Source organism: Somniosus microcephalus, unplaced genomic scaffold (genome assembly GCF_052327205.1).
Source record: "Somniosus microcephalus isolate GS21.2 unplaced genomic scaffold, FLI_Smic_1.0 unresolved_chr9, whole genome shotgun sequence".
In the NCBI taxonomy this organism is placed as follows: domain Eukaryota; kingdom Metazoa; phylum Chordata; class Chondrichthyes; order Squaliformes; family Somniosidae; genus Somniosus; species Somniosus microcephalus.
In genome coordinates this window covers 19,068,149-19,129,096 of record NW_028225187.1, presented here as the reverse complement: position 1 = coordinate 19,129,096, position 60,948 = coordinate 19,068,149, and the positions used below count along the sequence as shown (strand labels likewise).

At 51.7% G+C, this 60,948-nt stretch overlaps 1 protein-coding gene across 1 annotated transcript; it reads right to left on the bottom strand.

Moving 5' to 3' along the window:
* Positions 1-2,229: 2,229 nt before the first annotated feature.
* LOC147084859 (uncharacterized) lies at positions 2,230-13,909 on the bottom strand (the record flags this gene model as incomplete). The annotated part of the gene is made up of 4 exons (XM_085979353.1): positions 2,230-2,233; positions 11,642-12,076; positions 12,941-13,442; positions 13,834-13,909. Coding segments are annotated over 4 exons (1,017 nt in total), but the record flags the coding sequence as incomplete, so codon positions are not given.
* Between the last annotated feature and the right edge of the window lie 47,039 nt (positions 13,910-60,948).

Genomic DNA, 60,948 nt, shown 5'->3' with positions numbered 1-60,948 from the left:
TATATCCAACTCCTTCTTGAATATATTTAATGAATTGGCCTCAACTGCCTTCTGTGGTAGAGAATTCCACAGGTTCACCACTCTCTGGGTGAAGAAATTCCTCCTCATCTCTGTCCTAAATGGCTTACCCCTTTATCCTTAGACTGTGACCCCTGGTTCTGGACTCCCCCACCATCGGGAACATCCTTCCTGCATCTAGTCTGTCTAGTCCTGTTAGAATTTTATAAGTTTCAATGAGATCCCCTCTCATTCTTCTAAACTCCAGCGAGTATAAGCCCAATCGACCCAAAACTCTCCATTGGTTGGAATCATACCTAGCACAAAGGAAGTTGGCTGTGGTTGTTGGAGGTCATTCATCTCAATCACATGACATCACTGCAGGAGTTCCTCAGGGCAGTGTCCTAGGCCCAACCGTCTTCAGCTGTTTCATCAATGACCTTCCCTCCATCATAAGGTCAGAAGTGGGGATGTTCGCTGATGATTGCACACTGTTCAGCACCATTCGAGACTCGTCAGATACTGACGCAGTCCGTGTCCATATGCAGCAAGACCTGGACAACATTCAGACTTGGGCTGACAAGTGGCAAGTAACATTTGCACCACACAAGTGCCAGGCAATGACCATCTCCAACAAGCGAGACTCTAATCATCTCCCCTTGACATTCAATGGCATTACCATCGCTGAATCCCCCACTATCAACATCCTGGGGGTTACCATTGATCAGAAACTGAACTGGACCAGCCATATAAATACTGTGGCTACAAGAGCAGGCCAGAGGCTGGGAATTCTGCGGCGCGTGTCTCACCTCCTGACTCCCCAAAGCCTTTCCACCATCTACAAGGCACAAGTCAGGAGTGTGATGGAATACTCTCCACTTGCCTGGATGAGTGCAGCTCCAACAACACTCAAGAAGCTCGACACCATTCAGGATAAAGCAGCCCGCTTGATTGGCACTCCATCCACCACCTTCAACATTCACTCCCTCCACCACCGGCGCACCGTGGCTGCAGTGTGTACCATCTACAAGATGCACTGCAGCAACTCGCCAAAGCTCCTTCAACAGCACCTTCCAAACCCGCGACCTCTACCACTTAGAAGGACGAGGGCAAGATCACGCCCCCAACGTTTCAGGTCTGTGACCCTTTGTCAAAGTTTGCAGATGATACTAAGATGGGAGGGAAAGTAGTGAGTGAGGAGGACATAAAAAACCTGCAAGGGGACATAGACAGGCTAAGTAAGTGGGCAGAGATTTGGCAGATGGAATACAATACTGGAAAGTGTGAGGTTATGCACTTTGGCAGGAAAAATCGTAGAGCAAGTTATTATCTTAATGGCAAGAAACTGGAAAGTACTGAAGTAAAAAGGGATCTGGGGGTCCTGGTGCACGAAACTCAAAAGGTTAGTATGCAGGTGCAGCAAGTGATTAAGAAGGCCAATGGAATGTTGGCTTTCATTGCTAGGGGGATAGAATATAAAAATAGGGAGGTATTGCTTCAGTTGTACAAGGTATTGGTGAGACCGCACCTGGAATACTGCGTACAGTTTTGGTGTCCATACTTAAAAAAAGAACATACTTGCTCTCGAGTCAGTACAAAGAAGGTTCACTCGGTTAATCCCGGGGATGAGGGGATGGACATATGAGGAGAGGTTGAGTAGATTGGGACTCTACTCATTGGAGTTCAGAAGAATGAGAGGCGATCTTATTGAAACATATAAGATTGTGAAGGGGTTGGATCGGGTGGATGCGGGGAGGATGTTCCCGATGATGGGTGAAACTAGAACTAGGGGGCATAGTCTTAGAATAAGGGGCTGCTCTTTCAAAACTGAGATGAGGAGGAACTACTTCACTCAGAGGGTGGTAGGTCCATGGAATATGCTGCCCCAAAAAGCTGTAGAAGCTACATCATTACATAAATTTAAAACAGAAATAGACAGTTTCCTAGAAGTAAAGGGAATTAAGGGTTACGGGGAGCGGGCAGGAATTTGGACAGGAGTCTAGGTTCGGATCGGTCATGGCCCTGTGGGTAGCGGAGCGGGCCCAGGGGCCGTGTAGCCTGATCCTGCTCCTATTTCGTGTGTCTAATTCTGTTAGATTCAGGAGATGGTTCTGTGATAGTGGATTGGCGGTTAGGATCAGATCAGCCATGATCTTATTGAATGGCGGAGCAGGCTCGAGGGGCCGATTGGCCTACTCCTGCTCCTATTTCTTATGTTCTTATGTTCTTATGTTAACTGGAAAACATTAGAGATGTGACAGGTTCTTAAGCAGGTGCAGGGGCAGGGAAAGCAGGGAGGAGAGCATCACAGAACACAGAAACCCCACAGTGCAGATAGAGGCCATTTCGGCCCATCGAGCCTGCACCGACACATGTCCCACCCGATCCCCGTAACCCCTACACCAACACATATCCCACCCTATCCCCGTAACCCCAAGTATTTAATCCCCCTAACACTAAGGGTCAATTTATCATAGCCAATCAACCTAACCCGCACATCTTTGGACTGTGGGAGGAAACCGGAGCACCCGGAGAAAACCCACGCAAACACGGGGAGAATGTGCAAACTCCACACAGACAGTCGCCCGAGGCCGGATTCGAACCCGGGTCCCTGGCGCTGTGAGGCAACAGTGCTAACCACTATGCCACCGTGCTGCCCCGCAGGAAAGAACAAAAGGGAAGATCTGTGATAGGGTGGACGGCAGGATAGATTAAATGACAAACGGCGTGATGGTGCGAGGCGAGAGGAGATGGTAACAGGACAATTTAAGAAACAGAAGATGGGTCTAGAAGAGGTCTAAATGGGAACGGCAGAAACACCAACAGCTGATGTCCGAAAAAATGCGGGCAGAGGTTATGGTTTGAAATTGTTGAACTCAGTGTTGAGTCCTGAAGACTGTAAAGTGCCTAATCGGAAGATGAGGTGCTGCTCCTCGAGCTCACGCTGAGCTTCGTTGGAACAATGCAAGAGGCCGAGGACGGAGAGGTCAGAGTGGGAGTGGAGCTTCTTCCCGCCCCGCATCCTGTAAGGACTCTATTCCGTTCTCCCAGTTTCTCCGTCTCCGCCGCATCTGTTCTGATGATGCCACCTTCCGTACCAGTGCTTCCGATATGTCTTCCTTCTTCCTCAACCGAGGATCCCCCTCTACCGTGGTTGACACGGCCCTCGACCGTGTCCGTTCCCCTCCCTCCCAGAACCACTATAGGGTTCCCCTTGTCCTCACCTTTCACCCCACCAGCCACCACATTCAATGGATCATCCTCCACCATTTCCACCACCTCCAGCGTGATCGCACCACTAAACACATCTTCCCCTCCCCTCCCCTGTGCACAGTGCTCCAAGTGTGGTTTAACCAAGGTATATGTAGACCAGAACTGTGCACAGTGCTCCAAGTGTGGTCTAACCAAGGTATATGGAGAACAGAACTGTGCACAGTGCTCCAAGTGTGGTCTAACCAAGGTATATGGAGACCAGAACTGTGCACAGTGCTCCAAGTGTGGTCTAACCGAGGTATATGGAGACCAGAACTGTGCACAGTGCTCCAAGTGTGGTGTAACCAAGGTATATGGGTACCAGAACTGTGCACAGTGCTCCATGGTCTAACCTAGGTATATGGAGACCAGGACTGTGCACAGTGCTCCAAGTGTGGGCTAACCAAGTTATATGGAGACCAGAACTGTGCACAGTGCTCCGTGGTCTAACCAAGGTATATGGAGACCAGAACTGTGCACAGTGCTCCAAGCGTGGTCTAACCAAGGTAGATGGAGACCAGAACTGTGCACAGTGCTCCAAGTGTGGTCTAACCCAGGTATATGGAGACCAGAACTGTGCACAGTGCTCCAAGTGTGGTCTAACCAAGGGATGTGGAGACCAGAACTGTGCACAGTGCTCCAAGTGTGGTCTAACCAAGGTAGATGGAGACCAGAACTGTGCACAGTGCTCCAAGTGTGGTCTAATCAAGGTATATGGAGACCAGAACTGTGCACGGTGCTCCAAGTGTGGCCTAACCAAGGTATATGGAGACCAGAACTGTGCACAGTGCTCCAAGTGTGGTCTAACCCAGGTATATGGAGACCAGAACTGTGCATAGTGCTCCAAGTGTGGTCTAAACAAGGTATATGGAGACCAGAACTGTGCACAGTGCTCCAAGTGTGGTCTAACCAAGGTATATGGAGAACAGAGCTGTGCACAGTGCTCCAAGTGTGGTCTAACCAAGGTATATGGAGACCAGAACTGTGCACAGTGCTCCAAGTGTGGTCTAACCGAGGTATATGGAGACCAGGACTGTGCACAGTGCTCCAAGTGTGATCTAACGAAGGTATATGGAGACCAGAACTGTGCACAGTGATCCAAGTGTGGTCTAACCAAGGTACATGGAGACCAGAACTGTGCACAGTGCTCCAAGTGTGGTCTATCCAAAGTATACAGAGACCAGAACTGTGCACAGTGCTCCAAGTGTGGTCTAACCAAGGTATAAGGGGACCAGAACTGTGCACAGTGCTCCAAGTGTGGTCTAACCCAGGTATATAGAGACCAGGACTGTGCACAGTGCTCCAAGTGTGGTCTAACCAAGGTATATGGAGACCGGAACTGTGCATAGTGCTCCAAGTGTAGTCTAACCAAGGTAGATGGAGACCAGAACTGTGCACAGTGCTCCAAGTGTGGTCTAATCAAGGTGTATGGAGACCAGAACTGTGCACGGTGCTCCAAGTGTGGCCTAACCAAGGTATGTGGAGACCAGAACTGTGCACAGTGCTCCAAGTGTGGTCTAACCAAGGTATATGGAGACCAGAACTGTGCACAGTGCTCCAAGTGTGGTCTAACCCAGGTATATGGAGACCAGAACTGTGCACAGTGCTCCAAATGTGGTCTAATCAAGGTATATGGAGACCAGAACTGTGGACGGCACTCCAAGTGTGGTCTAAGCAAGGTATATGGAGACCAGAACTGTGCACAATGCTCCAAGTGTGGTCTAACCAAGGTGTATGGAGACCAGAACTGTGCACAGTGCTCAAAGTGTGGTCTAATCGAGGTATATGGAGACCAGAACTGTGCACAGTGCTCCAAGTGTGGTCTAACCAAGGTATATGGGGACCAGAACTGTGCACAGTGCTCCAAGTGTGGTCTAACCAAGGTATATGGAGACCAGAGCTGTGCACAGTGCTCCAAGTGTGGTCTAACCAAGGGATGTGGAGACCAGAACTGTGCACAGTGCTCCAAGTGTGGTCTAACCAAGGTAGATGGAGACCAGAACTGTACACAGTGCTCCAAGTGTAGTCTAACCAAGGTAGATGGAGACCAGAACTGTGCACAGTGCTCCAAGTGTGGTCTAATCAAGGTATATGGAGACCAGAACTGTGCACGGTGCTCCAAGTGTGGCCTAACCAAGGTATATGGAGACCAGAACTGTGCGCAGTGCTCCAAGTGTGGTCTAATCAAGGTATATGGAGACCAGAACTGTGCATAGTGCTCCAAGTGTGGTCTGAACAAGGTATATGGAGACCAGAACTGTGGACGGTGTTCCAAGTGTGGCCTAACCAAGGTATATGGAGACCAGAACTGTGCACAGTGCTCCAAGTGTGGTCTAACCCAGGTATATGGAGACCGGAACTGTGCATAGTGCTCCAAGTGTGGTCTAATCAAGGTATATGGAGACCAGAACTGTGCACAGTGCTCCAAGTGTGGTCTAACCAAGGTATATGGAGAGCAGAACTGTGCACAGTGCTCCAAATGTGGTCTAACCAAGGTATATGGAGACCAGAACTGTGCACAGTGCTCCAAGTGTGGTCTGACCAAGGTATATGGAGACCAGTACTGTGCACAGTGCTCCAAGTTTGGTCTGATCAAGGTATATGGAGACCAGAACTGTACACAGTGCTCCAAGTGTAGTCTAACCAAGGTATATGGAGACCAGAACTGTGCACAGTGCTCCAAGTGTAGTCTAACCAAGGTATATGGAGACCAGAACTGTGCACAGTGCTCCAAGTGTGGTCTAACCAATGTTCTCTGAGTTTAACATAACGTCTCTGTTTTTCAATTCTATTCCTCTCGAAATAACCCTAATGCTTGGTTTGCAATTTTGAACAATCTTGTTAACCTGCGTCGCGACTTTTAGTGACCCCCCTCTGTTTGGAGACAGAATATCGTTGAGTTTGAATGGTTCTGACACATGCTTGGCGTAGACTCTCCCAGCAATCGTTACGTTGCTGTGGGAGAGGGGCATACAGAGGGTGGAGGGTCTGCTCTCCCCCCTCAGCCAGTGGGGGATGCAGTGCTTGCGAATTACCACGTGGGCGGAGAGATAGCCCGGGGAGCATGGGTGTGGGGGGGGAGCGGGGGGCGGTGGGGGGTGAGGTGGGGAACTTAACCTGGAGACGGTTACAGGATAGGGAGGGGGCGAGGGCCATGGAGGGATTTGAATACAAGGATGAGAATTGTAGGACTGGAGGAGGTTACAGAGATAGGGAGGGAGCGAGGGCCATGGAGGGATTTGAACAGGAGGATGAGAATTGTAGGGCTGGAGGAGGTAACCGAGATAGGGAGGGGGTGAGGGCCACGGAGGGATTTGAACAGGAGGATGAGAATTGTAGAGGCTGGAGGAGGTTACAGAGATAGGGAGGAGGCGAGGGCCATGGAGGGATTTGAACAGGAGGATGAGAATTGTAGGGGCTGGAGGAGGTTACAGAGATAGGGAGGGGCGAGGGGCCATGGAGGGATTTGAACAGGAGGATGAGAATTGTAGGGCTGGAGGAGGTTACAGAGATAGGGAGGGGCCGAGGCCATGGAGGAATTTGAACAGGAGGATGAGAATTGTAGAGCTGGAGGAGGTTACAGAGATAGGGAGGGGGCGAGAGCCATGGAGGGATTTGAACAGGAGGATGAGAATTGTAGGGCTGGAGGAGGTTACAGAGATAGGGAGGGGGCAAGGGCCATAGAGGGATTTGAACAGGAGGATGAGAATTGTAGGGGCTCGAGTAGGTTACAGAGATAGGGAGGGGGCGAGGGCCATGGAGGGATTTGAACAGGAGGATGAGAATTGTAGGGCTGGAGGAGGTTACAGAGATAGGGAGTGGGCGAGGGGCCATGGAGGGATTTGAACAGGAGGATGAGAATTGTAGAGCTGGAGGAGGTTACAGAGATAGGGAGGGGGTGAGGGCCATGGAGGGATTTGAACAGTAGGATGAGAATTGTAGGGGCTGGAGGAGGTTACAGAGATAGGGAGGGGGCGAGGGGCCATGGAGGGATTTGAACAGGAGGATGAGAATTTTGAAATCGAGGTGTTGCCGGACCGGGAGCCAGTGTCGGTCAGTGAGCACAGGGGGTGATGGGCGAACGGGACTCGGTGCGACTTAGGACACGGGGGCAGTGGGCGATTTTAAACAATCGCTGGTTGAGCCACTTCGCGTTGAGTGGGTGGAAAACGAGTCTTTGTCTACATCTCTTGGGACATCTCCTGGGTGTCACTCTATCACCATGGGAACTGTCAGGATAGCAAGGAGACAGAGACAGACGTAGATAGAGTGACAGAGATGGAGAAAACAGGCACAGACACAGAGATAGACGGGAACACAGTAAGAGAGACAAACAGGAGACACAGTGAGAGAGACAGACGGAGACACACTGAGAGAGACAGACGGAGACACAATGAGAGAGACAGACAGACACAGTGAGAGAGACAGACGGAGACAAAGTGAGAGAGACAGACGGAGACACAGTGAGGGAGACAGACGGGAGACACAGTGAGAGAGACAGACGGGGACACAGACAGTTGGAGACACAGAGACAGACGGACACACAGTGAGAGAGACAGACGGAGACACAGTGAGAGAGACAGACGGAGACACATTGAGCGAGACAGACGGAGACACAGTGAGAGAGACAGACGGAGACACAGTGAGAGAAACAGACAGAGACAGTGAGAGAGACAGACAGAGATACAGTGAGAGAAACAGACGGAGACACAGTGAGAGAGACAGACGGAGACACTGAGAGAGACAGACGGAGACACAGTGAGAGAGACAGACGGAGAACAGTGAGAGAGACAGACGGAGACAGTGAGAGAGACAGATGGAGACACAGTGAGAGACACAGACAGAGACAGTGAGAGAGACAGACAGAGAAACAGTGAGAGAGACAGACGGAGACACAGTGAGAGAGACAGATGGAGACACAGTGAGAGAGACAGACGGAGACACAGTGAGAGAGACAGACGGAGACACGGTGAGAGAGACAGACGGAGACACAGTGAGAGAGACAGACGGAGACACAGTGAGAGAGACAGACGGAGACACAGTGAGAGAGACAGACGGGAGACACAGTGAGAGAGACAGACGGAGACAGAGTGAGAGAGACAGACGGAGACACAGTGAGAGAGACAGATGGAGACACAGTGAGAGAGACAGACGGAGGCACAGTGAGAGAGACAGACGGAGACACAGTGAGAGAGACAGACAGAGGCACAGAGAGAGAGACAGACGGAGACACAGTGAGAGAGACAGATGGAGACACAGTGAGAGAGACAGACGGAGACACAGTGAGAGAGACAGACGGAGACTCAGTGAGAGAGACAGACAGAGACTCAGTGAGAGAGACAGACGGAGACACACGGAGAGAGACAGACGGAGACACACTGAGAGAGACAGATGGAGACACAGTGAGAGAGACAGACGGAGACGCAGTGAGAGAGACAGATGGAGACACATTGAGAGAGACAGACGGAGACACAGTGAGAGACACAAATGGAGACACAGTGAGAGAGACATACGGGAGACACAGTGAGAGAGACAGATGGAGACACAATGAGAGAGACAGACAGAGACACAGTGAGAGAGACAGACGGGAGACACAGTGAGAGAGACAGACGGAGACAAAGTGAGAGAGACAGATGGAGACACAGTGAGAGAGACAGACAGAGACACAGAGAGAGACAGACGGAGACACAGTGAGAGAGACAGACTGAGACACAGTGTGAGAGACAGACAGACACAGTGAGAGAGACAGACGGAGATACAGTGAGAGAGACAGACGGAGATGCAGTGAGAGAGACAGACGGAGACACATTGAGAGAGACAGAAGGAGACACAGTGAGAGAGACAGACGGAGACACAGTGAGAGAGACAGACGGGAGACAGAGTGAGAGAGACAGATGGAGACACAATGAGAGAGACAGACGGAGACACAGTGAGAGAGACAGACGGGAGACACAGTGAGAGAGACAGACAGAGTTACAGTGAGAGAGACAGAAGGAGACACAGTGAGAGAGACAGACGGGAGACACAGTGAGAGAGACAGACGGAGACAGTGAGAGGGACAGATGGAGACACAGTGAGAGAAACAGACGGAGACACAGTGAGAGAGACAGACGGAGACAGAGTGAGAGAGACAGACGGAGACAGAGTGAGAGAGACAGACGGAGACACAGTGAGAGAGACAGACGGAGACACAGTGAGAGAGACAGACGCAGACACAGTGAGAGAGACAGACGCTGACACAGTGAGAGAGACAGACGGAGACACAGTGTGAGAGACAGACGGGAGACATAGATAGAGAGGCAGTCGGAGACAAAGTGAGAGAGACAGATGGAGACAGTGAGAGAGACAGACGGAGACACATTGAGAGAGACAGATGGAGACACAGTGAGAGAGACAGACGGAGACACAGTGAGAGAGACAGACGGAGACACAGTGAGAGAGACAGATGGAGACACATTGAGAGAGACAGATGGAGACACAGTGAGAGAGACAGACGGAGACACAGTGAGAGAGACAGACGGAGACACAGTGAGAGAGACAGATGGAGACACAGTGAGAGAGACAGACGGAGACACAGTGAGAGAGACAGACGGAGACACATTGAGAGAGACAGATGGAGACACAGCGAGAGAGACAGACAGAGACACAGTGAGTGAGACAGATGGAGACACAGTGAGAGAGACAGACGGAGACAAAGTGAGTGAGACAGACGGAGACACAGTGAGAGAGACAGACGGAGACACAGTGAGACCAGACAGACGGGAGACACAGAGAGAGAGACAGACAGAGGCACAGTGAGAGAGACAGACGGAGACACAGTGAGAGAGACAGACGGAGACACAGTGAGAGAGACAGACGGAGACAAAGTGAGTGAGACAGACGGAGACACAGTGAGAGAGACAGACGGAGACACAGTGAGAGAGACAGACGGAGACACAGTGAGAGAGACAGACGGAGACAAAGTGAGTGAGACAGACGGAGACACAGTGAGACCAGACAGACGGGAGACACAGAGAGAGAGACAGACAGAGGCACAGTGAGAGAGACAGACGGAGACACAGTGAGAGAGACAGACGGGAGACACAGTGAGAGAGACAGATGGAGACAAAGTGAGAGAGACAGACGGATACACAGTGAGAGAGACAGACGGAGACACAGTGAGAGAGACAGATGGAGACACAGTGAGAGAGACAGACGGGAGATACAGTGAGAGAGACAGACGGAGACACAGTGAGAGAGACAGACGGAGACACAGTGCGTGAGACAGACGGAGGCACAGTGAGTGAGACAGACGGAGACACAGTGAGAGAGACAGACGGAGACACAGTGAGAGAGACAGACGGAGACACAGTGAGAGAGACAGACGGAGGCACAGTGAGAGAGACAGATGGAGACACAGTGAGAGAGACAGATGGGAGACATAGAGAGAGGCAGACGGAGACACAGTGATAGAGACAGACGGAGACAGTGAGAGAGACAGACAGAGACACAGTGAGAGAGACAGACGGAGACACAGTGAGAGAGACAGACGGGGACACAGTCAGAGAGACAGACGGAGACACAGTGAGAGAGAGAGACGGAGACACAGTGAGAGAGACAGACGGAGACACAGTGAGAGGGACAGACGGGAGACACAGAGAGAGAGGCAGACGGAGACACAGTGAGAGAGACAGACGGAGACAGTGAGAGAGACGGACGGAGACACAGTGAGAGAGACAGACGGAGACAGTGAGAGGGACAGACGGAGACACAGTGAGAGAGACAGACGGAGACACAGTGAGAGAGACAGACGGAGACACAGTGAGCGAGACAGATGGGAGACACAGTGAGAGAGACAGACGGAGACACAGTGGGCGAGACAGATGGAGACACAGTGAGAGAGACAAATGGAGACAGTGAGAGAGACAGATGGAGACACAGTGAGAGAGACAGACAGAGACACAGTGGGAGAGACAGACGGGAGACACAGTGAGAGAGACAGACGAAGACACAGAAAGAGAGGCAGACGGAGACACACTGAGAGAGACAGATGGAGACAGTGAGAGAGACAGATGGAGACACAGTGAGAGAGACAGACAGAGACACAGTGAGAGAGACAGACGGAGACACAGTGAGAGAGACAGACGGGAGACACAGTGAGAGAGACAGACGGAGAAACAGTGAGAGAGACAGATGGACACACATTGAGAGAGACAGACGGAGACACAGTGAGAGAGACAGACGGAGACACAGTGAGAGGGACAGATGGGAGACACAGTGAGAGAGACAGATGGAGACACAGTGAGAGAGACAGACGGAGACACAGTGAGTGAGACAGACGGAGACACAGTGAGAGAGACTGATGGGAGACATAGAGAGAGAGGCAGACGGAGACACAGTGAGAGAGACAGACGGAGACATTGAGAGAGACAGACACAGACACAGTGAGAGAGACAGATGGAGACACAGTGAGAGAGACAGACAGAGACACAGTGAGAGAGACAGACGGAGACACAGTGAGAGAGACAGAAGGAGACACAGTGAGAGGGACAGACGGAGACACAGTGAGAGAGACAGACGGAGACAGAGTGTGAGAGACAGATGGAGACACAGTGAGAGAGACAGACGGAGACACAGTGAGAGAGACAGACGGAGACACAGTGAGAGAGACAGGCGGAGACACAGTGAGAGAGACAGACGGAGACATAGTGAGAGAGACAGAAGGAGACACAGTGAGAGAGGCAGACGGAGACACAGTGTGAGAGACAGACACAGACACAGTGAGAGAGACAGACGGAGACACAGTGAGAGAGACAGACGGAGACATTGAGAGAGACAGACACAGACACAGTGAGAGAGACAGATGGAGACACATTGAGAGAGACAGATGGAGACACAGTGAGAGAGACAGACGGAGACACAGTGAGAGAGACAGACGGAGACACAGTGAGAGAGACAGATGGAGACACAGTGAGAGAGACAGACGGAGACACAGTGAGAGAGACAGACGGAGACACATTGAGAGAGACAGATGGAGACACAGCGAGAGAGACAGACGGAGACACAGTGAGAGAGACAGATGGAGACACAGTGAGAGAGACAGACGGAGGCACAGTGAGAGAGACAGATGGGAGACACAGTGAGAGAGACAGACAGAGACACAGTGAGTGAGACAGATGGAGACACAGTGAGAGAGACAGACGGAGACAAAGTGAGTGAGACAGACGGAGACACAGTGAGAGAGACAGATGGAGACACAGTGAGACCAGACAGACGGGAGACACAGAGAGAGAGACAGACAGAGGCACAGTGAGAGAGACAGACGGAGACACAGTGAGAGAGACAGACGGAGACACAGTGAGAGAGACAGACGGAGACAAAGTGAGTGAGACAGACGGAGACGCAGTGAGAGAGACAGACGGAGACACAGTGAGAGAGACAGACGGAGACACAGTGAGAGAGACAGACGGAGACAAAGTGAGTGAGACAGACGGAGACACAGTGAGACCAGACAGACGGGAGACACAGAGAGAGAGACAGACAGAGGCACAGTGAGAGAGACAGACGGCGACACAGTGAGAGAGACAGAAGGGAGACACAGTGAGAAAGACAGACGGGAGACACAGTGAGAGAGACAGACGGAGACACAGTGAGAGAGACAGACAGAGACACAGTGAGAGAGACAGACGGAGACACAGTGAGAGAGACAGACGGGAGACACAGTGAGAGAGACAGATGGAGACAAAGTGAGAGAGACAGACGGATACACAGTGAGAGAGACAGACGGAGACACAGTGAGAGAGACAGATGGAGACACAGTGAGAGAGACAGACGGAGACACAGTGCGTGAGACAGACGGAGGCACAGTGAGTGAGACAGACGGAGACACAGTGAGAGAGACAGACAGAGACACAGTGAGAGAGACAGACGGAGACACAGTGAGAGAGACAGACGGAGGCACAGTGAGAGAGACAGATGGAGACACAGTGAGAGAGACAGATGGGAGACATAGAGAGAGGCAGACGGAGACACAGTGATAGAGACAGACGGAGACAGTGAGAGAGACAGACAGAGACACAGTGAGAGAGACAGACGGAGACACAGTGAGAGAGACAGACGGGGACACAGTGAGAGAGACAGACGGAGACACAGTGAGAGAGAGAGACGGAGACACAGTGAGAGAGACAGACGGAGACACAGTGAGAGAGACAGACGGGAGACACAGAGAGAGAGGCAGACGGAGACACAGTGAGAGAGACAGACGGAGACAGTGAGAGAGACGGACGGAGATACAGTGAGAGAGACAGACGGAGACAGTGAGAGGGACAGACGGAGACACAGTGAGAGAGACAGACGGAGACACAGTGAGAGAGACAGACGGAGACACAGTGAGCGAGACAGATGGGAGACACAGTGAGAGAGACAGACGGAGACACAGTGGGCGAGACAGATGGAGACACAGTGAGAGAGACAAATGGAGACAGTGAGAGAGACAGATGGAGACACAGTGAGAGAGACAGACAGAGACACAGTGGGAGAGACAGACGGGAGACACAGTGAGAGAGACAGACGAAGACACAGAAAGAGAGGCAGACGGAGACACACTGAGAGAGACAGATGGAGACAGTGAGAGAGACAGATGGAGACACAGTGAGAGAGACAGACAGAGACACAGTGAGAGAGACAGACGGAGACACAGTGAGAGAGACAGACGGGAGACACAGTGAGAGAGACAGACGGAGAAACAGTGAGAGAGACAGATGGACACACATTGAGAGAGACAGACGGAGACACAGTGAGAGAGACAGACGGAGACACAGTGAGAGGGACAGATGGGAGACACAGTGAGAGAGACAGATGGAGACACAGTGAGAGAGACAGACGGAGACACAGTGAGTGAGACAGACGGAGACACAGTGAGAGAGACTGATGGGAGACATAGAGAGAGAGGCAGACGGAGACACAGTGAGAGAGACAGACGGAGACATTGAGAGAGACAGACACAGACACAGTGAGAGAGACAGATGGAGACACAGTGAGAGAGACAGACAGAGACACAGTGAGAGAGACAGACGGAGACACAGTGAGAGAGACAGAAGGAGACACAGTGAGAGGGACAGACGGAGACACAGTGAGAGAGACAGACGGAGACAGAGTGTGAGAGACAGACGGAGACACAGTGAGAGAGACAGACGGAGACACAGTGAGAGAGACAGACGGAGACACAGTGAGAGAGACAGGCGGAGACACAGTGAGAGAGACAGACGGAGACATAGTGAGAGAGACAGAAGGAGACACAGTGAGAGAGACAGATGGAGACACAGTGTGAGAGACAGACACAGACACAGTGAGAGAGACAGACGGAGACACAGTGAGAGAGACAGACGGAGACACAGTGAGAGAGACAGTCGGAGACACAGTGTGAGAGACAGACACAGACACAGTGAGAGAGACAGACGGAGACACAGTGAGAGAGACAGACGGAGACACAGTGAGAGAGACAGGCGGAGACACAGTGAGAGAGACAGACGGAGACACAGTGAGAGAGACAGAAGGAGACACAGTGAGAGAGACAGACGGAGACACAGTGAGAGAGACAGAAGGAGACACAGTGAGAGAGACAGACGGAGACACAGTGAGAGAGACAGATGGAGACACAGTGAGAGAAACAGACGGAGACACAGTGAGAGAGGCAGACGGAGACACAGTGAGAGAGAGAGACTGAGACACAGTGAGAGAGAAAGAAAGACACAGTGAGAAAGACAGACGGAGACACAGTGAGAGAGACAGACGGAGACACAGTGAGAGAGACAGACGGAGACACATTGAGAGAGACAGACGGAGGCACAGTGAGAGAAACAGACGGAGACACAGTGAGAGAGACAGACGAAGACACAGTGAGAGAGACAGATGGGAGACATAGAGAGAGAGGCAGACGGAGACACAGTGAGAGAGACAGACGGAGACATTGAGAATGATAGACTCAGACACAGCGAGAGAGACAGATGGAGACACAGTGAGAGAGACAGACGGAGACACAGTGAGAGAGACAGACGGAGACACAATGAGAGAGACAGAAGGAGACACAGTGAGAGAGACAGACGGAGACACAGTGAGAGAGACAGATGGAGACACAGTGAGAGAGACAGACGGAGACACAGTGAGAGAGACAGACGGAGACACAGTGAGAGAGACAGACAGAGACACATTGAGAGAGACAGATGGGAGACACAGAGAGAGAGACAGACGGAGACACAGTGAGAGAGACAGACGGAGACACAGTGAGAGAGACAGACGGGGACACAGTGAGAGAGACAGACGGAGACACAGTGAGAGAGAGAGACGGAGACACAGTGAGAGAGAGAGACGGAGACACAATGAGAGAGACAGATGGAGACACAGTGAGAGAGACAGACGGGAGACACAGAGAGAGAGGCAGACGGAGACACAGTGAGAGAGACACACGGAGACAGTGAGAGAGACTGACGGAGACACAGTGAGAGAGACAGATGGAGACAGTGAGAGGGACAGACGGAGACACAGTGAGAGAGACAGATGGAGACACAGTGAGAGAGACAGACGGAGACACAATGAATGAGACAGACGGGAGACGCAGTGAGAGAGACAGACGGAGACACAGTGGGCGAGACAAATGGAGACACAGTGAGAGAGACAGACGGAGACACAGTGAGAGAGACAGACGGAGACACAGTGAGAGAGACAGACGGAGACAGTGAGAGAGACTGACGGAGACACTGAGAGAGACAGACGGAGACACAGTGAGAGAGACAGACGGGAGACACAGTGAGAGAGACAGACGAAGACACAGAGAGAGAGACAGACGGAGACACACTGAGAGAGACAGACGGAGACAGTGAGAGAGACAGATGGAGACACAGTGAGAGAGACAGACAGAGACACAGTGAGAGAGACAGACGGGAGACACAGTGAGAGAGACAGATGGAGAAAAAGTGAGAGAGACAGATGGACACACATTGAGAGAGACAGACGGAGACACAGTGAGAGAGACAGACGGAGACACAGTGAGAGAGACAGACGGAGACACAGTGAGAGAGACAGACTGGAGACACAGTGAGAGAGACAGATGGAGACAGTGAGAGAGACAGACGGAGACACAGTGAGAGAGACAGATGGGAGACACAGTGAGAGAGACAGACGGAAACACAGTGAGAGAGACAGACGGAGACACAGTGAGTGAGACAGACGGAGACACAGTGAGAGAGACAGATGGGAGACATAGAGAGAGAGGCAGACGGAGACACAGTGAGAGAGACAGACGGAGACATTGAGAGAGACAGACACAGACACAGTGAGAGAAACAGATGGAGACACAGTGAGAGAGACAGATGGAGACACAGTGAGAGAGACAGACGGAGACACAGTGAGAGAGAGAGACTGAGACACAGTGAGAGAGACAGAAAGGCACAGTGAGAGAGACAGACGGAGACACAGTGAGAGAGACAGACGGAGACACAGTGAGAGAGACAGACGGAGACACATTGAGAGAGACAGATGGAGACACAGTGAGAGAGACAGACGGAGACACAGTGAGAGAGACAGACGGAGACACCGTGAGAGAGACAGATGGGAGACATAGAGAGAGAGGCAGACGGAGACACAGTGAGAGAGACAGACGGAGACATTGAGAATGACAGACACAGACACAGTGAGAGAGACAGATGGAGACACAATGAGAGAGACAGACGGAGACACAGTGAGAGAGACAGACGGAGACACAGTGAGAGAGACAGAAGGAGACACAGTGAGAGAGACAGACGGAGACACAGTGAGAGAGACAGATGGAGACACAGTGAGAGAGACAGACGGAGACACCGTGAGAGAGACAGATGGGAGACAGAGAGAGTGAGACAGACGGAGACACAGTGAGAGAGACAGATGGAGACACAGTGAGAGAGACAGATGGAGGCACAGTGAGAGAGACAGACGGAGACACAGTGAGAGAGACAGATGGAGACACAGTGAGAGAGACAGGCGGAGACACAGTGAGAGAGTCAGACAGAGACACAGTGAGAGAGACAGAAGGAGACACAGTGAGAGAGACAGACGGAGACACAGTGAGAGAGACGGACGGGAGACACAGAGAGAGACAGACGGAGACACAGTGAGAGAGACAGACGGAGACACAGTGAGAGAGACAGACGGGAGACACAGTGAGAGAGACAGACGGAGACAGTGAGAGGGACAGACGGACACACTGTGAGAGAAACAGACGGAGACACAGTGAGAGAGACAGACGGAGACAGAGTGAGAGAGACAGACGGAGACACAGTGAGAGAGACAGACGGAGACACAGTCATAGAGTCATAGAGTTTTACAGCACAGAAAGAGGCCCTTCGGCCCATCGTGTCTGCGCCGCCCATCCATCCCTGTCCAGTCTAATCCCATTTTCCAGCATTTGGTCCATAGCCTTGTATGCAATGGCATTTCAAGTGCTCATCCAAATGCTTCTTGAATGTTGTGAGGGTTCCTGCCTCTACCACCCTTTTAGGCATTGAGTTCCACATTCCAACCACCATCTGGGTGAAAAAGTTCCTCCTCAAATCCCCTCTAAATCTCCTGCCCCTTACCCTGAATCTATGCCCCCTTGTTATTGACCCCCCTACTAAGGGGATAAGTTCCTCTTTGTCTACCCTATCTATGCCCCTCATCATTTTGTACACCTCAATCAGGTCCCCCCTCAGCCTTCTTTGCTCCAAGGAAAACAACCCCAGCCTGTTTAGTCTTTCTTCATAGCTGAAGCGCTCCATCCCAGGTAACATCCGGTGAATCTTCTCTGCACCCTCTCCAAAGCAATCACATCCTTCCTATAGTGAGGTGACCAGAACTGCACACAGTACTCCAGCTGTGGCCTCACCAGCGTTTTGTACAGCTCCATCATAACCTCCCTGCTCTTATATTCTATGCCTCGGCTAATGAAGGCAAGTATCCCATATGCCTTTTTAACCACCTTATCTACCTGTTCCGCTGCCTTCAGGGATCTATGTACATGTACACCAAGGTCCCTCTGACCCTCTGTACTTCCTAGGGTCCTACCACTCATTGTGTATTCCCTTGCCTTATTTGTCCGTCCAAAATGCATCACCTCGCACTTTTCAGGGTTAAATTCCATTTGCCACTTTTCCGCCCATCTGACCAACCCGTTTATATCGTCCTGTAGCCTAAGGCTTTCCTCCTCGCAATTTACCACCCCACCAATTTTCGTGTCATCTGCGAACTTACTGATCATACCTTTTACATTCTCATCCAAATCATTTATGTAGATCACAAACAACAAGGGACCCAGCACCGATCCCTGAGGTACCCCACTGGACACAGGCTTCCAGTCACAAAAGCAACCTTCGACCATCACCCTCTGCCTCCTTCCACTCAGCCAGTTTAGGATCCAACGCGCCAAGGCACCCTGGATCCCATGGGCTCTTACCTTCTTGACCAGTCTCCTATGCGGGACTTTGTCAAAAGCTTTACTGAAGTCCATGTAAACCACATCCGCAGCATTTCCCTCATCCACCCCCCTAGTCAACCCCTCGAAAAATTCAATCAGATTTGTCAGACATGATTTACCCTTGACAAAGCCATGCTGACTATCCCCGATTAATCCTTGCCTCTCCAAGTGGAGACTAATTTTGTCCCTCAGAATTTTTTCCAATAATTTCCCTACCACAGATGTTAGGCTCACTGGCCTGTAATTCCCTGGTTTATCCCTGCTACCCTTCTTGTATAATGGTACTACATTAGCTGTTCTCCAGTCCTCTGGTACATCCCCTGTGGCCAGAGAGGTTCTGAAAATTTGTGTCAGAGCCCCTGCAATCTCCTCCTTTGCCTCCCACAGCAGCCTGGGATACATCTCGTCCGGGCCTGGGGATTTATCCACTTTTTGGCCTGCTAAAACCGCTAGCACCTCCTCCCTCTCGATGCTAATATGTTCAAGTATGTCACAGTCCCCTTGCCCGATTTCTATGTCTGCATCGTCTTTCTCCATAGTGAACACAGATGCAAAAAATTCATTTAAAACCCCGCCTACATCATCTGGCTCTACACACAGATTGCCACTTTGGTCCCTAATGGGCCCTACCCTTTCCCTGGTTATCCTCTTGCCCTTAATATACTTATAAAACATCTTAGGATTTTCCTTTATTTTGCTCGCCAGTGTTATTTCATGGCCCCTCCTCGCTCTCCTAATTTCTTTTTTAAGTATGCCCCTGCACTTTTTATACTCCTCTGGGGCTTCTTCTGTCTTTAGTCTTTTGTAACTGCCAAAAGCCCCCCTTTTATTTCTAATGCATTTTTGTATATCCCTTGTCATCCAAGGTTCCCTTTGCTTGTTGGTCCCACCCTTGACCTTTACAGGAACATGGTGGCGTTGTACTCTCTCTATTTCCCTTCTGAAAGTCTCCCACTGTTTTGATGTGGATTTTCCTATAAGTAGCTGCTCCCAGTCCACTTTGGCCAGATCCTGCCTTATCATATTAAAATCGGCCTTCCCCCAATTTAGAACCCTTATTTCTGGGCCGTCTTTGTCTTTTTCCATGACCACCTTAAATCTCACCGAATTATGGTCACTGTCGCCAAAATGCTCTCCTACTGATACTTCCACCACTTGCCCGGCTACATTCCCCAGAATTAGGTCCAGTACCGCCCCCTCTCTTGTAGGACTTTCTACATGTTGGCTCAAAAAGCTCTCCTGGATGCACTTTAAGAATTCTGCACCCTCTAAGCCTTTCACACTCTATTTATATTGGGGAAATTGAAATCCCCCACTATTATTACCCTATTATTTTCACACTTCTCTGAGATTTGCCTACATATCTGTTCCTCTATCTCCCCCTGACTGTTTGGGGGCCTATAGTACACTCCCAGCAAAGTGCTTGCCCCCTTTTTGTTTTTAAGTTCTACCCACACGGCCTCATTAGAGGAACCCGCTAATATATCATCCCTCCTTACAGCAGTAATTGACTCCTTAATTAATATTGCAACACCCCCTCCCCTTTTACACCCCCCTCTGTCTCGCCTGAAGATTCTATACCCCGGAATATTGAGCTGCCAGTCCTGACCCTCCCTCAACCATGTCTCCGTGATAGCATAAATATCGTACTCCCATGTGTTCAACAACAACTTCGGTTCATCCACCTTATTTGCAAGACTCCTTGCATTAAAATAAATGCCTTCCAGCCCTGCCATATTCCCTTTTGCCTTCACATATTTGCTCTGCCTTCCCAGCTGACTTGTTTTTTCCTCTGTATTTGGCTGTAAATCACCCCCTACTATAGCTCCACTCTGTACCCCATCCCCCTGCCAAGTTAGTTTAAACCCCCCCCAGCAGTGCTAGCAAACCTCCCCGCAAGGATATTGGTTCCCCTCTGGTTCAGGTGTAAACCGTCCGACTTGTACAAGTCCCACCTTTCCCAGAAGCAGACCCAGTGATCCAGGAAACTAAAGCCCTCCCCCCTGCACCATCCCTTTAGCCACGCATTCATCTGTTCTATCTTCCTATTCCTATACCCACTAGCACGTGGCACCGGGAGTAATCCAGAGATTCCAACCTTTGAGGTCCTGCTCTTTAATCCTTCACCTAGCTCCCTAAATTCTTGCTGCAGGACCTCATCCCTCTTTTTACCTATGTCGTTGGTACCAATGTGGACCACGACCTCTGGCTGTTCACCCTCCCCCTCCAGAATGCCCTGCAGCTGCTCAGTGATATCCTTGACCCTGGCACCAGGGAGGCAACAAACCATCCTGGATTCACGTCTACGGCCACAGAAACGCCTATCTGTTCCCCTTACTATAGAATCCCCTACCACTATTGCTCTCCCACTCTTTTTCCCCCCTTCCTGGGCAGCAGGAGCAACCCCAGTGCCAGGAAGTTGGCTGCTGCTGCCTTCCCCGGGTGAGTCATCCCCCTCAACAGTATCCAAAGCGGTATACTTGTTTGAGAGGGGAATCATCATAGGGGTCTCCTGCACTACCTGCCTGCTTCTCACCACAGTGAGAGAGACAGATGGAGACACAGTGAGAGAGACAGACGCAGACACAGTGAGAGAGACAGATGGAGACACAGTGAGAGAGACGGACGGGAGACACAGTGAGAGAGACAGACGGAGACACAGTGAGTGAGACAGATGGGAGACACAGATAGAGAGGCAGACGGAGACACAGTGAGAGAGACAGATGGAGACACAGTGAGAGAGGCAGATGGAGACACAGTGAGAGAGACAGACGCAGACACAGTGAGAGAGACAGACAGAGACACAGTGAGAGAGACAGATGGAGACACAGTGAGAGAGACAGACGGGAGACACTGAGAGAGAGGCAGATGGAGACACAGTGAGAGAGACAGATGGAGAAAATGAGAGAGACAGACAGAGACACAGTGAGAGAGACAGACGGAGACACAGTGAGAGAGACAGACGGGAGACACAGTGAGAGAGACAGACGGAGACACAGTGAGTGAGACAGACAGAGACACAGTGAGAGAGACAGATGGAGACACAGTGAGAGAGACAGATGGAGACACAGTGAGAGAGACAGACGGGAGACACAGAGAGAGAGGCAGACGGAGACACAGTGAGAGAGACAGACAGAGACACAGTGAGAGAGACAGATGGAGACACAGTGAGAGAGACAGACGGGAGACACTGAGAGAGAGGCAGATGGAGACACAGTGAGAGAGACAGATGGAGAAAATGAGAGAGACAGACAGAGACACAGTGAGAGAGACAGACGGAGACACAGTGAGAGAGACAGACGGGAGACACAGTGAGAGAGACAGACGGAGACACAGTGAGTGAGACAGACGGGAGACACAGATAGAGAGGCAGACGGTGACACAGTGAGAGAGACAGACGGAGACACAGTGAGAGAGACAGACGGGAGACACAGAGAGAGAGGCAGACGGAGACACAGTGAGAGAGACAGACGGAGACAGTGAGAGGGAAAGACGGAGACACAGTGAGAGAAACAGACGGAGACACAGTGAGAGAGACAGACGGAGACAGAGTGAGAGAGACAGACGGAGACACAGTGAGAGAGACAGATGGAGACACTGTGAGAGAGACAGACGGAGACACAGTGAGCGAGACAGATGGAGACACAGTGAGAGAGACAGACAGAGACACAGAGAGAGAGACAGACGGAGACACAGTGAGAGAGACAGACGGAGACACAGTGAGAGAGACAGACGGAGACACAGTGAGAGAGACAGACGGGAGACACAGTGAGAGAGACAGACGGAGACACAGTGAGTGAGACAGATGGGAGACACAGTGAGTGAGACAGACGGGAGACACAGTGAGAGAGACAGACGGGAGACACAGTGAGAGAGACAGACAGAGACACAGTGAGAGAGACAGATGGAGACACAGTGAGAGAGGCAGACGCAGACACAGTGAGAGAGACAGACGGAGACACAGTGAGAGAGACAGACGGAGACACAGTGAGAGAGACAGACGGAGACACAGTGAGAGAGACAGACGGGAGGCACAGAGAGAGAGGCAGATGGAGACACAGTGAGAGAGACAGATGGAGAAAATGAGAGAGACAGACAGAGACACAGTGAGAGAGACAGATGGGAGACACAGTGAGAGAGACAGACGGAGACACAGTGAGTGAGACAGACGGGAGACACAGATAGACAGGCAGACGGAGACACAATGAGAGAGACAGACAGAGACACAGTGAGAGAGACAGACGGGAGACACAGAGAGAGAGGCAGACGGAGACACAGTGAGAGAGACAGACGGAGACAGTGAGAGAGACAGACGGAGACACAGTGAGAGAGACAGACGGAGACAGTGAGAGGGACAGACGGAGACACAGTGAGAGAAATAGACGGAGACACAGTGAGAGAGACAGACGGAGACAGAGTGAGAGAGACAGACGGAGACACAGTGAGAGAGACAGATGGAGACACTGTGAGAGAGAAAGACGGAGTCACAGTGAGCGAGATAGATGGAGACACAGTGAGAGAGACAGACAGAGACACAGAGAGAGAGACTAACGGAGACACAGTGAGAGAGACAGACGGAGACACAGTGAGAGAAACAGACGGAGACACAGTGAGAGAGACAGACGGAGACACAGTGAGAGAGACAGACGGAGACACAGTGAGAAAGACAGACAGAGACAGAGAGAGAGAGACGGACGGAGACACAGTGAGAGAGACAGACGGAGAAACAGCGAGAGAGACAGACGGAGACACAGTGAGAGAGACAGACGGAGACACAGTGAGAGAGACAGACGGAGACACAGTGAGAGAGACAGAAGGAGACACAGTGAGAGAGACAGATGGAGACACAGTGAGAGAGACAGACGGGAGACATAGTGAGAGAGACAGATGGAGACACACTGAGAGAGACAGATGGAGACACAGTGAGAGAGACAGACGGGAGACACAGTGAGAGAGACAGACAGAGACACAGTGAGAGAGACAGACAGAGACACAGTGAGAGAGACAGACGGGAGACACAGTGAGAGAGACAGACGGAGACAGTGAGAGGGACAGACGGACAGATTGTGAGAGAAACAGACGGAGACACAGTGAGAGAGACAGACAGAGACAGAGTGAGAGAGACAGACGGAGACACAGTGAGAGAGACAAACGGAGACACAGTGAGAGAGACAGACGGAGACACAGTGAGAGAGACAGACGCAGACACAGTGAGAGAGACAGATGGAGACACAGTGAGAGAGACAGATGGAGACACAGTGTGAGAGACAGATGGGAGACACAGTGAGAGAGACAGATGGAGACACAATGAGAGAGACAGATGGAGACACAGTGAGAGAGACAGACGGGAGGCACAGTGAGAGAGACAGACAGAGACACAGTGAGAGAGACAGACGGAGACACAGTGAGAGAGACAGACGGGAGACACAGTGAGAGAGACAGACGGAGACAGTGAGAGGGACAGACGGACACACTGTGAGAGAAACAGACGGAGGCACAATGAGAGAGACAGACAGTGACAGAGTGAGAGAGACAGACGGAGACACAGTGAGAGAGACAAATGGAGACACAGTGAGAGAGACAGACGGAGACACAGTGAGAGAGACAGACGCAGACACAGTGAGAGAGACAGATGGAGACACAGTGAGAGAGACAGACGGAGACACAGTGTGAGAGACAGACGGGAGACACAGAGAGAGAGGCAGACGGAGACACATTGAGAGAGACAGATGGAGAAAATGAGAGAGACCGACAGAGACACAGTGAGAGAGACAGGCGGAGACACAGTGAGAGAGACAGACGGAGACACAGTGAGAGAGACAGATGGAGACACAGTGAGAGAGACAGATGGAGACACAGTGAGAGAGACAGACGGGAGGCACAGTGAGAGAGACAGACGGAGACACAGTGAGTGAGACAGATGGAGACACAGTGAGAGAGACAGATGGAGACAATGTGAGTGAGACAGATGGAGACACAGTGAGAGGGACAGACGGAGACATAGTGAGACAGACAGACGGCGACACAGTGAGAGAGAAAGAACAGAGACACAGTGAGAGAGACAGATGGAGACACAGTGAGAGAGACAGACGGAGACACTGAGAGAGACAGACGGAGACACAGTGAGAGAGACAGACGGAGACACAGTGAGAGAGACAGACAGAGACACAGTGAGACAGACAGACGGCGACACAGTGAGAGAGAAAGAACAGAGACACAGTGAGAGAGACAGATGGAGACACAGTGAGAGAGACAGACGGAGACACTGAGAGAGACAGACGGAGACACAGTGAGAGAGACAGACGGAGACACAGTGAGAGAGACAGACGGAGACACAGTGACAGAGACAGATGGAGACACAGTGAGAGAGGCAGACGGAGACACAGTGAGAGAGACAGACGGAGACACAGTGAGAGAGACAGACGGAGACACAGTGAGAGAGACAGATGGAGACACAGTGAGAGAGACAGACGGAGACACAGTGAGAGAGACAGACAGAGACACAGTGAGAGAGACAGATGGAGACATAGTGAGAGAGACAGACGGAGACACAGTGAGAGAGACAGACGGGAGACACAGTGAGAGAGACAGATGGAGACACAATGAGAGAGACAGACGGAGACACAGTGAGAGAGACAGACGGGAGACACAGTGAGAGAGACAGACAGAGACACAGTGAGTGAGACAGATGGAGACACAGTGAGAGAGACAGACGGGAGACACAGTGAGAGAGACAGACGGAGACAGTGAGAGGGACAGACGGACAGACTGTGAGAGAAACAGACGGAGACACAGTGAGAGAGACAGACAGAGACAGAGTGAGAGAGACAGACGGAGACACAGTGAGAGAGAAAAACGGAGACACAGTGAGAGAGACAGACGGAGAGACAGTGAGAGAGACAGACGCAGACACAGTGAGAGAGACAGATGGAGACACAGTGAGAGAGACAGACGGAGACTCAGTGTGAGAGACAGACGGGAGACACAGTGAGAGAGACAGATGGAGACACAATGAGAGAGACAGACGGAGACACAGTGAGAGAGACAGACGGGAGACACAGTGAGAGAGACAGACAGAGACACAGTGAGAGAGACAGACGGAGACACAGTGAGAGAGACAGATGGGAGACACAGTGAGAGAGACAGACGGAGACACAGTGAGTGAGACAGACGGGAGACACAGATAGACAGGCAGACGGAGACACAATGAGAGAGACAGACAGAGACACAGTGAGAGAGACAGACGGGAGACACAGAGAGAGAGGCAGACGGAGACACAGTGAGAGAGACAGACGGAGACAGTGAGAGAGACAGACGGAGAAACAGTGAGAGAGACAGACGGAGACAGTGAGAGGGACAGACGGAGACACAGTGAGAGAAATAGACGGAGACACAGTGAGAGAGACAGACGGAGACAGAGTGAGAGAGACAGACGGAGACACAGTGAGAGAGACAGATGGAGACACTGTGAGAGAGAAAGATGGAGTCACAGTGAGCGAGACAGACGGAGATACAGTGAGAGAGACAGACAGAGACACAGAGAGAGAGACTAACGGAGACACAGTGAGAGAGACAGACGGAGACACAGTGAGAGAAACAGACGGAGACACAGTGAGAGAGACAGACGGAGACACAGTGAGAGAGACAGACGGAGACACAGTGAGAGAGACAGACAGAGACAGAGAGAGAGAGACGGACGGAGACACAGTGAGAGAGACAGATGGAGAAACAGCGAGAGAGACAGACGGAGACACAGTGAGAGAGACAGACGGAGACACAGTGAGAGAGACAGACGGAGACACAGTGAGAGAGACAGACGGAGACACAGTGAGAGAGACAGATGGAGACACAGTGAGGGAGACAGACGGGAGGCACAGTGAGAGAGACAGATGGAGACACACTGAGAGAGACAGATGGAGACACAGTGAGAGAGACAGACGGGAGACACAGTGAGAGAGACAGACAGAGACACAGTGAGAGAGACAGACAGAGACACAGTGAGAGAGACAGACGGGAGACACAGTGAGAGAGACAGACGGGAGACACAGTGAGTGAGACAGACGGGAGACACATTGAGAGAGACAGACGGGAGACACAGTAAGAGAGACAGACAGAGACACAGTGAGAGAGACAGATGGAGACACAATGAGAGAGACAGACGGAGACACAGTGAGAGAGACAGACGGGAGACACAGTGAGAGAGACAGACAGAGACACAGTGAGAGAGACAGATGGAGACACAGTGAGAGAGACAGACGGGAGACACAGTGAGAGAGACAGACGGAGACAGTGAGAGGGACAGACGGACAGACTGTGAGAGAAACAGACGGAGACACAGTGAGAGAGACAGACAGAGACAGAGTGAGAGAGACAGACGGAGACACAGTGAGAGAGACAAACGGAGACACAGTGAGAGAGACAGACGGAGAGACAGTGAGAGAGACAGATGCAGACACAGTGAGAGAGACAGATGGAGACACAGTGAGAGAGACAGACGGAGACACAGTGTGAGAGACAGACGGGAGACACAGTGAGAGAGACAGATGGAGACACAATGAGAGAGACAGACAGAGACACAGTGAGAGAGACAGATGGGAGACACAGTGAGAGAGACAGACAGAGACACAGTGAGAGAGACAGACGGAGACACAGTGAGAGAGACAGATGGGAGACACAGTGAGAGAGATAGACGGAGACACAGTGTGTGAGACAGACGGGAGACACAGATAGACAGGCAGACGGAGACACAATGAGAGAGACAGACAGAGACACAGTGAGAGAGACAGACGGGAGACACAGAGAGAGAGGCAGACGGAGACACAGTGAGAGAGACAGACGGAGACAGTGAGAGAGACAGACGGAGACACAGTGAGAGAGACAGACGGAGACAGTGAGAGGGACAGACGGAGACACAGTGAGAGAAATAGACGGAGACACAGTGAGAGAGACAGACGGAGACAGAGTGAGAGAGACAGACGGAGACACAGTGAGAGAGACAGATGGAGACACTGTGAGAGAGAAAGATGGAGTCACAGTGAGCGAGACAGACGGAGATACAGTGAGAGAGACAGACAGAGACACAGAGAGAGAGACTAACGGAGACACAGTGAGAGAGACAGACGGAGACACAGTGAGAGAAACAGACGGAGACACAGTGAGAGAGACAGACGGAGACACAGTGAGAGAGACAGACGGAGACACAGTGAGAGAGACAGACAGAGACAGAGAGAGAGAGACGGACGGAGACACAGTGAGAGAGACAGACGGAGAAACAGCGAGAGAGACAGACGGAGACACAGTGAGAGAGACAGACGGAGACACAGTGAGAGAGACAGACGGAGACACAGTGAGAGAGACAGACGGAGACACAGTGAGAGAGACAGATGGAGACACAGTGAGAGAGACAGACGGGAGACACAGTGAGAGAGACAGATGGAGACACACTGAGAGAGACAGATGGAGACACAGTGAGAGAGACAGACGGGAGACACAGTGAGAGAGACAGACAGAGACACAGTGAGAGAGACAGACAGAGACACAGTGAGAGAGACAGACGGGAGACACAGTGAGAGAGACAGACGGGAGACACAGTGAGTGAGACAGACGGGAGACACAGTGAGAGAGACAGACGGGAGACACAGTGAGAGAGACAGACAGAGACACAGTGAGAGAGACAGATGGAGACACAGTGAGAGAGGCAGACGCAGACACAGTGAGAGAGACAGACGGAGACACAGTGAGAGAGACAGACGGAGACACAGTGAGAGAGACAGACGGGAGGCACGGAGAGAGAGGCAGATGGAGACACAGTGAGAGAGACAGATGGAGAAAATGAGAGAGACAGACAGAGACACAGTGAGAGAGACAGACGGCGACACAGTGAGAGAGACAGACGGGAGACACAGTGAGAGAGACAGACGGAGACACAGTGAGTGAGACAGACGGGAGACACAGATAGACAGGCAGACGGAGACACAATGAGAGAGACAGACAGAGACACAGTGAGAGAGACAGACGGGAGACACAGAGAGAGAGGCAGACGGAGACACAGTGAGAGAGACAGACGGAGACAGTGAGGGAGACAGACGGAGACACAGTGAGAGAGACAGACGGAGACAGTGAGAGGGACAGACGGAGACACAGTGAGAGAAATAGACGGAGACACAGTGAGAGAGACAGACGGAGACACAGTGAGAGAGACAGATGGAGACACAGTGAGAGAGACAGACGGGAGGCACAGTGAGAGAGACAGATGGAGACACACTGAGAGAGACAGATGGAGACACAGTGAGAGAGACAGACGGGAGACACAGTGAGAGAGACAGACAGAGACACAGTGAGAGAGACAGACAGAGACACAGTGAGAGAGACAGACGGGAGACACAGTGAGAGAGACAGACGGAGACAGAGTGAGAGAGACAGACGGAGACACAGTGAGAGAGACAGATGGAGACACTGTGAGAGAGACAGACGGAGACACAGTGAGCGAGACAGATGGAGACACAGTGAGAGAGACAGACAGAGACACAGAGAGAGAGACAGACGGAGACACAGTGAGAGAGACAGACGGAGACACAGTGAGAGAGACAGACGGAGACACAGTGAGAGAGACAGACGGGAGACACAGTGAGAGAGACAGACGGAGACACAGTGAGTGAGACAGATGGGAGACACAGTGAGTGAGACAGACGGGAGACACAGTGAGAGAGACAGACGGGAGACACAGTGAGAGAGACAGACAGAGACACAGTGAGAGAGACAGATGGAGACACAGTGAGAGAGGCAGACGCAGACACAGTGAGAGAGACAGACGGAGACACAGTGAGAGAGACAGACGGAGACACAGTGAGAGAGACAGACGGAGACACAGTGAGAGAGACAGACGGGAGGCACAGAGAGAGAGGCAGATGGAGACACAGTGAGAGAGACAGATGGAGAAAATGAGAGAGACAGACAGAGACACAGTGAGAGAGACAGATGGGAGACACAGTGAGAGAGACAGACGGAGACACAGTGAGTGAGACAGACGGGAGACACAGATAGACAGGCAGACGGAGACACAATGAGAGAGACAGACAGAGACACAGTGAGAGAGACAGACGGGAGACACAGAGAGAGAGGCAGACGGAGACACAGTGAGAGAGACAGACGGAGACAGTGAGAGAGACAGACGGAGACACAGTGAGAGAGACAGACGGAGACAGTGAGAGGGACAGACGGAGACACAGTGAGAGAAATAGACGGAGACACAGTGAGAGAGACAGACGGAGACAGAGTGAGAGAGACAGACGGAGACACAGTGAGAGAGACAGATGGAGACACTGTGAGAGAGAAAGACGGAGTCACAGTGAGCGAGATAGATGGAGACACAGTGAGAGAGACAGACAGAGACACAGAGAGAGAGACTAACGGAGACACAGTGAGAGAGACAGACGGAGACACAGTGAGAGAAACAGACGGAGACACAGTGAGAGAGACAGACGGAGACACAGTGAGAGAGACAGACGGAGACACAGTGAGAAAGACAGACAGAGACAGAGAGAGAGAGACGGACGGAGACACAGTGAGAGAGACAGACGGAGAAACAGCGAGAGAGACAGACGGAGACACAGTGAGAGAGACAGACGGAGACACAGTGAGAGAGACAGACGGAGACACAGTGAGAGAGACAGAAGGAGACACAGTGAGAGAGACAGATGGAGACACAGTGAGAGAGACAGACGGGAGACATAGTGAGAGAGACAGATGGAGACACACTGAGAGAGACAGATGGAGACACAGTGAGAGAGACAGACGGGAGACACAGTGAGAGAGACAGACAGAGACACAGTGAGAGAGACAGACAGAGACACAGTGAGAGAGACAGACGGGAGACACAGTGAGAGAGACAGACGGAGACAGTGAGAGGGACAGACGGACAGATTGTGAGAGAAACAGACGGAGACACAGTGAGAGAGACAGACAGAGACAGAGTGAGAGAGACAGACGGAGACACAGTGAGAGAGACAAACGGAGACACAGTGAGAGAGACAGACGGAGACACAGTGAGAGAGACAGACGCAGACACAGTGAGAGAGACAGATGGAGACACAGTGAGAGAGACAGATGGAGACACAGTGTGAGAGACAGATGGGAGACACAGTGAGAGAGACAGATGGAGACACAATGAGAGAGACAGATGGAGACACAGTGAGAGAGACAGACGGGAGGCACAGTGAGAGAGACAGACAGAGACACAGTGAGAGAGACAGACGGAGACACAGTGAGAGAGACAGACGGGAGACACAGTGAGAGAGACAGACGGAGACAGTGAGAGGGACAGACGGACACACTGTGAGAGAAACAGACGGAGGCACAATGAGAGAGACAGACAGTGACAGAGTGAGAGAGACAGACGGAGACACAGTGAGAGAGACAAATGGAGACACAGTGAGAGAGACAGACGGAGACACAGTGAGAGAGACAGACGCAGACACAGTGAGAGAGACAGATGGAGACACAGTGAGAGAGACAGACGGAGACACAGTGTGAGAGACAGACGGGAGACACAGAGAGAGAGGCAGACGGAGACACATTGAGAGAGACAGATGGAGAAAATGAGAGAGACCGACAGAGACACAGTGAGAGAGACAGGCGGAGACACAGTGAGAGAGACAGACGGAGACACAGTGAGAGAGACAGATGGAGACACAGTGAGAGAGACAGATGGAGACACAGTGAGAGAGACAGACGGGAGGCACAGTGAGAGAGACAGACGGAGACACAGTGAGTGAGACAGATGGAGACACAGTGAGAGAGACAGATGGAGACAATGTGAGTGAGACAGATGGAGACACAGTGAGAGGGACAGACGGAGACATAGTGAGACAGACAGACGGCGACACAGTGAGAGAGAAAGAACAGAGACACAGTGAGAGAGACAGATGGAGACACAGTGAGAGAGACAGACGGAGACACTGAGAGAGACAGACGGAGACACAGTGAGAGAGACAGACGGAGACACAGTGAGAGAGACAGACAGAGACACAGTGAGACAGACAGACGGCGACACAGTGAGAGAGAAAGAACAGAGACACAGTGAGAGAGACAGATGGAGACACAGTGAGAGAGACAGACGGAGACACTGAGAGAGACAGACGGAGACACAGTGAGAGAGACAGACGGAGACACAGTGAGAGAGACAGACGGAGACACAGTGACAGAGACAGATGGAGACACAGTGAGAGAGGCAGACGGAGACACAGTGAGAGAGACAGACGGAGACACAGTGAGAGAGACAGACGGAGACACAGTGAGAGAGACAGATGGAGACACAGTGAGAGAGACAGACGGAGACACAGTGAGAGAGACAGACAGAGACACAGTGAGAGAGACAGATGGAGACATAGTGAGAGAGACAGACGGAGACACAGTGAGAGAGACAGACGGGAGACACAGTGAGAGAGACAGATGGAGACACAATGAGAGAGACAGACGGAGACACAGTGAGAGAGACAGACGGGAGACACAGTGAGAGAGACAGACAGAGACACAGTGAGTGAGACAGATGGAGACACAGTGAGAGAGACAGACGGGAGACACAGTGAGAGAGACAGACGGAGACAGTGAGAGGGACAGACGGACAGACTGTGAGAGAAACAGACGGAGACACAGTGAGAGAGACAGACAGAGACAGAGTGAGAGAGACAGACGGAGACACAGTGAGAGAGAAAAACGGAGACACAGTGAGAGAGACAGACGGAGAGACAGTGAGAGAGACAGACGCAGACACAGTGAGAGAGACAGATGGAGACACAGTGAGAGAGACAGACGGAGACTCAGTGTGAGAGACAGACGGGAGACACAGTGAGAGAGACAGATGGAGACACAATGAGAGAGACAGACGGAGACACAGTGAGAGAGACAGACGGGAGACACAGTGAGAGAGACAGACAGAGACACAGTGAGAGAGACAGACGGAGACACAGTGAGAGAGACAGATGGGAGACACAGTGAGAGAGACAGACGGAGACACAGTGAGTGAGACAGACGGGAGACACAGATAGACAGGCAGACGGAGACACAATGAGAGAGACAGACAGAGACACAGTGAGAGAGACAGACGGGAGACACAGAGAGAGAGGCAGACGGAGACACAGTGAGAGAGACAGACGGAGACAGTGAGAGAGACAGACGGAGAAACAGTGAGAGAGACAGACGGAGACAGTGAGAGGGACAGACGGAGACACAGTGAGAGAAATAGACGGAGACACAGTGAGAGAGACAGACGGAGACAGAGTGAGAGAGACAGACGGAGACACAGTGAGAGAGACAGATGGAGACACTGTGAGAGAGAAAGATGGAGTCACAGTGAGCGAGACAGACGGAGATACAGTGAGAGAGACAGACAGAGACACAGAGAGAGAGACTAACGGAGACACAGTGAGAGAGACAGACGGAGACACAGTGAGAGAAACAGACGGAGACACAGTGAGAGAGACAGACGGAGACACAGTGAGAGAGACAGACGGAGACACAGTGAGAGAGACAGACAGAGACAGAGAGAGAGAGACGGACGGAGACACAGTGAGAGAGACAGATGGAGAAACAGCGAGAGAGACAGACGGAGACACAGTGAGAGAGACAGACGGAGACACAGTGAGAGAGACAGACGGAGACACAGTGAGAGAGACAGACGGAGACACAGTGAGAGAGACAGATGGAGACACAGTGAGGGAGACAGACGGGAGGCACAGTGAGAGAGACAGATGGAGACACACTGAGAGAGACAGATGGAGACACAGTGAGAGAGACAGACGGGAGACACAGTGAGAGAGACAGACAGAGACACAGTGAGAGAGACAGACAGAGACACAGTGAGAGAGACAGACGGGAGACACAGTGAGAGAGACAGACGGGAGACACAGTGAGTGAGACAGACGGGAGACACATTGAGAGAGACAGACGGGAGACACAGTAAGAGAGACAGACAGAGACACAGTGAGAGAGACAGATGGAGACACAATGAGAGAGACAGACGGAGACACAGTGAGAGAGACAGACGGGAGACACAGTGAGAGAGACAGACAGAGACACAGTGAGAGAGACAGATGGAGACACAGTGAGAGAGACAGACGGGAGACACAGTGAGAGAGACAGACGGAGACAGTGAGAGGGACAGACGGACAGACTGTGAGAGAAACAGACGGAGACACAGTGAGAGAGACAGACAGAGACAGAGTGAGAGAGACAGACGGAGACACAGTGAGAGAGACAAACGGAGACACAGTGAGAGAGACAGACGGAGAGACAGTGAGAGAGACAGATGCAGACACAGTGAGAGAGACAGATGGAGACACAGTGAGAGAGACAGACGGAGACACAGTGTGAGAGACAGACGGGAGACACAGTGAGAGAGACAGATGGAGACACAATGAGAGAGACAGACAGAGACACAGTGAGAGAGACAGATGGGAGACACAGTGAGAGAGACAGACAGAGACACAGTGAGAGAGACAGACGGAGACACAGTGAGAGAGACAGATGGGAGACACAGTGAGAGAGATAGACGGAGACACAGTGTGTGAGACAGACGGGAGACACAGATAGACAGGCAGACGGAGACACAATGAGAGAGACAGACAGAGACACAGTGAGAGAGACAGACGGGAGACACAGAGAGAGAGGCAGACGGAGACACAGTGAGAGAGACAGACGGAGACAGTGAGAGAGACAGACGGAGACACAGTGAGAGAGACAGACGGAGACAGTGAGAGGGACAGACGGAGACACAGTGAGAGAAATAGACGGAGACACAGTGAGAGAGACAGACGGAGACAGAGTGAGAGAGACAGACGGAGACACAGTGAGAGAGACAGATGGAGACACTGTGAGAGAGAAAGATGGAGTCACAGTGAGCGAGACAGACGGAGATACAGTGAGAGAGACAGACAGAGACACAGAGAGAGAGACTAACGGAGACACAGTGAGAGAGACAGACGGAGACACAGTGAGAGAAACAGACGGAGACACAGTGAGAGAGACAGACGGAGACACAGTGAGAGAGACAGACGGAGACACAGTGAGAGAGACAGACAGAGACAGAGAGAGAGAGACGGACGGAGACACAGTGAGAGAGACAGACGGAGAAACAGCGAGAGAGACAGACGGAGACACAGTGAGAGAGACAGACGGAGACACAGTGAGAGAGACAGACGGAGACACAGTGAGAGAGACAGACGGAGACACAGTGAGAGAGACAGATGGAGACACAGTGAGAGAGACAGACGGGAGACACAGTGAGAGAGACAGATGGAGACACACTGAGAGAGACAGATGGAGACACAGTGAGAGAGACAGACGGGAGACACAGTGAGAGAGACAGACAGAGACACAGTGAGAGAGACAGACAGAGACACAGTGAGAGAGACAGACGGGAGACACAGTGAGAGAGACAGACGGGAGACACAGTGAGTGAGACAGACGGGAGACACAGTGAGAGAGACAGACGGGAGACACAGTGAGAGAGACAGACAGAGACACAGTGAGAGAGACAGATGGAGACACAGTGAGAGAGGCAGACGCAGACACAGTGAGAGAGACAGACGGAGACACAGTGAGAGAGACAGACGGAGACACAGTGAGAGAGACAGACGGGAGGCACGGAGAGAGAGGCAGATGGAGACACAGTGAGAGAGACAGATGGAGAAAATGAGAGAGACAGACAGAGACACAGTGAGAGAGACAGACGGCGACACAGTGAGAGAGACAGACGGGAGACACAGTGAGAGAGACAGACGGAGACACAGTGAGTGAGACAGACGGGAGACACAGATAGACAGGCAGACGGAGACACAATGAGAGAGACAGACAGAGACACAGTGAGAGAGACAGACGGGAGACACAGAGAGAGAGGCAGACGGAGACACAGTGAGAGAGACAGACGGAGACAGTGAGGGAGACAGACGGAGACACAGTGAGAGAGACAGACGGAGACAGTGAGAGGGACAGACGGAGACACAGTGAGAGAAATAGACGGAGACACAGTGAGAGAGACAGACGGAGACACAGTGAGAGAGACAGATGGAGACACAGTGAGAGAGACAGACGGGAGGCACAGTGAGAGAGACAGATGGAGACACACTGAGAGAGACAGATGGAGACACAGTGAGAGAGACAGACGGGAGACACAGTGAGAGAGACAGACAGAGACACAGTGAGAGAGACAGACAGAGACACAGTGAGAGAGACAGACGGGAGACACAGTGAGAGAGACAGACGGGAGACACAGTGAGTGAGACAGACGGGAGACACATTGAGAGAGACAGACGGGAGACACAGTAAGAGAGACAGACAGAGACACAGTGAGAGAGACAGATGGAGACACAATGAGAGAGACAGACGGAGACACAGTGAGAGAGACAGACGGGATACACAGTGAGAGAGACAGACAGAGACACAGTGAGAGAGACAGATGGAGACACAGTGAGAGAGACAGACGGGAGACACAGTGAGAGAGACAGACGGAGACAGTGAGAGGGACAGACGGACAGACTGTGAGAGAAACAGACGGAGACACAGTGAGAGAGACAGACAGAGACAGAGTGAGAGAGACAGACGGAGACACAGTGAGAGAGACAAACGGAGACACAGTGAGAGAGACAGACGGAGAGACAGTGAGAGAGACAGACGCAGACACAGTGAGAGAGACAGATGGAGACACAGTGAGAGAGACAGACGGAGACACAGTGTGAGAGACAGACGGGAGACACAGTGAGAGAGACAGACAGAGACACAGAGAGAGAGACTAACGGAGACACAGTGAGAGAGACAGACGGAGACACAGTGAGAGAAACAGACGGAGACACAGTGAGAGAGACAGACGGAGACACAGTGAGAGAGACAGACAGAGACAGAGAGAGAGAGACGGACGGAGACACAGTGAGAGAGACAGACGGAGAAACAGCGAGAGAGACAGACGGAGACACAGTGAGAGAGACAGACGGAGACACAGTGAGAGAGACAGACGGAGACACAGTGAGAGAGACAGACGGAGACACAGTGAGAGAGACAGATGGAGACACAGTGAGAGAGACAGACGGGAGGCACAGTGAGAGAGACACATGGAGACACACTGAGAGAGACAGATGGAGACACAGTGAGAGAGACAGACGGGAGACACAGTGAGAGAGACAGACAGAGACACAGTGAGAGAGACAGACAGAGACACAGTGAGAGAGACAGACGGGAGACACAGTGAGAGAGACAGACGGGAGACACAGTGAGTGAGACAGACGGGAGACACATTGAGAGAGACAGACGGGAGACACAGTAAGAGAGACAGACAGAGACACAGTGAGAGAGACAGATGGAGACACAATGAGAGAGACAGACGGAGACACAGTGAGAGAGACAGACGGGAGACACAGTGAGAGAGACAGACAGAGACACAGTGAGAGAGACAGATGGAGACACAGTGAGAGAGACAGACGGGAGACACAGTGAGAGAGACAGACGGAGACAGTGAGAGGGACAGACGGACAGACTGTGAGAGAAACAGACGGAGACACAGTGAGAGAGACAGACAGAGACAGAGTGAGAGAGACAGACGGAGACACAGTGAGAGAGACAAACGGAGACACAGTGAGAGAGACAGACGGAGAGACAGTGAGAGAGACAGACGCAGACACAGTGAGAGAGACAGATGGAGACACAGTGAGAGAGACAGACGGAGACACAGTGTGAGAGACAGACGGGAGACACAGTGAGAGAGACAGATGGAGACACAATGAGAGAGACAGACGGAGACACAGTGAGAGAGACAGACGGGAGACACAGTGAGAGAGACAGACAGAGACACAGTGAGAGAGACAGACGGAGACACAGTGAGAGAGACAGATGGGAGACACAGTGAGAGAGATAGACGGAGACACAGTGTGTGAGACAGACGGGAGACACAGATAGACAGGCAGACGGAGACACAATGAGAGAGACAGACAGAGACACAGTGAGAGAGACAGACGGGAGACACAGAGAGAGAGGCAGACGGAGACACAGTGAGAGAGACAGACGGAGACAGTGAGAGAGACAGACGGAGACACAGTGAGAGAGACAGACGGAGACAGTGAGAGGGACAGACGGAGACACAGTGAGAGAAATAGACGGAGACACAGTGAGAGAGACAGACGGAGACAGAGTGAGAGAGACAGACGGAGACACAGTGAGAGAGACAGATGGAGACACTGTGAGAGAGAAAGATGGAGTCACAGTGAGCGAGACAGACGGAGATACAGTGAGAGAGACAGACAGAGACACAGAGAGAGAGACTAACGGAGACACAGTGAGAGAGACAGACGGAGACACAGTGAGAGAAACAGACGGAGACACAGTGAGAGAGACAGACGGAGACACAGTGAGAGAGACAGACGGAGACACAGTGAGAGAGACAGACAGAGACAGAGAGAGAGAGACGGACGGAGACACAGTGAGAGAGACAGACGGAGAAACAGCGAGAGAGACAGACGGAGACACAGTGAGAGAGACAGACGGAGACACAGTGAGAGAGACAGACGGAGACACAGTGAGAGAGACAGACGGAGACACAGTGAGAGAGACAGATGGAGACACAGTGAGAGAGACAGACGGGAGACACAGTGAGAGAGACAGATGGAGACACACTGAGAGAGACAGATGGAGACACAGTGAGAGAGACAGACGGGAGACACAGTGAGAGAGACAGACAGAGACACAGTGAGAGAGACAGACAGAGACACAGTGAGAGAGACAGACGGGAGACACAGTGAGAGAGACAGACGGGAGACACAGTGAGTGAGACAGACGGGAGACACAGTGAGAGAGACAGACGGGAGACACAGTGAGAGAGACAGACAGAGACACAGTGAGAGAGACAGATGGAGACACAGTGAGAGAGGCAGACGCAGACACAGTGAGAGAGACAGACGGAGACACAGTGAGAGAGACAGACGGAGACACAGTGAGAGAGACAGACGGGAGGCACGGAGAGAGAGGCAGATGGAGACACAGTGAGAGAGACAGATGGAGAAAATGAGAGAGACAGACAGAGACACAGTGAGAGAGACAGACGGCGACACAGTGAGAGAGACAGACGGGAGACACAGTGAGAGAGACAGACGGAGACACAGTGAGTGAGACAGACGGGAGACACAGATAGACAGGCAGACGGAGACACAATGAGAGAGACAGACAGAGACACAGTGAGAGAGACAGACGGGAGACACAGAGAGAGAGGCAGACGGAGACACAGTGAGAGAGACAGACGGAGACAGAGAGGGAGACAGACGGAGACACAGTGAGAGAGACAGACGGAGACAGTGAGAGGGACAGACGGAGACACAGTGAGAGAAATAGACGGAGACACAGTGAGAGAGACAGACGGAGACACAGTGAGAGAGACAGATGGAGACACAGTGAGAGAGACAGACGGGAGGCACAGTGAGAGAGACAGATGGAGACACACTGAGAGAGACAGATGGAGACACAGTGAGAGGGACAGACGGGAGACACAGTGAGAGAGACAGACAGAGACACAGTGAGAGAGACAGACAGAGACACAGTGAGAGAGACAGACGGGAGACACAGTGAGAGAGACAGACGGGAGACACAGTGAGTGAGACAGACGGGAGACCCATTGAGAGAGACAGACGGGAGACACAGTAAGAGAGACAGACAGAGACACAGTGAGAGAGACAGATGGAGACACAATGAGAGAGACAGACGGAGACACAGTGAGAGAGACAGACGGGATACACAGTGAGAGAGACAGACAGAGACACAGTGAGAGAGACAGATGGAGACACAGTGAGAGAGACAGACGGGAGACACAGTGAGAGAGACAGACGGAGACAGTGAGAGGGACAGACGGACAGACTGTGAGAGAAACAGACGGAGACACAGTGAGAGAGACAGACAGAGACAGAGTGAGAGAGACAGACGGAGACACAGTGAGAGAGACAAACGGAGACACAGTGAGAGAGACAGACGGAGAGACAGTGAGAGAGACAGACGCAGACACAGTGAGAGAGACAGATGGAGACACAGTGAGAGAGACAGACGGAGACACAGTGTGAGAGACAGACGGGAGACACAGTGAGAGAGACAGATGGAGACACAATGAGAGAGACAGACGGAGACACAGTGAGAGAGACAGACGGGAGACACAGTGAGAGAGACAGACAGAGACACAGTGAGAGAGACAGACGGAGACACAGTGAGAGAGACAGATGGGAGACACAGTGAGAGAGACAGACGGAGACACAGTGTGTGAGACAGACGGGAGACACAGATAGACAGGCAGACGGAGACACAATGAGAGAGACAGACAGAGACACAGTGAGAGAGACAGACGGGAGACACAGAGAGAGAGGCAGACGGAGACACAGTGAGAGAGACAGACGGAGACAGTGAGAGAGACAGACGGAGACACAGTGAGAGAGACAGACGGAGACAGTGAGAGGGACAGACGGAGACACAGTGAGAGAAATAGACGGAGACACAGTGAGAGAGACAGATGGAGACAGAGTGAGAGAGACAGACGGAGACACAGTGAGAGAGACAGATGGAGACACTGTGAGAGAGAAAGATGGAGTCACAGTGAGCGAGACAGACGGAGATACAGTGAGAGAGACAGACAGAGACACAGAGAGAGAGACTAACGGAGACACAGTGAGAGAGACAGACGGAGACACAGTGAGAGAAACAGACGGAGACACAGTGAGAGAGACAGACGGAGACACAGTGAGAGAGACAGACGGAGACACAGTGAGAGAGACAGACAGAGACAGAGAGAGAGAGACGGACGGAGACACAGTGAGAGAGACAGACGGAGAAACAGCGAGAGAGACAGACGGAGACACAGTGAGAGAGACAGACGGAGACACAGTGAGAGAGACAGACGGAGACACAGTGAGAGAGACAGACGGAGACACAGTGAGAGAGACAGATGGAGACACAGTGAGAGAGAGAGACGGGAGACACAGTGAGAGAGACAGATGGAGACACACTGAGAGAGACAGATGGAGACACAGTGAGAGAGACAGACGGGAGACACAGTGAGAGAGACAGACAGAGACACAGTGAGAGAGACAGACAGAGACACAGTGAGAGAGACAGACGGGAGACACAGTGAGAGAGACAGACGGGAGACACAGTGAGTGAGACAGATGGGAGACACAGTGAGAGAGACAGACGGGAGACACAGTGAGAGAGGCAGACGCAGACACAGTGAGAGAGACAGACGGAGACACAGTGAGAGAGACAGACGGAGACACAGTGAGAGAGACAGACGGGAGGCACGGAGAGAGAGGCAGATGGAGACACAGTGAGAGAGACAGATGGAGAAAATGAGAGAGACAGACAGAGACACAGTGAGAGAGACAGACGGCGACACATTGAGAGAGACAGACGGGAGACACAGTGAGAGAGACAGATGGAGACACAGTGAGTGAGACAGACGGGAGACACAGATAGACAGGCAGACGGAGACACAATGAGAGAGACAGACAGAGACACAGTGAGAGAGACAGACGGGAGACACAGAGAGAGAGGCAGACGGAGACACAGTGAGAGAGACAGACGGAGACAGTGAGGGAGACAGACGGAGACACAGTGAGAGAGACAGACGGAGACAGTGAGAGGGACAGACGGAGACACAGTGAGAGAAATAGACGGAGACACAGTGAGAGAGACAGACGGAGACAGAGTGAGAGAGACAGACGGAGACACAGTGAGAGAGACAGATGGAGACACTGTGAGAGAGAAAGACGGAATCACAGTGAGCGAGACAGATGGAGACACAGTGAGAGAGACAGACAGAGACACAGAGAGAGAGACTAACGGAGACACAGTGAGAGAGACAGACGGAGACACAGTGAGAGAAACAGACGGAGACACAGTGAGAGAGACAGACGGAGACACAGTGAGAGAGACAGACGGAGACACAGTGAGAGAGACAGACAGAGACAGAGAGAGAGAGACGGACGGAGACACAGTGAGAGAGACAGACGGAGAAACAGCGAGAGAGACAGACGGAGACACAGTGAGAGAGACAGACGGAGACACAGTGAGAGAGACAGACGGAGACACAGTGAGAGAGACAGACGGAGACACAATGAGAGAGACAGATGGAGACACAGTGAGAGAGACATACGGGAGACACAGTGAGAGAGACAGATGGAGGCACACTGAGAGAGACAGATGGAGACACAGTGAGAGAGACAGACGGGAGACACAGTGAGAGAGACAGACAGAGACACAGTGAGAGAGACAGACAGAGACACAGTGAGAGAGACAGACGGGAGACACAGTGAGAGAGACAGACGGAGACAGTGAGAGGGACAGACGGACAGATTGTGAGAGAAACAGACGGAGACACAGTGAGAGAGACAGACAGAGACAGAGTGAGAGAGACAGACGGAGACACAGTGAGAGAGACAAACGGAGACACAGTGAGAGAGACAGACGGAGACACAGTGAGAGAGACAGACGCAGACACAGTGAGAGAGACAGATGGAGACACAGTGAGAGAGACAGACGGAGACACAGTGTGAGAGACAGATGGGAGACACAGTGAGAGAGACAGATGGAGACACAATGAGAGAGACAGACGGAGACACAGTGAGAGAGACAGACGGGAGGCACAGTGAGAGAGACAGACAGAGACACAGTGAGAGAGACAGACGGAGACACAGTGAGAGAGACAGACGGGAGACACAGTGAGAGAGACAGACGGAGACAGTGAGAGGGACAGACGGACACACTGTGAGAGAAACAGACGGAGGCACAATGAGAGAGACAGACAGTGACAGAGTGAGAGAGACAGACGGAGACACAGTGAGAGAGACAGATGGAGACACAGTGAGAGAGACAGACGGAGACACAGTGTGAGAGACAGACGGGAGACACAGTGAGAGAGACAGACGGGAGACACAGTGAGAGAGACAGACAGAGACACAGTGAGAGAGACAGATGGAGACACAGTGAGAGAGGCAGACGCAGACACAGTGAGAGAGACAGACGGAGACACAGTGAGAGAGACAGACGTAGACACAGTGAGAGAGACAGACGGGAGGCACGGAGAGAGAGGCAGATGGAGACACAGTGAGAGAGACAGATGGAGAAAATGAGAGAGACAGACAGAGACACAGTGAGAGAGACAGACGGCGACACAGTGAGAGAGACAGACGGGAGACACAGTGAGAGAGACAGACGGAGACACAGTGAGTGAGACAGACGGGAGACACAGATAGACAGGCAGACGGAGACACAATGAGAGAGACAGACAGAGACACAGTGAGAGAGACAGACGGGAGACACAGAGAGAGAGGCAGACGGAGACACAGTGAGAGAGACAGACGGAGACAGTGAGGGAGACAGACGGAGACACAGTGAGAGAGACAGACGGAGACAGTGAGAGGGACAGACGGAGACACAGTGAGAGAAATAGACGGAGACACAGTGAGAGAGACAGACGGAGACACAGTGAGAGAGACAGATGGAGACACAGTGAGAGAGACAGACGGGAGGCACAGTGAGAGAGACAGATGGAGACACACTGAGAGAGACAGATGGAGACACAGTGAGAGAGACAGACGGGAGACACAGTGAGAGAGACAGACAGAGACACAGTGAGAGAGACAGACAGAGACACAGTGAGAGAGACAGACGGGAGACACAGTGAGAGAGACAGACGGGAGACACAGTGAGTGAGACAGACGGGAGACACATTGAGAGAGACAGACGGGAGACACAGTAAGAGAGACAGACAGAGACACAGTGAGAGAGACAGATGGAGACACAATGAGAGAGACAGACGGAGACACAGTGAGAGAGACAGACGGGATACACAGTGAGAGAGACAGACAGAGACACAGTGAGAGAGACAGATGGAGACACAGTGAGAGAGACAGACGGGAGACACAGTGAGAGAGACAGACGGAGACAGTGAGAGGGACAGACGGACAGACTGTGAGAGAAACAGACGGAGACACAGTGAGAGAGACAGACAGAGACAGAGTGAGAGAGACAGACGGAGACACAGTGAGAGAGACAAACGGAGACACAGTGAGAGAGACAGACGGAGAGACAGTGAGAGAGACAGACGCAGACACAGTGAGAGAGACAGATGGAGACACAGTGAGAGAGACAGACGGAGACACAGTGTGAGAGACAGACGGGAGACACAGTGAGAGAGACAGATGGAGACACAATGAGAGAGACAGACGGAGACACAGTGAGAGAGACAGACGGGAGACACAGTGAGAGAGACAGACAGAGACACAGTGAGAGAGACAGACGGAGACACAGTGAGAGAGACAGATGGGAGACACAGTGAGAGAGACAGACGGAGACACAGTGTGTGAGACAGACGGGAGACACAGATAGACAGGCAGACGGAGACACAATGAGAGAGACAGACAGAGACACAGTGAGAGAGACAGACGGGAGACACAGAGAGAGAGGCAGACGGAGACACAGTGAGAGAGACAGACGGAGACAGTGAGAGAGACAGACGGAGACACAGTGAGAGAGACAGACGGAGACAGTGAGAGGGACAGACGGAGACACAGTGAGAGAAATAGACGGAGACACAGTGAGAGAGACAGATGGAGACAGAGTGAGAGAGACAGACGGAGACACAGTGAGAGAGACAGATGGAGACACTGTGAGAGAGAAAGATGGAGTCACAGTGAGCGAGACAGACGGAGATACAGTGAGAGAGACAGACAGAGACACAGAGAGAGAGACTAACGGAGACACAGTGAGAGAGACAGACGGAGACACAGTGAGAGAAACAGACGGAGACACAGTGAGAGAGACAGACGGAGACACAGTGAGAGAGACAGACGGAGACACAGTGAGAGAGACAGACAGAGACAGAGAGAGAGAGACGGACGGAGACACAGTGAGAGAGACAGACGGAGAAACAGCGAGAGAGACAGACGGAGACACAGTGAGAGAGACAGACGGAGACACAGTGAGAGAGACAGACGGAGACACAGTGAGAGAGACAGACGGAGACACAGTGAGAGAGACAGATGGAGACACAGTGAGAGAGAGAGACGGGAGACACAGTGAGAGAGACAGATGGAGACACACTGAGAGAGACAGATGGAGACACAGTGAGAGAGACAGACGGGAGACACAGTGAGAGAGACAGACAGAGACACAGTGAGAGAGACAGACAGAGACACAGTGAGAGAGACAGACGGGAGACACAGTGAGAGAGACAGACGGGAGACACAGTGAGTGAGACAGATGGGAGACACAGTGAGAGAGACAGACGGGAGACACAGTGAGAGAGGCAGACGCAGACACAGTGAGAGAGACAGACGGAGACACAGTGAGAGAGACAGACGGAGACACAGTGAGAGAGACAGACGGGAGGCACGGAGAGAGAGGCAGATGGAGACACAGTGAGAGAGACAGATGGAGAAAATGAGAGAGACAGACAGAGACACAGTGAGAGAGACAGACGGCGACACATTGAGAGAGACAGACGGGAGACACAGTGAGAGAGACAGATGGAGACACAGTGAGTGAGACAGACGGGAGACACAGATAGACAGGCAGACGGAGACACAATGAGAGAGACAGACAGAGACACAGTGAGAGAGACAGACGGGAGACACAGAGAGAGAGGCAGACGGAGACACAGTGAGAGAGACAGACGGAGACAGTGAGGGAGACAGACGGAGACACAGTGAGAGAGACAGACGGAGACAGTGAGAGGGACAGACGGAGACACAGTGAGAGAAATAGACGGAGACACAGTGAGAGAGACAGACGGAGACAGAGTGAGAGAGACAGACGGAGACACAGTGAGAGAGACAGATGGAGACACTGTGAGAGAGAAAGACGGAATCACAGTGAGCGAGACAGATGGAGACACAGTGAGAGAGACAGACAGAGACACAGAGAGAGAGACTAACGGAGACACAGTGAGAGAGACAGACGGAGACACAGTGAGAGAAACAGACGGAGACACAGTGAGAGAGACAGACGGAGACACAGTGAGAGAGACAGACGGAGACACAGTGAGAGAGACAGACAGAGACAGAGAGAGAGAGACGGACGGAGACACAGTGAGAGAGACAGACGGAGAAACAGCGAGAGAGACAGACGGAGACACAGTGAGAGAGACAGACGGAGACACAGTGAGAGAGACAGACGGAGACACAGTGAGAGAGACAGACGGAGACACAATGAGAGAGACAGATGGAGACACAGTGAGAGAGACATACGGGAGACACAGTGAGAGAGACAGATGGAGGCACACTGAGAGAGACAGATGGAGACACAGTGAGAGAGACAGACGGGAGACACAGTGAGAGAGACAGACAGAGACACAGTGAGAGAGACAGACAGAGACACAGTGAGAGAGACAGACGGGAGACACAGTGAGAGAGACAGACGGAGACAGTGAGAGGGACAGACGGACAGATTGTGAGAGAAACAGACGGAGACACAGTGAGAGAGACAGACAGAGACAGAGTGAGAGAGACAGACGGAGACACAGTGAGAGAGACAAACGGAGACACAGTGAGAGAGACAGACGGAGACACAGTGAGAGAGACAGACGCAGACACAGTGAGAGAGACAGATGGAGACACAGTGAGAGAGACAGACGGAGACACAGTGTGAGAGACAGATGGGAGACACAGTGAGAGAGACAGATGGAGACACAATGAGAGAGACAGACGGAGACACAGTGAGAGAGACAGACGGGAGGCACAGTGAGAGAGACAGACAGAGACACAGTGAGAGAGACAGACGGAGACACAGTGAGAGAGACAGACGGGAGACACAGTGAGAGAGACAGACGGAGACAGTGAGAGGGACAGACGGACACACTGTGAGAGAAACAGACGGAGGCACAATGAGAGAGACAGACAGTGACAGAGTGAGAGAGACAGACGGAGACACAGTGAGAGAGACAAATGGAGGCCCAGTGAGAGAGACAGACGGAGACACAGTGTGAGAGACAGACGGGAGACACAGAGAGAGAGGCAGACGGAGACACATTGAGAGAGACAGATGGAGAAAATGAGAGAGACCGACAGAGACACAGTGAGAGAGACAGGTGGAGACACAGTGAGAGAGACAGACGGAGACACAGTGAGAGAGACAGATGGAGACACAGTGAGAGAGACAGACGGAGACACAGTGAGAGAGACAGACGGGAGGCACAGTGAGAGAGACAGACGGAGACACAGTGAGTGAGACAGATGGAGACACAGTGAGAGAGACAGATGGAGACAATGTGAGTGAGACAGATGGAGACACAGTGAGAGAGACAGATGGAGACACAGTGAGGCCAGAGAGACAGGAGACACAGTGAGAGAGACAGACAGAGACACAGTGAGAGAGACAGACAGCGACACAGTGAGAGAGACAGAACGGAGACACAGTGAGAGAGACAGATGGAGACACAGTGAGAGAGACAGACGGAGACACTGAGAGAGACAGACGGAGACACAGTGACAGAGACAGATGGAGACACAGTGAGAGAGGCAGACGGAGACACAGTGAGAGAGACAGACGGAGACACAGTGAGAGAGACAGACGGTGACACAGTGAGAGAGACAGATGGAGACACAGTGAGAGAGACAGACGGAGGCACAGTGAGAGAGACAGACAGAGACACAGTGAGAGAGACAAATGGAGACATAGTGAGAGAGACAGACGGAGACACAGTGAGAGAGACAGACGGGAGACACAGTGAGAGAGACAGATGGAGACACAATGAGAGAGACAGACGGAGACACAGTGAGAGAGACAGACGGGAGACACAGTGAGAGAGACAGACAGAGACACAGTGAGAGAGACAGACGGAGACACAGTGAGAGAGACAGAAGGGAGACACAGTGAGAGAGACAGATGGAGACAGTGAGAGGGACAGAAGGACAGACTGTGAGAGAAACAGACGGAGACACAGTGAGAGAGACAGACAGAGACAGAGTGAGAGAGACAGACGGAGACACAGTGAGAGAGACAAACGGAGACACAGTGAGAGAGACAGACAGAGAGACAGTGAGAGAGACAGACGCAGACACAGTGAGAGAGACAGATGGAGACACAGTGAGAGAGACAGACGGAGACACAGTGTGAGAGACAGACGGGAGACACAGTGAGAGAGACAGATGGAGACACAATGAGAGAGACAGACGGAGACACAGTGAGAGAGACAGACGGGAGACACATTGAGAGAGACAGATGGAGAAAATGAGAGAGACCGACAGAGACACAGTGAGAGAGACAGGCGGAGACACAGTGAGAGAGACAGACGGAGACACAGTGAGAGAGACAGATGGAGACACAATGAGAGAGACAGACGGAGACACAGTGAGAGAGACAGACGGGAGGCACAGTGAGAGAGACAGACGGAGACACAGTGAGTGAGACAGATGGAGACACAGTGAGAGAGACAGATGGAGACAATGTGAGTGAGACAGATGGAGACACAGTGAGACCAGAGAGACAGGAGACACAGTGAGAGAGACAGACAGAGACACAGTGAGACCAGAGAGGCAGGAGACACAGTGAGAGAGACAGACAGAGACACAGTGAGAGAGACAGACGGCGACACAGTGAGAGAGACAGAACAGAGACACAGTGAGAGAGACAGATGGAGACACAGTGAGAGAGACAGACGGAGACACTGAGAGAGACAGACGGAGACACAGTGAGAGAGACAGACGGAGACACTGAGAGAGACAGACAGGAGACACAGTGAGAGAGACAGACGGGGACACTGAGAGAGACAGACGGAGACACAGTGAGAGAGACAGACAGAGACACAGTGAGAGAGACAGATGGAGACACAGTGAGAGAGACAGACGGAGACACAGTGAGAGAGACAGATGGAGACACAGTGAGAGAGACAGACGGAGACACAGTGAGAGAGACAGACAGAGACACAGTGAGAGAGACAGATGGAGACATAGTGAGAGAGACAGACGGAGACACAGTGAGAGAGACAGACGGGAGACACAGTGAGAGAGACAGATGGAGACACAATGAGAGAGACAGACAGAGACACAGTGAGAGAGACAGACGGGAGACACAGTGAGAGAGACAGACAGAGACACAGTGAGAGAGACAGACGGAGACACAGTGAGAGAGACAGACGGGAGACACAGTGAGAGAGACAGACGGAGACAGTGAGAGGGACAGACGGACAGACTGTGAGAGAAACAGACGGAGACACAGTGAGAGAGACAGACAGAGACAGAGTGAGAGAGACAGACGGAGACACAGTGAGAGAGACAAACGGAGACACAGTGAGAGAGACAGACGGAGAGACAGTGAGAGAGACAGACGCAGACACAGTGAGAGAGACAGATGGAGATACAGTGAGAGAGACAGACGGAGACACAGTGTGAGAGACAGACGGGAGACACAGTGAGAGAGACAGATGGAGACACAATGAGAGAGACAGATGGAGACACAGTGAGAGAGACAGACGGGAGACACAGTGAGAGAGACAGACAGAGACACAGTGAGAGAGACAGACGGAGACACAGTGAGAGAGACAGAAGGGAGACAGAGTGAGAGAGACAGACGGAGACACAGTGAGTGAGACAGACGGGAGACACAGATAGACAGGCAGACGGAGACACAATGAGATGTTCTCGGGGTAATTTTTGATAAAGCAGTTCGGGAGCATTTAAACTAGTATGGCAGGGGGCTAGAAACCTATGTAGTGAAATAGAGGAAAGTGAAAGGCAGACAGAAATAAATGGTAAAAGGGTGAGGAACAAAAAACAAAGGGCCAAACTAATTCATAAAAAATGTGAGCATAAAAAAAGCCTGAGGGTTTTATACCTTAATGCGAGAAGCATCAGGAACAAGGTAGATGAATTAGCTGTGGAAATAGAGGTTAATAATTATGATCTAATTGGGATTACGGAAACATGGTTGCAGGGTGAGCAGGGCTGGGAGCTTAACATACAGGGGTATTCAGTATTTAGGAAGGATCGACAAAAAAGAAAGGGAGGAGGGGTAGCATTGCTAGTAAAAGAGGGGATAAATGCAATTGAAAGGAAGGATATTAACTCAGTTAATACAGAATCTATATGGGTGGAGCTAAGAAATAGCGAGGGGCGAAAAACATTAATAGGAGTGGTATATAGGCCTCCAAATAGTAAAATAGAGGTTAGGGAGGGCATCACGAGGGAAATTAGAGAAGCGTGCAATAAGAGCACAGCTGTCATCATAGGTGACTTTAACTTACATATAGATTGGACTAGCCTAATCAGTAAAAATAATGAGGAGGAGGAATTCCTTGAGTGTTTAAGGGATGGTTATCTGGATCAATATGTCGAGGAACCAACTCGGGAACAGGCTATATTGGACTGGGTACTGTGCAATGAGAAGGGACTAATCAGTAATCTTGTTGTACGGGGACCCTTGGGTCAGAGCGATCATAACATGATCGATTTCTCACTCGAAATGGAGAGCGAAGAAATTGACTCAGAGACTAAGGTCCTGAATTTAAACAAGGGGAATTATGATGCCATGAGACGGGAACTGAGTAGGTCTGATTGGACAACGTTCCTGAGAGGACTGGAGGTAGATAAACAATGGCAAACATTTAAAGATAGAATGACAAAATTGCAAAAATTGTTTATACCAATCTGGCATAAAAGGAAATCTAAAAAGGTGACTCAACCGTGGATAACAGGGGAAATTAGAGACAGCATAAAATCCAAAGATAGGGCGTATAAAATAGCCAAAAAAAGCGCCAGAGCGGAAGATTGGGAACAGTTTAAGATAGAGCAAAGGAGGGCAAAGGGCATAATCAAGAGGGGCAAAATAGCTTACGAAAACAAGCTGGCGGAAAATATAAAAACTAACTCCAAAAGCTTTTATAAATATATCAAAAGGAAAAGACTGGTGAAAACCAAAGTTGGTCCATTGCAGTCAGATACGGGGGAATATATAATGGGAAATAAGGAAATGGCAGATCAACTAAATGCATACTTTGGGTCAGTCTTTACGAAGGAAGACACAAAAAACCTCCCTGGGATATCGGGAAAAATAGGGACATTGGCAAAGGAGGAACTGACGCAAATCAATATCTCTAAGGATATGGTGTTAAGGAAGCTAAAGGGATTGAAGGTGGACAAATCCCCAGGGCCTGATAACATGCATCCTAGGGTACTGAAGGAGGTGGCCCTAGAGATAGCGGATGCACTAAGGATGATTTTTCAGAATTCATTAGACTCGGGAACAGTGCCGATGGATTGGAGGGTAGCTAACGTTACCCCACTATTCAAAAAGGGGGGTAGGGAAAAAGCAGGTAATTACAGACCTGTAAGCCTTACATCAGTTGTGGGCAAAATGCTGGAGTCCATCATTAAGGATGAAATAGCGGAGCACTTAGCAAATGGGGACAGGATAGGACAGAGTCAACATGGATTTACAAAGGGTAAATCGTGCTTGACTAATCTATTGGAATTTTTTGAGGGAGTAACTGGTAGAATAGATGGGGGAGAGCCAGTAGATGTGGTGTACCTGGACTTCCAAAAGGCCTTCGATAAGGTCCCACATAAAAGATTAGCATGGAAAATTGAGGCTCATGGGATAAAGGGGAAAGTTTTGGCGTGGATAGGGAACTGGCTGTCAGATAGAAAACAGAGAGTTGGAATAAACGGCTCATTTTCTGAATGGCAGGCAGTAACAAGTGGGGTACCACAGGGATCTGTCCTGGGCCCCCAGCTGTTCACAATTTACATTAATGACCTGGATCAGGGAGTCGGATGCAGCATTTCCAAATTTGCAGACGACACTAAACTAGGAGGTGGGGTGGGCTCAGAGGAAGAGACCAGGAAGCTCCAGAGCGATTTGGACAGACTGGGCGATTGGGCGGATAAATGGCAGATGCACTATAATGTGGACAAGTGCGAAGTTATCCACCTTGGGTGCAGGAACGGGAGGGCAAATTATTATTTAAATGGCAATAGATTGGGAGAGGGGGAAGTACAGAGAGACCTGGGTGTTCTTGTACACCAGTCACTGAAGGCGAGCATGCAGGTGCAACAGGCGGTCAAGAAGGCAAACGGTATGCTGGCCTTCATAGCAAAAGGGTTAGAATACAGGAACAGGGATACCTTGCTGCAGCTGTACAGGGCACTGGTGAGACCACACCTCGAGTACTGTGTACAGTTTTGGTCGCCTCATCTGAGGAAGGATGTTCTTGCCATGGAGGGGGTGCAGCGGCGATTCACCAGGCTGATACCAGGAATGGCGGGAATGACCTATGAGGAGAGACTATGTAGTTTAGGGATGTACACACTGGAGTTTAGAAGATTGAGAGGGGACCTCATAGAAGTGTATAAAATTCTGACAGGTCTAGACAGACTGGATGCAGAAGGAATGTTTCCCTTGGCGGGTGAAAACAGAACTAGAGGACATAATTTAAGGATAAGGGCTAAACCATTTAGGACAGAGATGAGGGGGAATTTCTTCACTCAGAGAGTGGTGAACCTGTGGAACTCATTGCCACAGAGGGCAGTGTACGCCAGCTCATTAAATATATTTAAGAGGGAATTAGATATATTTCTACGGGCAAAAGGGGTTAAGGGTTACGGAGAGAAGGCGGGGACGGGATACTGAATTAAAGGATCAGCCATGATCTCATTAAATGGCGGAGCAGGCACGAAGGGCCGAATGGCCTACTCCTGCTCCTATCTTCTATGTATCTATGTATCTATGAGAGAGACAGACAGAGACACAGTGAGAGAGACAGACGGGAGACACAGAGAGAGAGGCAGACGGAGACACAGTGAGAGAGACAGACGGAGACAGTGAGAGAGACAGACGGAGACACAGTGAGAGAGACAGACGGAGACAGTGAGAGGGACAGACGGAGACACAGTGAGAGAAATAGACGGAGACACATTGAGAGAGACAGACGGAGACAGAGTGAGAGAGACAGACGGAGACACAGTGAGAGAGACAGATGGAGACACTGTGAGAGAGAAAGACGGAGTCACAGTGAGCGAGACAGACGGAGACACAGTGAGAGAGACAGACAGAGACACAGAGAGAGAGACTAACGGAGACACAGTGAGAGAGACAGACGGAGACACAGTGAGAGAAACAGACGGAGACACAGTGAGAGAGACAGACGGAGACACAGTGAGAGAGACAGACAGAGACACAGTGAGAGAGACAGACAGAGACAGAGAGAGAGAGACGGACGGAGACACAGTGAGAGAGACAGACGGAGAAACAGCGAGAGAGACAGACGGAGACACAGTGAGAGAGACAGACGGAGACACAGTGAGAGAGACAGATGGAGACACAGTGAGAGAGACAGACGGAGACACAGTGAGAGAGACAGATGGAGACACAGTGAGAGAGACAGACGGGAGACACAGTGAGAGAGACAGATGGAGACACACTGAGAGAGACAGATGGAGACACAGTGAGAGAGACAGACGGGAGACACAGTGAGAGAGACAGACAGAGACACAGTGAGAGAGACAGCCAGAGACACAGTGAGAGAGACAGACGGGAGACACAGTGAGAGAGACAGACGGGAGACACAGTGAGTGAGACAGACGGGAGACACAGTGAGAGAGACAGACGGGAGACACAGTGAGAGAGACAGACAGAGACACAGTGAGAGAGACAGATGGAGACACAGTGAGAGAGGCAGATGCAGACACAGTGAGAGAGACAGACGGAGACACAGTGAGAGAGACAGACGGAGACACAGTGAGAGAGACAGACGGGAGGCACAGAGAGAGAGGCAGATGGAGACACAGTGAGAGAGACAGATGGAGAAAATGAGAGAGACAGACAGAGACACAGTGAGAGAGACAGACGGCGACACAGTGAGAGAGACAGACGGGAGACACAGTGAGAGAGACAGACGGAGACACAGTGAGTGAGACAGACGGGAGACACAGATAGACAGGCAGACGGAGACACAATGAGAGAGACAGACAGAGACACAGTGAGAGAGACAGACGGGAGACACAGAGAGAGAGGCAGACGGAGACACAGTGAGAGAGACAGATGGAGACAGTGAGAGAGACAGACGGAGACACAGTGAGAGAGACAGACGGAGACAGTGAGAGGGGCAGACGGAGACACAGTGAGAGAAATAGACGGAGACACAGTGAGAGAGACAGACGGAGACAGAGTGAGAGAGACAGACGGAGACACAGTGAGAGAGACAGATGGAGACACTGTGAGAGAGAAAGACGGAATCACAGTGAGCGAGACAGACGGAGACACAGTGAGAGAGACAGACAGAGACACAGAGAGAGAGACTAACGGAGACACAGTGAGAGAGACAGACGGAGACACAGTGAGAGAAACAGATGGAGACACAGTGAGAGAGACAGACGGAGACACAGTGAGAGAGACAGACAGAGACAGAGAGAGAGAGACGGACGGAGACACAGTGAGAGAGACAGACGGAGAAACAGCGAGAGAGACAGACGGAGACACAGTGAGAGAGACAGACGGAGACACAGTGAGAGAGACAGATGGAGACACAGTGAGAGAGACAGACGGAGACACAGTGAGAGAGACAGATGGAGACACAGTGAGAGAGACAGACGGGAGACACAGTGAGAGAGACAGATGGAGACACACTGAGAGAGACAGATAGAGACACAGTGAGAGAGACAGACGGGAGACACAGTGAGAGAGACAGACAGAGACACAGTGAGAGAGACAGACAGAGACACAGTGAGAGAGACAGACGGGAGACACAGTGAGAGAGACAGACGGAGACAGTGAGAGGGACAGACGGACAGATTGTGAGAGAAACAGACGGAGACACAGTGAGAGAGACAGACAGAGACAGAGTGAGAGAGACAGACGGAGACACAGTGAGAGAGACAAACGGAGACACAGTGAGAGAGACAGACGGAGACACAGTGAGACAGACAGACGCAGACACAGTGAGAGAGACAGATGGAGACACAGTGAGAGAGACAGACGGAGACACAGTGTGAGAGACAGATGGGAGACACAGTGAGAGAGACAGATGGAGACACAATGAGAGAGACAGATGGAGACACAGTGAGAGAGACAGACGGGAGGCACAGTGAGAGAGACAGACAGAGACACAGTGAGAGAGACAGACGGAGACACAGTGAGAGAGACAGATGGGAGACACAGTGAGAGAGACAGACGGAGACAGTGAGAGGGACAGACGGACACACTGTGAGAGAAACAGACGGAGGCACAATGAGAGAGACAGAAAGTGACAGAGTGAGAGAGACAGACGGAGACACAGTGAGAGAGACAAATGGAGACACAGTGAGAGAGACAGACGGAGACACAGTGTGAGAGACAGACGGGAGACACAGAGAGAGAGGCAGACGGAGACACATTGAGAGAGACAGATGGAGAAAATGAGAGAGACCGACAGAGACACAGTGAGAGAGACAGGCGGAGACACAGTGAGAAAGACAGACGGAGACACAGTGAGAGAGACAGATGGAGACACAGTGAGACAGACAGACGGAGACACAGTGAGAGAGACAGACGGGAGGCACAGTGAGAGAGACAGACGGAGACACAGTGAGTGAGACAGATGGAGACACAGTGAGAGAGACAGATGGAGACAATGTGAGTGAGACAGATGGAGACACAGTGAGAGAGACAGATGGAGACACAGTGAGACCAGAGAGACAGGAGACACAGTGAGAGAGACAGACAGAGACACAGTGAGAGAGACAGACGGCGACACAGTGAGAGAGACAGAACGGAGACACAGTGAGAGAGACAGATGGAGACACAGTGAGAGAGACAGACGGAGACACTGAGAGAGACAGACGGAGACAAAGTGAGAGAGACAGACGGAGACACATTGAGAGAGACAGACGGAGACACAGTGACAGAGACAGATGGAGACACAGTGAGAGAGACAGACGGAGACACAGTGAGAGAGACAGATGGAGACACAGTGAGAGAGACAGATGGGAGACACAGTGAGAGAGACAGATGGAGACACACTGAGAGAGACAGATGGAGACACAGTGAGAGAGGCAGACGGGAGACACAGTGAGAGAGACAGACAGAGACACAGTGAGAGAGACAGACAGAGACACAGTGAGAGAGACAGACGGGAGACACAGTGAGAGAGACAGACGGAGACAGTGAGAGGGACAGACGGACAGATTGTGAGAGAAACAGACGGAGACACAGTGAGAGAGACAGACAGAGACAGAGTGAGAGAGACAGACGGAGACACAGTGAGAGAGACAAACGGAGACACAGTGAGAGAGACAGACGGAGACACAGTGAGAGAGACAGACGCAGACACAGTGAGAGAGACAGATGGAGACACAGTGAGAGAGACAGACGGAGACACAGTGTGAGAAACAGATGGGAGACACAGTGAGAGAGACAGATGGAGACACAATGAGAGAGACAGATGGAGACACAGTGAGAGAGACAGATGGGAGGCACAGTGAGAGAGACAGACAGAGACACAGTGAGAGAGACAGACGGAGACACAGTGAGAGAGACAGACGGGAGACACAGTGAGAGAGACAGACGGAGACAGTGAGAGGGACAGACGGACACACTGTGAGAGAAACAGACGGAGGCACAATGAGAGAGACAGACAGTGACAGAGTGAGAGAGACAGACGGAGACACAGTGAGAGAGACAAATGGAGACACAGTGAGAGAGACAGATGGAGACACAGTGTGAGAGACAGATGGGAGACACAGAGAGAGAGGCAGACGGAGACACATTGAGAGAGACAGATGGAGAAAATGAGAGAGACCGACAGAGACACAGTGAGAGAGACAGGCGGAGACACAGTGAGAGAGACAGGCGGAGACACAGTGAGAGAGACAGACGGAGACACAGTGAGAGAGACAGATGGAGACACAGTGAGAGAGACAGACGGAGACACAGTGAGAGAGACAGACGGGAGGCACAGTGAGAGAGACAGACGGAGACACAGTGAGTGAGACAGATGGAGACACAGTGAGAGAGACAGATGGAGACAATGTGAGTGAGACAGATGGAGACACAGTGAGAGAGACAGACGGAGACACAGTGAGACCAGAGAGACAGGAGACACAGTGAGAGAGACAGACAGAGACACAGTGAGAGAGACAGACGGCGACACAGTGAGAGAGACAGAACGGAGACACAGTGAGAGAGACAGATGGAGACACAGTGAGAGAGACAGACGGAGACACTGAGAGAGACAGACGGAGACACAGTGAGAGAGACAGACGGAGACACAGTGAGAGAGACAGACAGAGACACAGTGACAGAGACAGATGGAGACACAGTGAGAGAGGCAGACGGAGACACAGTGAGAGAGACAGACGGAGACACAGTGAGAGAGACAGACGGAGACACAGTGAGAGAGACAGACAGAGACACAGTGAGAGAGACAGATGGAGACATAGTGAGAGAGACAGACGGAGACACAGTGAGAGAGACAGACGGGAGACACAGTGAGAGAGACAGATGGAGACACAGTGAGAGAGGCAGACGGGAGACACAGTGAGAGAGACAGACAGAGACACAGTGAGAGAGACAGACAGAGACACAGTGAGAGAGACAGACAGAGACACAGTGAGAGAGACAGACGGGAGACACAGTGAGAGAGACAGACGGAGACAGTGAGAGGGACAGACGGACAGATTGTGAGAGAAACAGACGGAGACACAGTGAGAGAGACAGACAGAGACAGAGTGAGAGAGACAGACGGAGACACAGTGAGAGAGACAAACGGAGACACAGTGAGAGAGACAGACGGAGACACAGTGAGAGAGACAGACGCAGACACAGTGAGAGAGACAGATGGAGACACAGTGAGAGAGACAGACGGAGACACAGTGTGAGAGACAGATGGGAGACACAGTGAGAGAGACAGATGGAGACACAATGAGAGAGACAGATGGAGACACAGTGAGAGAGACAGATGGGAGGCACAGTGAGAGAGACAGACAGAGACACAGTGAGAGAGACAGACGGAGACACAGTGAGAGAGACAGACGGGAGACACAGTGAGAGAGACAGACGGAGACAGTGAGAGGGACAGACGGACACACTGTGAGAGAAACAGACAGAGGCACAATGAGAGAGACAGACAGTGACAGAGTGAGAGAGACAGACGGAGACACAGTGAGAGAGACAAATGGAGACACAGTGAGAGAGACAGACGGAGACACAGTGTGAGAGACAGATGGGAGACACAGAGAGAAAGGCAGACGGAGACACATTGAGAGAGACAGATGGAGAAAATGAGAGAGACCGACAGAGACACAGTGAGAGAGACAGGCGGAGACACAGTGAGAGAGACAGGCGGAGACACAGTGAGAGAGACAGACGGAGACACAGTGAGAGAGACAGATGGAGACACAGTGAGAGAGACAGACGGAGACACAGTGAGAGAGACAGACGGGAGGCACAGTGAGAGAGACAGACGGAGACACAGTGAGTGAGACAGATGGAGACACAGTGAGAGAGACAGATGGAGACAATGTGAGTGAGACAGATGGAGACACAGTGAGAGAGACAGACGGAGACACAGTGAGACCAGAGAGACAGGAGACACAGTGAGAGAGACAGACAGAGACACAGTGAGAGAGACAGACGGCGACACAGTGAGAGAGACAGAACGGAGACACAGTGAGAGAGACAGATGGAGACACAGTGAGAGAGACAGACGGAGACACTGAGAGAGACAGACGGAGACACAGTGAGAGAGACAGATGGAGACACAGTGAGAGAGACAGACGGAGACACAGTGACAGAGACAGATGGAGACACAGTGAGAGAGGCAGACGGAGACACAGTGAGAGAGACAGACGGAGACACAGTGAGAGAGACAGACGGAGACACAGTGAGAGAGACAGATGGAGACACAGTGAGAGAGACAGACGGAGACACAGTGAGAGAGACAGACAGAGACACAGTGAGAGAGACAGATGGAGACATAGTGAGAGAGACAGACGGAGACACAGTGAGAGAGACAGACGGGAGACACAGTGAGAGAGACAGATGGAGACACAATGAGAGAGACAGATGGAGACACATTGAGAGAGACAGATGGGAGACACAGTGAGAGAGACAGACAGAGACACAGTGAGAGAGACAGACGGAGACACAGTGAGAGAGACAGACGGGAGACACAGTGAGAGAGACAGACGGAGAGAGTGAGAGGGACAGACGGACAGACTGTGAGAGAAACAGACGGAGACACAGTGAGAGAGACAGACAGAGACAGAGTGAGAGAGACAGATGGAGACACAGTGAGAGAGACAAACGGAGACACAGTGAGAGAGACAGACGGAGAGACAGTGAGAGAGACAGACGCAGACACAGTGAGAGAGACAGATGGAGACACAGTGAGAGAGACAGACGGAGACACAGTGTGAGAGACAGACGGGAGACACAGTGAGAGAGACAGATGGAGACACAATGAGAGAGACAGACGGAGACACAGTGAGAGAGACAGACGGGAGACACAGTGTGAGAGACAGACAGAGACACAGTGAGAGAGACAGACGGAGACACAGTGAGAGAGACAGACGGGAGACACAGTGAGAGAGACAGATGGAGACAGTGAGAGGGACAGACAGACACACTGTGAGAGAAACAGACGGAGACACAGTGAGAGAGACAGACAGAGACAGAGTGAGAGAGACAGATGGAGACACACTGAGAGAGACAAACGGAGACTCAGTGAGAGAGACAGACAGAGACACAGTGAGAGAGACAGACGCAGACACAGTGAGAGAGACAGATGGAGACACAGTGAGAGAGACAGACGGAGACACAGTGTGAGAGACAGACGGGAGACACAGAGGGAGAGGCAGACGGAGACACATTGAGAGAGACAGATGGAGAAAATGAGAGAGATAGACACAGTGAGAGAGACAGGCGGAGACACAGTGAGAGAGAGAGACGGAGACACAGTGAGAGAGACAGATGGAGACACAGTGAGAGAGACAGATGGAGACACAGTGAGAGAGACAGACGGGAGGCACAGTGAGAGAGACAGATGGAGACACAGTGAGTGAGACAGATGGAGACACAGTGAGAGAGACAGACGGAGACAATGTGAGTGAGACAGATGGAGACACAGTGAGAGAGACAGATGGAGACAGTGAGAGGGACAGACAGACACACTGTGAGAGAAACAGACGGAGACACAGTGAGAGTGACAGACGGAGACACAGTGAGAGTGACAGACGGAGACACAGTGGAGAGACAGACGGAGACACAGTGAGAGAGACAGACGGGAGACACAGTGAGAGAGACAGACGGAGACAGTGAGAGGGACAGACGGAGAGACTGTGAGAGAAACAGACAGAGACACAGGAGAGAGACAGACAGAGACAGAGTGAGAGAGACAGACGGAGACACAGTGAGAGAGACAAACGGAGACACAGTGTGAGAGACAGACGGGAAACACATTGAGAGAGACAGATGGAGACACAATGAGAGAGACAGATGGAGACAAAGTGAGAGAGACAGACGGGAGACACAGTGAGAGAGACAGACAGAGACACAGTGAGTGAGACAGACAGAGACACAGTGAGAGAGACAGACGGGAGACACAGTGAGAGAGACAGACGGAGACAGTGAGAGGGACAGACGGACACACTGTGAGAGAAACAGACGGAGACACAGTGAGAGAGACAGAAAGAGACAGAGTGAGAGAGACAGATGGAGACACAGTGAGAGAGACAAACGGAGACACAGTGAGAGAGAGAGACGGGGACACAGTGAGAGAGACAGACGCAGACACAGTGAGAGAGACAGATGGAGACACAGTGAGAGAGACAGACGGAGGCACAGTGTGAGAGACAGACGGGAGACACAGAGAGAGAGGCAGACGGAGACACATTGAGAGAGACAGATGGAGAAAATGAGAGAGACAGACATAGACACAGTGAGAGAGACAGGCGGAGACACAGTGAGAGAGACAGACAGAGACACAGTGAGAGAGACAGATGGAGACACAGTGAGAGAGACAGACGGAGACACAGTGAGAGAGACAGATGGGAGGCACAGTGAGAGAGACAGATGGAGACACAGTGAGTGAGACAGATGGAGACACAGTGAGAGAGACAGATGGAGACACAGTGAGACCAGAGAGACAGGAGACACAGTGAGAGAGACAGACAGAGACACAGTGAGAGAGACAGACGGCGACACAGTGAGAGAGACAGATGGAGACACAGTGCGAGAGACAGACGGAGACACAGAGAGAC